The following is a 72,089-nucleotide window of genomic DNA, read 5'->3' as shown; positions in this document are numbered from 1 at the left end:
AAATTTTTCCATATTTGCCTCTAAATGATGTAGGATGCTATTTTTGATTTTTCTAGAACTACAAGCCATTTATGTGATTGTAGGTATGCTATATGCGATCGCATGTTTTGGGTTTTTCTTCAGATGATTTATTTTGACCTTAGGAAACTTCTTGGCAAAAATGTGCTCTTAGAAAAAACATGTGATCACTTATGCAATCACATTTTTGGCCTATGTGATCACATTTTTGTCCTTTTCCACAAACATGAAAGTTGTCCAAAATTTTGTCTAGTTTTCAAAACATTTTGAATCTCATAATTCGGAGTTACGGTTCATGAGATATGGTCAAATTACTGACAAGGGATCAAAGCGGCCAACAACATCCTTTAGCTTCAGATTGTAGCAATCTATCTTCATATGATCAATTCGATCGAATGCTTATTGACCAAAACATATGCCAAGCATTCATCAATATCCTCCTTCAGTTCCAACTCCATTTAGGCTCCAAATATGCATCCAACTGCTCCCAAAGTACTGCTCCACTCGAACTTTCTGAAATTGACACAAAAAATGCTAGTGGTACGAGAATTCTTATAAAATACATGAGTTGAACATTATTTAAACAAATGACATGCAAATGTACAAAATATGATGCTAAATGATAATAAGAACTACCCTATAAGATGCATAAAATGGCATCTATCATATCTCTCCAAGCTTGAACCTTACTTGTCTTTAAGTAAAAAAAAGATAAAACATTATAAACAGGTGGAAAGCTGTAGATGACCTAAAAAGAATTTAGAAATAAAATAAAGGAAATTAAAATACTTCACTCTTTTTTCTTCACATGATCAGATTTCACAACGAAGAACTTCCAATGAAATCACTACCTAGACAGCAATCTCAATACTTTTATTGCAGATTCATAATTCATATTTAATTAGTCAAACCAAGCTTAAGTCAATAATTTTTATGCTGAATTAAATCTGTGAAAACAGTGTATTTTTAAAAATAATTTCACAAAAATTCATTTATAAAAACATAGCTTGATCAACCCCTTATTTTCTTTCCGAACTCGTCCAGTAAACGCGGTAAGCTCGACTATGGATAGAAAATCCAAGCTTACCCCTATGATTCCACTATCAAGGGATCTATCTCATTATACCATACATCTTATTTGTCTTGATGAACTCTTCAGATTTAACTTGCTTGGTTCATTATTTCGATTTGAACTTAACTTGAATTTGACTTTGAATTGCAGATTTTTTCAAGTTGGTTGATTTACCATTTCTAACATATATATTGACTGGGCGCGAATTTTACTTTGAGGACAATCATATCTTTAATACTTCAAAAATGATAATAAATAGTAGGTATAACAAGAGTTCCCTCCCAACCTCAAAAGATACAGAAGGTATACGGTTCAGTACTTCAAGGAATGATAAGAGTTATCCAATCTAGGTTCTTTTTAAAGCATTTAAGGAAATTATTTCTAAAACAATGTTCGTTTTTCCATCTCACACTTCCATTGTAAAAATTATCCGACTCATATGGTGATTCATATTTTGAAAACATTTAAAGCACTTGAAAAGATAATTTTTAAAATTGATTGTAATGAGACGGTTATTTTCGGTAACTATCACAGTTCAGCTTAACAGAGCTCTCGAATGTAAATAATATCTTCATCTCAAGTAAAAAAATTTCAACTTTTTCATTTTTTTTATAAGAAAATAAAAATTACAAATAACTAGAAATAAAAAAGTTTTTTGGTTTTTTTAATTCGGAAAAAAAAATAAAAAGGAAAATAGAAAATACTTTTGGATTTTTTCAAAAAAAAAATTCTATACAAATGCATTTCAAAAAATAAAATGCAAAAAGGAAAATAAAATTTGAAAAAATTAGCGTAAAAAAAACTAAAAATTTAAAAATTTTAACAAAAAAATGCCACTTTTACACTAACCCCCTTCCCAAGCTTAAAATGATGCATTGTACTCAATGCTCAGAGAGGAAGCCTAGGAGTCGATCTCAAGCCTTCTTGGTTCATTTGGTGCAAGTTGTGAAGAAATCAAGTGGTTCAAGGAATACTTACTTCCTCCCCTGTTGTTGAATTCGAGTTTCATCTATGGATTGGGAGATATGTATGATTTTTATCTCATTTTAGGATTAGGGTTCGATTTTCTAACCTCCCTTGATTTGTTTTGATGACCACAATTTCAATCCAATCATCCTATTGATGGATTTGAATACTTTGGTGAAAACCCTCATGAACCCTAGAAATCTAAATTGGGGATTTCTAGTTTATATGTTAGATTGGAATGGCTTCTATGACCTAGATGATATTTGGTAGCAAAAAATCCAATTAGAATGCTCACAATCATCAATGGTGATAGAACCATGTTTATGCTAGAATTAGAATGGAATTAAGTGAAATGTGATGAAAACAAGGGAATCCTTTGTTTATGAGCATTTGATGAGTATATGATACTCATGAATATGAGTTGATAATAATAAAATGATTTAAATGCAAAAACATGAAGACTTGAATGATATCTTTTTGAATTTATGGAGCACTCGGCCATAAGGGCATTTTACGGAATCTAAGGATAACTTCATGTTGATTGACATCTAAGAGATGAATGGAATTCATGGATATGAATTGACACTTTAGAGATGGGATTGGAACATAAACATGAAGGATATCTTGATCTATAAGTGGTTCTAGTGATTGTTTTGGCCTAAAGGGCATTTTGAGGAACATGGAATGGAATTGAGGATTCCATGGTTAGTTTATGTACTTACAATTAGATTAATGAGGGTTTTATGTAGTTGACCACATTAATTTGAGTGTTCAATAAGTTGGGAACAATCTTTGTAAGTTTTAGAATGCCCAATTGATCAATGGACAAGTTCACCCTTATATGTAAAAACTTGAAGATCATCATGTTCTTATGATTTCAATAAGCACTTAAAGGATTAAGTGGAGTGTTTTACAATGATAAAATACCTCCTAATCTTGTGTGAGAACCTAAACAAATGGTAGAAAGTAAATGGGAAAAGGGTATTCAAGAACTATGCAAAGTAGGGTGCTATATTGAGAAAATTCAATATTTTTGTTTGCGCAGACCTCATTCCACGACCGTGGAATGACAAGGCTAATCATTCTACAGGCGTGGAATGCCCTGAGCAATGCCATGTAATTTTTGCGTAACTTTTGCATACGGACTCGGATTTACGCGCGATTTTCGCCTACATTCATATTTTTACATAAGGAATGAGATGAAACAATTAAATTTAGTAATGAAGTATATGAGTGGTATTTTGGTCATTTTAATGACTTATGTCAATGTTATATAGGTGTTGTTTGAGAGTGATACTCTAAGGAAAGGAGCTAGAAGAAGGCTATCAGCATCACTTCGGTTCAGCATTATGGTTCTTCAGCAACGGGTTTATCATATATATATATATATATATATATATATATATATATATATATATATATATATATATATATATATATATATATATATTTATAGTGTTTGTTCAGTTCGACAATACATCACCAAGTCTAACCTTAAGAAGAAAAAATAATATCCTTGTTTTTACAGGTAGATGCTCACATTAGGGGGAGCGTGCGGTGCTCCATCATATCCGACATATTATGTTGCCTGGTTTCATGATTATTTTTTATCTTTATTGCATGGTCGATCAGAAATAGGGGGAGAATCATGAGAATACATTTTGATTTTATTATTGGAGTTTTGACATTACAGACATTTGAAGATGGAGATCGATTTAGTAATGTGATGTGGCACTGATTTTTGATCTTTACCGATCGAATTTTTTGGCATTAATAGATGTTCTTCAGATCACGATTATTTATCTTCAGACTCTACCTTTTGGGATGTCTCATTTATGTTAACATCCAAAGAGTATTTTATGATTTCTCGAGTTTGGATTTGCGATACTTTGAAGACAAAGATTAATTTGGCAATGCGGTGTGACACTTATTTTTGATCTTCCAATCAAAGTTTTGGCATTGCTAGAACATGTCATTATTTTTCATTCGAATTTACTTTTGGATGCTTCATATTTTTAGCAGGTTATTCTTTAGAGATTATTTGGTGCATTATCACTCGAGTTCTGAATATTGAAGACATTGTGTAATTGGACATTGTGCTCTTCGGTTCAACAGTTGAGGGGGTGACTATGAACATGGTTGGTTGTTGCGGACTGATCACATTCGAAGATTGGGATTTCACATTTTTATTCAGATATTGGGATCCTCTATATGTTCTTTGATGCTATATATTCCATTTCTATATTCCAAAATCACAACAACTTCAACTTTTCTGAGACACTTCAACACCAAAGTCTGCTTGTTGGATGTTCTGCCTTTTATCACAGCTTTACTCTCACCATTTTCGAGTATTTAGGGGGAAATTATTGGATCATGAAAATGATCTACAATGATGAGTGATTTATTAGGTTAGAATATTCCCATGTATGAGAGTATATTCCATCCGCTAGTATATGAAGTGGAGGTGAGTGGTCATTTGTTAATGAGCACACCATGTAGACTTTAGAGAGAGAAAGAGTGTGTGTGTGTGTGTATGTGTGTATGTGTGTGTGTGTTTGGCTAGGGATTCTCCCTATCCATGAGATTTGTTCTTGTAACATGTTTATTCTCTCTATCTATCCATCGTAGTTTACTCACACGTTTTTGTTCGTCATTCTTCATACAATTATCTTCTTGATATTATCTTTTCGCACCAATCCAATCGAGAAAATAGGAACCTACAAAACACTTGAACTGGAATCCTTCCAAAGACTCAACTTTTTGGTCTATCTCTAGGAGAGGGTAATGAAATTTTGGTTAGGCTTTGTTTAGGTTAGAGTAATCAATACACAACCGCCGCGACCCATCTAGTTTTTTCACCATCACTGGATTTGCTATCCAGGTAGAGAAAATTGCCTCTTGGAGAATGCATGTTTCTACCAGCTTCGCCATTTATGCATTTATTTCCTTGTTTCTATCACCTACTTGCCCCTCTTTTTTTGTTTGATGGGGACGCTTCCCAGGATAACATTCAATTTATGCTCGATGACCTCGCGGTCGAACCCTGTCATGTCAGTAGATTGCCAGACAAAGACCTTAGAGTACTGTTTCAAGAGCGCGACTAACCTTGCTTTGGTTTCTTCGATAGGTTGGCGCCTATTCATACTGTTTTCTGTGGATAATCCTGGTGAATGATGTGTTTTTCTGAGTGGCAACCTTCCTTCGATTTTTTCAAGGCTCGCACCAGTTCTGGTGCGGCAATGATTTGATGGTAGTGGTGTATGCGTGGGTTAGTGGAAACGATTGTGTCTGACCTTATGTGTGTGATGAACTTGACAATACCATGGATTGTTAACAATATGCCCTGTAGTTGATAAATCATTGGCCGTTTGAGCAAGATATTGTGTTCTTTTAAAAAACGTACCATTGAGAATCCAATCGTTTGTGTGATCTTGTCTTTCCCATCGTGACTGACTAATGTGAGTAGGAGATATATAGTGCCCAATGCTCATAGACTATGCCCAATGAAACCTACGACCAAACCGCCTATCAGAGGATTTAGACCCTCCTTCCAGGAGGTAGGCATCTTCCTGAAGCAATGTTCGTAGAGTACATTGGTGTTGCTACCATTGTCTATGTATACACGATGAACTTTCGTTTTGTGTATGTAGACAGTGACCAGGAGTGGATCTCTGGGGTCCCAATTAGGTGGCCAAGTTCTCTTGCGTGGCTTGGTGATAGTGAAGATGTCTCCCTTTTTGTCTTGGCGCTTGCCAACTTCTTTTTTGAGCGCATACATTCTTCTGGTCGACATCGAACTTGGATCTCAATTCATATGCAATATCAGATAGCCTTCCCATTAGTTTCTTTTCTTCAATCTCTTTCTTCAACATCGTGCATTTGGCAGTGTCGTGAGAGTGCCAAGCACCAGAGTCCTACCACGAGGGCTCGGGTATGACACTAAGTTAGTAAGTGACCGTTAGCTAGGTCATCCTAAAGATAGCAGTTCTATTATCTTTAATGTATTCCTAGAGGGATACGTTAACAAGTACCACTAAGGAGATATGGGGAGCCATCAAAATTCACCACCTTGGAGAATACAGGGTAGGGAAAGCTCATTTACAAACCCTAATAAACGAGTTTGATAACTTGAAGATGAAGGAATCAAGTACGATTGACAAGTTTGCAAGTCAGTTTTCGGGAATCTCATCAAAATCTACTTCTCTTTGCGAAACAATAAATGTTAGTAAACTTGTTAAGAAATTTATTACAAGTTTACCAAGAAGATTCATCCACATCATTGCTTCCATTGAACAATTTCTAGACCTAAAAACGATAGGATTCAACGACGTGGTCAGACATTTAAAAGCTTACGAAGAACACATCCAAGAAAGTGAACCAACAACAAACGTATCAAACTTTTGTTCAACAAAACCAACTCTTCTTCTCGATTTGGAGAATCAAGTCATGGTGGTCGAGGAGCTCGTGGTGGGGGATGTGGAGGACGTGGAGGTCGTCATAAAAATTCCTATCAACAAAATCGAACACAACATCAAATAATGGAAAGTCTGAAAAAACAAAAAGGAAGAACAAAGATCATTCCAAAGTACAATGTTATAGGTGTGACAAGTTTGGTCACTTTGTATCACAATGTCTGGAACAAAAAGCCAAGCAAGAAGAAGTGTATGTATCTGAAGTTGAAGATCATAACCCACAACTTTTTATGGCTCAAACCTTCTACGAGATAGTTTTCTTGAATGAAGAAGGTGTTATACCAAGAAAATTCGAGAATCAAGAAAACAACAATAATACTTGGAACTTGGACAACGATGCGAGTAATCATATTGCAAGTAATCTATCTTTATTTACTAAACTTAATGGAAAATTAAAGGTAGAGTAAAATTTGGTGATGAATCTTTTGTCGAGATACATGGCAAAGGGTCTATTTTGTTCGATTGTGAAGGGGGAAGCCAGAAGTTATTAACTGATATATATATATATATATATATATATATATATATATATATATATATATATATATATTGCATTCCAATACTTAGAACTAATATTATCAACCATTCTAAGACTTTGAACTAATATTATCAATTTAGGACAAGAAACCAAAATTAGGTGTGATGTGTCAATGAAAGGTGGTTATCTACACCTTTATAATAGCCGAAATATTCTTCTATTTAACTTAAAATGTTCTCGGATCGTCTCTACAAAACGAAAATCAAAGTAGGAAAGCCAATTTTCTTACACACATGTCTTAGTAAGCAATCGTGGCTATGTAATGCTAGACTAGGGCATACCAACTTTAATAATATTTCAGCAATGTCGAAAAAAGAACTTGTCAAAGGGCTACCCACCATCACCGAATTAAATCAACTTTGTGATTCATGCTTAGTTGGAAAACAACACGAAGCAATTATTCAAAAAAGACTTTGTATCAAGCTGAAAAAGTCTTATCACTCGTGCATGGAGATATCTATTGGCCAATATCACCATCAACAATTGCCAAAAACAAGTATATCTTCATTCTTATCGACGATTACTCTTGGTTCATGTGGAGCTATCTTTTGAAAGAAAAAAAAACATGACCATAATCTGTTTCAAGAAATTCAAGGAATTATTTGAAAAAGAATGCGAAAATAGTATAAAGATTTTTCGCATAGACATAGAAGGATAATTTACTTCACAAGAATTCAACAAGCTTTGTGAAGACGATGGTATGATACGACACCTCAAGGATCCTTACACACCATAACAAAATAGGGTGGTAGAGAGAAGAAATTGCATGCTCCTCCAGATGACACGAAGCATGTTAAAAGCCAAAAATGTTCCAAACTTTCTTTGTGGAGAAGCAATTTGACATGCAACCTATATTATAAATAGGTTACCAAAAAAAGCTTTAAAGAATTCAACTCCATATGAGAAATTCAATCATTGCAAGCCTAACATCGAATACTTACGAATTTCTGGGTCACTAGCTTATGTAAAAAATCACAACACCTCACCAAAATAAGCTAGATGATCAGTTCAAAAAGACGGTGTATTTTGGGTCCAAACCCAGCTCCAAAGCTTATTGTTTATACGATCCAATGCTGGGAAAAATCACGATGTCATGGGATGTTATTTTCGATGAAAACACAAGTTGGAGTTGGGAAAAGGAAGTCGAGCAAACACTCGAACTTGGGATGTTTTCGGTTCATTGGTCGACGATGATTGACACCGGAAGTGGAACAACAATGAGTGGTACACACGAAGTCACAAATGAACCCAAACACGGTGAAGAAAATGAGTCTTTATCGCATGATCCAAACTTACAACCGATACCACTTCAAAAAAAAATACATAAACGGAGGTCCAAGATGAAGTTCCACAATTACGAAGTTCGAATCGCAACACGCAATTTCCTAAAAGATATGATGATTTCAAAGTTGAATTTTACATCGAGAATCATGAGTTACTTTTAGCCCTTAATGAAGATGAATCGATGAATTATCATGAAGTAAAGAAGAACCCCTTATGGGTAAAATCAATGGAAAGATATATCGACTCTATTGAAAAAATGGAACTTGGAGATTTGAAAAAGACCGTGCAACACAACCATTATTGGTCTAAAATGGGTTTACAAAGTAAAAAGAGATGCAAATGGCTCAATTGGCAAGTATAAGGCTAGAATTGTAGCAAAAGGGTATCTACAACGGTATCGATTTTGATGAAGTGTTTGCACCAGTAGCACGAATTGAAACTATCAGAATTTTGATAACACTAGTGTGACAACCCGATATTCCAAGTCAATGTAATGTTCAAAAGGTCAAATATTATAATCCATTTTGGAAAATAACATCAAAAATGTAATGTTTAAAAGTCTCAATTGGGATACATAAAATGTTAGATATCGCGTCAAGGTTTTCAGAAATATAAAGAACACTCAAATCTGAGTTATAACGAAGTAGTTATGATCGATCAAAGATTTACGACTAAACTGGTAAAACACAGTTGAGCGTAAAAAGTGAAATTTAAATAAAAGACTTTTTAGCCTTAAGTATCTAAATAAAAGTCATAGATAATAACAAACCGTGAGCATACATAAAAAGAACATCCAAATATGACTTCGTATGAGGAAGTTATGATTCTTATAAGTTTCAGAATAGTAGTAGACAACTAAAAACTCGAAATAAAGATCGAACGATTTTTAGCCGACGCAACCTAAACGAGAATTGAAGATCTCGACAATAGTAGTACAACAGTGAAAAGATAGACGAAAACGGACATCGGATGAAGAAGTTATGAATTTTTAACGGATTTATCATGTCCCGGCCTGTTAAAAATATATACTTAAAATTAATATCAAAATTAGCCAACGGAGTCTAAACGGAAGTTATAGAGTATATTCTCACCTATGCGTGCATATAAAGAACGTCAAAAAAGGAGCTTGTATGCGAAAGTTACGGATTTTACAATTTCGCGGTGCTCAAACCGAGACGATTTACGCCAAGCGTACCCTCGTACGCCCAACGTACTCGGGTGCTAGGCCTTGGATCGTCCATGTCACCCCTTTATGCCTCTATGCCCCTGTCCAATCCGAAGAACGGTGACCAAGGATGCGGTCACGCATGACTTCCGGTATGCGCCGCGTAACTCCGCTGGTACGCCCCGCGTACGCGAGGGTTCCAGCCCCTATAAAAGGGATGCAAGAGTTTCGGGTTCCATTGCTCATTTTCTCTCCTTCTTTCGCGTTTTTACCTCGTTTTGCATGCAAGTAATATCCCGAAGTCCCGGTTTCATATCCAAGCCCTGACGAAGGTCCGAATCCCCGAGATTCCCGAAAAACTCACCACTTTCCGGTCGAAGTGATGCCCGAGGAAAAATCATGTTTCCGTCAAATCACTACACTTTCCAGGTGAGTTCATACCCCTACATTTTTCTTGCTTTCTTTAGTTTTCAGGGGGGAATACAAGTTAAAACACCAAAATACATTTGAAACTTAACTGGACAGCGTACAACAGTAAAGTTGTGCCCTATTTATAGGCTGTTTTACCTAACCTAAACTTGACATTTTTACCAAACTGTCGAGTGCATGTTTAAGAGTTATCCACACCTTGTAACATGCTGAGCAAATATCATTTTATGGAAATACAATGATTTGCATAACAAGGTTTCATTCAAACACACACAACACTTTTGATAAACTATAATAGGTATAGTTTGAACACTTCGTTTGACAAAGAAATAGTAACTTAATCGACTTACAATACAAATATATCATTGCACACTATGTGAACTTGTTAATGAGTAAACTTGCGACACATTCTCCTTCAGGGTACTCCTAAGTACCACAGAAATGTCCTGTAGTTATAATCAGAATCTCCTGGAGGGAGAACGTGATAGTTGTGTATAGATCTATACTGGGTATGACAAACCCGCACCTAAGCTGCTTGCAACAGCTAGACTGGCAGGTCTGGGGTGACAAGTGTCATAACATTTCGATGCCTGAAGAACGTCGCATACGGGGTCTTCTAGTCTTTAGTATGGTTATAACATCTCACATGGGATATTAACAAAACATAAAGTTCACGTAAATTCTAAGATTTTGAACAAAAGAGTTTTATTTAAATATAAAACCACACATAAGTATGACGATTTACTTACATATACTAAGTCTCGGTTAAGTTGAGACTACAACAAACCTTTTTGAAAATATTGGATTTTCTGGTAACAAACTTGTAACAAACTTAAAGGAACTGCATTCATTCTTCACTCATAAATTGCTTATGAACTCACCAGCTTTATGCTGATACTCTCTTTTCAAAACAACTTGTATTCTCAGGTAATCAGTAATTCAGGTAAACACAAGATTTCAGAAGTTAAGATGCTAAGGCGTAGATTCTTTTGCTATATTTTGAACATCATATGTAATTTATTCGGAAACATGTATTTTGGAAATAATGTAACCTTTTAAATTATATTTATGATGGTTGTGTTTGCTTTCTTCACTATGGTTATGATACTGAGCATGACGTCCTCCGCCCCCGAACGTTTCCGTCGTTCAGGTTTGGGGGTGTCATAACTAGCTACTTCAAAAGGTTGGGAGTTACATCACCTCGATGTAAAATCTGCATTTCTACATGGAGAACTACAAGAGGAAGTGCATGTGTAACGACCCGTATCCGGTATGATGATTCCATGGTATTTATTTTGAAGTTTGAAAGAGGGACTCGGCGAGTTCATAGCCTGACTCGCCGAGTAGGGACGGGACTTCGAGCACGTGTTAGTCGGCGACTCGGCGAGTGCATATTCGGGACTCGGCGAGTCTGCCTGTCTGGAAGAAACCCTAAATCCCCGGGTTGCTCACTATTTAAGCCACCTTATAGCCTCCATTCTTGCCTCCTTCACCCTCAGAGAGCTGTGAGAAAACCCTAATTCGTTCTTGAGTGATTTAAGTGATCTTGTGTGCATTTGTGAAGGCTTGAAGAGGGAGAAGAAGAAAGGAGCAAGGAGAAGAGTTGTAGAGCAAAGATTCAAGGGAAAACCAGAGTTCTTTGAGGTATTCTTCGGATTTCCTTCCCTTTTATGCTTTAAAACCCCTCTAGATCTAGTTGATGCTTTTCTCAAGCCTTATGTTGATATGGAAGCCCTATTATGTCGAGATATCCTTAGATCTGTTCATTTAGGAGTTGTAGAGCCCAAATCTATTGCCTTTATGGAGCTATTTTGCATCATAACCCTAGATCTACCCTTTTAAGTGCCTTTTTAGCCTTTATCCCCTTTTTCATGTGTTGGTACACGTAAAGTTGGAAACTTTACGTGGTAAATCAGCTTATTGGACTCAGATCTATCATTTGTATGTAATGGATTCAAGCAGAATCGAGTGTAGAATAGTTGCATGGTTGTGACTCGGCGAGTCGGAAGAACGACTCGGCGAGTCGAGTCGCGAGTCCCCGATTTCTTCCTTTTGAGCGGTGTCGAGTGGGACCAGTGAGTAGTGGAGTGGACTCAGCGAGTTTGAGGGTAGACTCAGTAATGGAAGGACTCGGCGAGTTGTTCATATAACTCGGCGAGTCCAAGGCAATCTTCTTAAGCTCAAGAACAACTCGTCGAGTTGTTCATATGACTCGGCGAGTCGGATGAAGATTGTCTGAGTTCTTGGATCGAGAGGGTACTCGTCGAGTCGATGTCATACTCGACGAGTAGCCACGAGTAGGGTTGAGAAGTGAGATTAGAGACTCGGCGAGTTGGCGGCCCAACTCGGCGAGTCAGGTCAACTGTGGGTTGACTTTGACCGAGAGTTGACTTTGACCAACGGTAAAAGAGTCATTTTACCCAGTGTAGTGTTTAGTATTTGATTGAGTGTGTTTATGGACTTGTAGCCAGGGAGATACCGGAGCAGCAGCAGTTAGCCCTCAGAGCCATTCACTTAGCAGCCAGTTCACGAGGTGAGTTTCCCTTCAGTAGGAACGGGTCTACGGCCACAATGCCGGCCCGTTTAATTATCAGTAGTCCCGGACTTTGGTCTGATGTAGTAGTTAGAGTGCTTGATGTCTTTGTGATTCAAGCATGTTTGTGTTATGTGTTCCGGACTCTGTTCCGATGCAGTATGCAGCATATGTGATTATAATAGTTGTTATTTTTTATGCTATGCCATGATCAGCCAGTTCCGGACTTCGGTCCGATGCAGTCAGTTCCGGACTTCGGTCCGATGCAGTTAGTTCCGGACATCGGTCCGATGCAGTCAGTTCCGGACTTCGGTCCGATGCAGTTAGTTCCGGACTCTGGTCCGATGCAGGGGACAAGGTCCCAGTCAGTTCCGGACTTCGGTCCGATGCAGCTAGTTCCAGACTTCGGTCTGATGCAGTGGGCAAGGCCCAGTATGTGCTTTATATATGTATTGTATGGTATGTGGTAGTTTGGGGGAGCTCACTAAGCTTCGTGCTTACAGTTTCAGTTTTGGTTTCAGGTACTTCCGCAAGCAAAGGGAAGAGCTCGGGATGATGGCATTGCACACACCACAACTTCAGTTTTATCCTGGGAGTTGACTCAGTTTTCTTAGATATGTTTTGATACAGTTGTGACACAGTTTTCTTGTTACAGTATTTCAGTGTGGTTTTTGAGAAATGCAACGCATGGTTTTATTATGATATACTCAATTTTATGACTTTTGGTTATATCAAAAATAAAATTTTCGGGTCGTATTTATGGGTTGTTTCAAGTTGGTATCAGAGCCTTGGTTTGAGGGATTTGGATACGCTTCCGGGTGTATCTGAACTCAAACTAAGGGGAAGATAGAAAGATTTTTTTTAAAAAGGAAAATGTTTTCTAAAGAGTTTTGAAAGCACTTAGAAAGAAAGAAATTTTTAAACGAGATAAGGGTGTGGTGCATGCGATCAACCGAGCTCAAGTAAGTACTCCCAAATTACCCATACAAGTTATTTGTTCAGTTTCAGTTTCAGTAGAACAACATGCTAGTATAGGACTAAGGATCTAGGAGGATGCCTTATGTGCCTGCCTTATGTGTCTCAGCTTTATGAGTCTTGCATGCTAGTATTGAGTAGACAGCAGTAGGATAGCCTGTTTAGGTTATGCCTGATAGTATGAGCTTAGCATTGCATGCTAGTGCAGTTTCCCCGTTATGAGGATAGGATTGCTTGAGTGGTTCTTGTGTTCGAATGTTGCTTGCTTCGTGCTTTGTGGGATTCTGAGTGATGGGAGTTAGCCATTAGGTGAACACGTCACACCACATGTGATCAGGGTTGAATAATCCCAGAGTGCTAGAATTGGCCCTATTACGCAGCTCTTGTTTGAGTCCAACCGTTATAGGGATGAGTCTTTTACTTGAAGGATTATCTGAGCCTCGTCACATGTGATGGTGTTGAGGTGGTGGCTAATTAGCATTATAAGGAGACCTTCAGCAGCTAAGGACTAGTTGAGTTGAGTCTAAGGTTTCCCTAGGGCAAGCCTAGGATGAGAGTAGCAGAGATCAGTAGTAGTAGAAGTGACTTGGTGGAGTCAAGGCAGTTCTTGAAGAAAGTACGGATAGATGTGGAAGGTAGTATGGGCCCGTACTACTGAAAGCAGAGGATCCGTACTCGAATCAAGAAGGGCTAAGACAAGATCAGGAAGCTAGTTGTAGTATCAATGATCCCTTGAGATATTTCAGTTTTCTGATGTAGTTGTGATGTGTTTCAGAATGGTGGTTTTGCGTTCGAGACCAGCAGCCGGCAGTGGAGGTGCCGGGGAGGGATCAGGTTCAGGCTCGGGGGATGAGCGCATGGATGAGCAGACCCGAGAGTTTCTTTCTTTGGAGATTACGCGCATCATTATAGAGCAGACTCCTGTGATCTTCGGTTCGATCAAGGAGGGAATTCTAGAGCTGATCGATGAGAGATTGGGCACCTTCCGTGCCGAGGTGGCGGCCATGATAGGGTCGCGCACCCTTACATTCAGGGAGTTCAGGGCATGTGGAGCTCCGGACTATCATGGGGCGCGGGACCCCATAGCGAGTACTAGATGGTTGGCGGATGTGGCCAATGCTTTCCGCCCTAGCAGGTGTCCCGAGGGGGACAAGGTCAGATTGGCGTCCTGTCTTCTGAAGGACAGGGCACGGGATTGGTGGGAGGAGGTCGGACATGCCATTGGAGATGACGCAGCATTGGACGCCATGACCTGGGCTGATTTCTCTACCAGGTTCAGGGCGGAGTTTGCACCGGTTATTGAGGTGCAGCAGTTAGTTAGGGAGTTCCAGGACCTCACCCAGACTACAGAGACAGTGGCGGAGATCACCGCCAAGTTCAGGGAGAGGGCTCTTCTCGTTCCTCAGTACGTAGCCGACGAGGAGATGAAGAAGGCCCGTTATCATGAGATGTTGCGGAGCGATATCCGCCAGTTTGTGAGCCGGTCCAGCTGTAAAACGCTGGATGACATGATTGCTAGGGCTCGGGAGAGGGAGATTGATCTCGAGATGGAGAAGAAGAGGAAACCGGAGGCGGTTTCGGGTACAGGTAGTTCGGGCAAAAAGCCCAAGGTTTCAGACCACATATCTAGGAGTCAGCAGAGCCACGGTCGATGTGGCAAGTGTGGGAGATTGCACGAGGGGGCGTGAAAGGCAGGGAGTTCCGGCTGCTACAAGTGCGGTCGGATTGGGCATTTGAGCAGGGATTGTACGGCCCCTGCTACTGCCGTTGCAGCATCAGATCTGATTTGCTTTCAGTGCAATCAGGGGGGACATAAAAAGTCCCAGTGTCCGAGTTTAGCTGCAGCAGGGAAGGTGGTTGCACCTGCCCCTGCTACCTTGAGGATTACAGATGGCCGGCAGGGCCGAGCTGATGCGCCAGTGGCGAAGAGTAGGGCGTTTCAGATGACAGCAGAGGAGGCGCGAGCGACTCCTGATGTGGTGACGGGTATGTATCTTCCCTTCATCTCTTTATTATTATTATTGATTGAATATTTTTTATGATTGTATGTTTTATTTAGGGTCGTTCTCTGTGAACGGCATTTCTGCTATGGTATTATTCGATTCGGGGGCTACCCGATCATTCGTATCGCTTGCGCTTAGCAAGAGATTTAGTAGAGCTCCAGGGGAGCTGGATTGTCCATTAGAGGTGGAGATAGCAGATGATAGGACCGTGAGGGTCGGCAGAGTGCATAGAGGGTGTTCTCTTCAGTTATTTGATGAGCAGTTTTCAGTGGACCTGGTACCTATTCCCCTGCGAGGGAATAAGGTTATTGTGGGCATGGATTGGCTAAGCCCCAATGGGGCGGTGATTGATTGTGAGCTTCAGCTGGTGAGGGTTCGCACTCCCAGTGGGGGAGAGTTAGTGATTCAGGGCGAGAGGCCACAACGTGGACCGACCTTTTGTTCCGCCGCAAGGGCGAGACGCTATGTTCAGCAGGGTTGCGCCGGTTTTGTAGCTTACGTCTTGGATGCCCGGGAGAAGGGCAAGACGACAGTTGATGATGTTCCTATAGTGCGAGACTACCCGGATGTGTTTCCCGAGGATTTTCCGGGGATACCTCCTGAGAGGCAGGTTGAGTTCAGGATCGACCTAATTCCTGGTGCGGCTCCGATAGCCAAGGCACCGTATCGACTAGCTCCCCCTGAGATGCAGGAGTTGTCTACGCAGCTGCAGGAGCTGTTAGACAAGGGTTTCATTCGGCCGAGCAGTTCGCCTTGGGGAGCGCCGATCCTGTTTGTGAGGAAGAAGGATGGGTCGCATCGTATGTGTATAGATTATCGGGAGTTGAATAAGGTAACGGTGAAGAACCGTTACCCACTTCCGAGGATAGATGATTTCTTTGATCAGCTTCAGGGAGCGTCTTGGTTCTCCAAGATCGTTCTACGCTTCGGTTATCATCAGATGCGGGTTAGAGATGAGGATGTACAGAAGACTGCTTTCAGGACTAGGTATGGTCATTATGAGTTTGTGGTGATGCCATTTGGGCTCACCAATGCTCCAGCCGCGTTCATGGATCTCATGAATCGCGTGTGCAGGCCGATGCTGGATCGGTCAGTGATAGTATTCATAGATGATATCTTGGTGTATTCCAAGACGCAGGAGCAGCATGAGGAGCACCTGCGAGAGGTGCTGGAGGTTTTGAGGAGGGAGAGACTTTTCGCAAAGTTCTCCAAATGCGAGTTCTGGTTGCGCGAGGTGCAATTCCTTGGCCACCTCGTCAACCAGAAGGGTATTTTGGTAGATCCGGCCAAGATAGAGGCCGTGATGCAGTGGGAGGTTCCGAAGTCTCCATCTGAGATTTAGAGCTTCCTAGGGTTGGCAGGGTATTATCGGAGATTTATTCAGGATTTCTCCAAGATAGCAGTGCCGCTCACCCGACTGACCAAGAAGTCGGTGGTATTTCGTTGGGGGCCTAAGCAGCAGGCAGCGTTCGAGACCCTCAGACAGAGATTGTGCGAGGCTCCGATCCTTACCTTGCCAGAGGGAGTAGAGGACTTCGTGGTCTACTGTGATGCCTCGATCACAGGTATGGGAGCAGTATTGATGCAGCGAGGCCATGTGATAGCTTACGCCTCGAGATAGTTGAAGCCTCACGAGGCTAATTATCCTACCCATGATTTAGAGCTGGGGGCGGTTGTATTTGCCCTCAAGATTTGGAGGCATTATCTTTATGGGGTCCGTTGTACTATCTACACGGATCACAAGAGTTTGAGGTACCTTATGGATCAGCCGAGTCTGAACATGAGGCAAAGGAGATGGTTGGATGTGCTAAAGGATTATGATTGTGAGATCCTTTACCATCCAGGGAAGGCCAACGTGGTGGCCGACGCCCTAAGCCGCAAAGTGTCGGCGGCCCCTATCAGAGATCTGTGTTTGAGGATGACAGTGATCACTCCGTTGTTGGAGCGGATCAAGGAGGCTCAGGTGGAGGGCCTCAAGGAGGAGAGGCAGAAGTGTGAGAGGATAGTGGGCCGAGTAGCCTCGTTTGATTATGACAGTCGGGGATTGTTGACGCTTCACGGGAGGGTGTGGGTACCGTACTGGGGTGTAGTACGGCAAGTGTTGATGGACGAGGCTCATAAGTCTCGATTTTCTATCCACCCAGGGGCGACGAAGATGTATCGAGATCTTCGACCTGATTATTGGTGGCCCTGTATGAAGCGGGATGTCGCCTGGTATGTTGAGAGATGCCTGACCTGCCGGAAGGTCAAGGCGGAGCACCAGAGACCTCACGGCAAGATGCAGCCGTTAGACATTCCCGTGTGGAAATGGGAGGACATCACCATGGATTTTGTCACCAAGCTCCCCAGGACCGCACAAGGAGTGGATTCGATATGGGTAGTAGTGGATCGGCTGACGAAGAGTGCCCATTTTATCCCGATCCAGGAGAGTATATCGACAGAGAAGTTAGCCGATATCTATGTGCGAGAGATTGTGGCACGTCATGGAGTGCCGGTATCGGTAGTGTCAGACCGAGATGTCCGTTTTACATCCAGATTCTGGAAGCGGTTTCACGATGAGATGGGTACTCGTCTTCATTTCAGCACCGCTTTCCACCCTCAGACGGACGGGCAGAGTGAGAGGACGATTCAGACTCTTGAGGACATGCTCAGGGCATGTGTTCTAGACTTTGGTGGCAGTTGGGATACATACCTTCCGTTAGCGGAATTTTCGTATAACAACAGTTATCATGCGAGCATTGATCGACCTCCCTTTGAGATGCTTTATGGGAGGAAGTGTAGGACCCCGATTTGTTGGGGCGAGGTTGGTCAGCGAGTCATCGGGAGCACAGAAGTGGTGCTCAAGACGACCGAGTTGATCCAGCAGGTCCGTAGTAGACTACAGAGTCGGCAGAAGAGCTACGCCGACATGAGGCGTTCGGACTTGGAGTTCCAGGTGGGAGATATGGTCCTTCTGAAGGTCTCACCTTGGAAAGGTGTCATCATATTCCGGAAGAGGGGCAAGTTGGGCCCCAGATTTATTGGTCCTTTCAGGGTTTTGGCCCGGGTGGGTCGGGTTGCTTATCGGTTAGATCTTCCTGAGGAGCTTAGTCAGATCCACAACACTTTCCATGTGTCTCAGTTGAGGAAGTGTTTGGTGGATGAGTCAGTAGTCGTTCCCTTAGAGGATATTCAGGTTGATAGCAGCCTGAATTATATTGAGAGGCCGGTCGCGATTCTGGACCGGAAGACCAAGACCTTGAGGAATAAGGAAATTCAGTTAGTGAAGGTACAGTGGCAGCACCGGAAGGGGTTTGAGTGGACGTGGGAGGCTGAGGAGGAGATGAGAGAGCACTACCCAGAGATATTTGCAGATTCAGCCGTAGCAGACTTCGAGGACGAAGTCTGAGATAAGTGGGGGAGAATTGTAACGACCCGTCTCCGGTATGATGATTCCATGGTATTTATTTTGAAGTTTGAAAGAGGGACTCGGCGAGTTCATAGCCTGACTCGCCGAGTAGGGACGGGACTTCGAGCACGTGTTACTCGGTGAGTCCATATTCGGGACTCGTCGAGTCTGCCTATCTGGAAGAAACCCTAAATCCCTGGGTTGCTCAATATTTAAGCCACCTTATAGCCTCCATTCTCGCCTCCTTCACCCTCAGAGAGCTGTGAGAAAACCCTAATTCGTTCTTGAGTGATTTAAGTGATCTTGTGTGCATTTGTGAAGGCTTGAAGAAGGAGAAGAAGAAAGGAGCAAGGAGAAGAGTTGTAGAGCAAAGATTCAAGGGAAAACCAGAGTTCTTTGAGGTATTCTTCGGATTTCCTTCCCTTTTATGCTTTAAAACCCCTCTAGATCTAGTTGATGCTTTTCTCAAGCCTTATGTTGATATGGAAGCCCTATTATGTCGAGATATCCTTAGATTTGTTCATTTAGGAGTTGTAGAGCCCAGATCTATTGCCTTTATGGAGCTATTTTGCATCATAACCCTAGATCTACCCTTTTAAGTGCCTTTTTAGCCTTTATCCCCTTTTTCATGTGTTGGTACACGTAAAGTTGGAAACTTTACGTGGTAAATCAGCTTATTGGACTCAGATCTATCATTTGTATGTAATGGATTCAAGCAGAATCGAGTGTAGAATAGTTGCATGGTTGTGACTCGGCGAGTCGAATCGCGAGTCCCCGATTTCTTCCTTTTGAGCGGTGTCGAGTGGGACCAGTGAGTAGTGGAGTGGACTCAGCGAGTTTGAGGGTAGACTCAGTAATGGAAGGACTCGGCGAGTTGTTCATATAACTCGGCGAGTCCAAGGCAATCTTCTTAAGCTCAAGAACAACTCGTCGAGTTGTTCATATGACTCGGCGAGTCGGATGAAGATTGTCTGAGTTCTTGGATCGAGAGGGTACTCGTCGAGTCGATGTCATACTCGACGAGTAGCCACGAGTAGGGTTGAGAAGTGAGATTAGAGACTCGGCGAGTTGGCGGCCCAACTCGGCGAGTCAGGTCAACTGTGGGTTGACTTTGACCGAGAGTTGACTTTGACCAAGGGTAAAAGAGTCTTTTTACCCAGTGCAGTGTTTAGTATTTGATTGAGTGTGTTTATGGACTTGTAGCCGGGGAGATACCGGAGCAGCAACAGTTAGCCCTCAGAGCCATTCACTCAGCAGCCAGTTCACGAGGTGAGTTTCCCTTCAGTAGGAACGGGTCTACGGCCACAATGTCGGCCCGTTTAATTATCAGTAGTCCCGGACTTTGGTCTGATGTAGTAGTTAGAGTGCTTGATGTCTTTGTGATTCAAGCATGTTTGTGTTATGTGTTCCGGACTCTGTTCCGATGCAGTATGCAACATATGTGATTATAATAGTTGTTATTTTTTATGCTATGCCATGATCAGCCAGTTCCGGACTTCGGTCCGATGCAGTTAGTTCCGGACATCGGTCCGATGCAGTCAGTTCCGGAATTCGGTCCGATGCAGTTAGTTCCGGACTCTGGTCCGATGCAGGGGACAAGGTCCCAGTCAGTTCCGGACTTCAGTCCGATGCAGCTAGTTCCAGACTTCGGTCTGATGCAGTGGGCAAGGCCCAATATGTGCTTTATATATGTATTGTATGGTATGTGGTAGTTTGGGGGAGCTCACTAAGCTTCGTGCTTACAGTTTCAGTTTTGGTTTCAGGTACTTCCGCAAGCAAAGGGAAGAGCTCGGGATGATGGCATTGCACACACCACAGCCTCAGTTTTATCCTGGGAGTTGACTCAGTTTTCTTAGATATGTTTTGATACAGTTGTGACACAGTTTTCTTGTTACAGTATTTCAGTGTGGTTTTTGAGAAATGCAACGCATGGTTTTATTATGATATACTCAGTTTTATGACTTTTGGTTATATTAAAAATAAAATTTTCGGGTCGTATTTTTGGGTTGTTTCAGCATGTAGAACAACCCAAAGGTTTCAACATGGAAAAGATAAAAAGAGTTTTGTATTCAAGTGAATAAAAGCATTATATGGTCTATGTCAAGCCCCTCGAACATGGAACATGAATATGGACGAGATTCTTAAAAATATGAAGTTCCAAAGGTGTATACAAGAACAAGCAGTATACCGAAGGTAAATAAATTCTGATATGATCCTAGTTGGAGTGTACGTTGATGACTTGGTCGTTACGGGAACGAATGTCTCAATCATAAACAAGTTCAACCAAGGAATGGAAACGAACTTTCATATGAGTGATCTTGGAATATTACGATATTACCTAGAAATAAAGGTGTATCAAAAGAAGGATAACATACTAATCACACAAGAAGGGTATGCAAAAAAGTTGCTCAAGGACGCGGGGATGTATGACTGCAATCCTACTCTAGTTCCAATATATCCAAATGCAAAATTCTCGAAATGAAAAGGGGGGGAAGTCACGGATGCAATGGGCAATCGAAGCCTATATGGAATATTGAAATATTGCTTTAAACAAGGGTTGAATTAGCTTATTGTTAGAAATTGGGTAGGGTGTATGGTGGAGATTTGGATACCCCTCGTATCATGTAAACACTTTCTGAACTGAGATTTCTACCATATGCCCGGGTTACAAGAAATTCAGCCTAGGATAATCCTAAGGGGACACTTACGAATCTAGGAACAGAAAAAAGCAAGCCAAATTGCTAGAGAATTTTGAGTTCGTATGAAGAAAAACGAGAGCTAACAGGTGCTAATTCTCCTCAGAAGGAGAGCCGTTTTTATATAGAAAACGATATGTAGGGTTTCGTTTTAGGGTTGGTCGTCACAGGTTCCTTTAGAAACAAGTTAAGGGAATCCATAAATAATGAGGAAATCAATGGTTTCTAAAATTGACGATCTTAATCAGTTTTACCAAACAAGGGATCTGCCCCTTGAACCCCGCTAGGGGTGCTGCTCCTAGACCCCACCAAAGGGGAAACGCCCCTTTAGAAACCCCGAACCCGAGGGTGCTGCCCACAGACCCTCAACATGTCGTCGAACCGGCTTCTAGTTCAATCTTATACATGTGTGCACTCCACACATACCTAAACATATATCAGAGTACAAATTACAAAGCCCCTTTATCTCACATATATGTTCTAATTACACAAAGTGTCCCGATGGCACTGAAATCACCAACACTTACTCAGTTGGCATTAGAAATCGTTATATGCAAGCTACAAAGAAATCACCAACACTTACTATAGGCTATGGGATTTGTTATAGTAGCAATAATCTAGTAAGTTTGGTTAGATATTGTGATAGCAATGACAACAATGATCAAGATGATGGAAGAAGTACCACCGATCATGTATTTTACTTTGGTGAATCACCAATCTCATGGTGCTCTCAAAAGCAAGAAACAATGGTGTTATAATCTTGTTAAGCTGAGTATATGGCTGCTTCTGCAACAAGTTGTCAAGAAGCTCGGTTACGAGATCTTTTGGGAGAAATAACATGTTCTGAAATACAGAAAGTAGTAATTAAAATTAACAGCACATCAAAAATTGCATTATTAATCAAAAGCCCAACTTTTCATGACCGGAGCAAGCACATCAAATCTCGTTTCCACTACATATTAGAACAAGTTGAAGTCAAGGAGTTCATAGTTGAGCATGTTAATGAAAAGGAACAACGAGCTAACATTCTGACAAAGGTGTTAGCTAAGATAAAGTTTTTTGAAATGCGCAAGCTGCTAGGAGTTGAAGACCTCTCAATTTCCATTCTGATATTAGGGGGTTACTATAAGCTAATTTTCGATAATACCCTTCTATACACAATGAGGTGTAGGAAGGACATTCCCTGGGTAACAAGAAGTCTTAAGAAGTCATTTAGGACTCAATTAAATCTAGTTATATGGCAAGTTGTATGCTAGTTAGATACAAATTAGGAAGTCATTATCAACTATATATAGACATTCGAAACATGTAGGTTTCAATGATTAGAGAGAGCACTTGAGAAGAGAGACTGTAAATAGTTTTGAGTTATTTTCTTATTTACAATAATAACTTATACCTTTCAATCATCTGTTCTTATTTTTCTGCATATCAATATTCTTTGAAACATGACACATACTAGATGTCAATAGTTTTTGAAAAATGACACATACTAGATGTCAATGTATTTGTAAACACTAAATGAAATTAATGAAAAAATGTATCATATGCCTTTATTTATCTTTATCTCTTTTGATTATCCCAAGAGGTGTTGCTTTTACTTTCCGTGAAACACTGAGCAAGCCCTAGTTTCTTCCTAGTAATAACGATACATTCTATGTATAAGAGCACGTGTGTAGAGTCTTAGTCCTAGTCACACTCTCATACTGGGTCTTATGCTTGTATTTAGGAATAAGTTGTATTTCTTTGTATTTATACCAACTCATGTAAATGTTATTATCATTCTCATTCAATACAAGAACTCTCAGTGTCCAACACTTACATGGTATCCAAAACCTTGTAATTTTTTTCCATCGTCTTCTTCCTACCCATGGCTAATAATCAGCTCATTCTTAGTCTTGCTACAAATTCCACCTTCCAAAGACCGACCATTAACATCAAATTAGCCACACAAAACTAATGCTTATTGCGTACAAAAATTGTGTCTAACCTAGAAACTTTCGACCTCGAATCCTTCATCTTAGCCCTAAATCCCCCTGCTGAAACTCGTCCTGTTGCTCCTGCCACCGACCCTCCCACCTTCGAACCTAACCCAAACATTCTATTATGGAGAAAAGAGACCAATTTGTTCTATTGTTGCTGAAATATACCTTATCTGAACGATCATTAGCCATTGTTTCCAGAGCTACCACCTCGTATTCTGCTTGGTCCGCTATTAAGCGGACATTTCAGTCCCAGATGAAGGCCCGCCGTATGTCTCTGAAGCTTAAGCTACAAAAACTCTCTAAAGGGGCCATGACCATGCTCAAATATCTTGAACAAAAAAGGGCTATCGCCGACTCTCTAGAGGAAAATCTTTCCCCAATCTCAAACGAAGACTTGATTGGGCACATCCTCAGTGGCATTGATTCATCTTACGACCCATTCACAACAACTTATATGTTCAAGGATGACGACTAGAATGTTGATAAACTACTTGGGCTTCTTTTCCAAGAGGAAGCACGAGTGGAACAACAACACAGTCGACAACTTGCTATTCCTCTTCCGGCTCCCAATGCTTCAGTTCCACTTGCTCTACAAGTCAAGCGTGCTCCGACATGACCCAGCTCCTCCACTAGTTCTGGTTCTTGATTCAACTCTTCATCTGGCTCTCATTCTTCTGATTCCCGATGACACCGACCACATTGCCAATTGTGCAACAAGCCGTGGACTACTGACATTGATTTAACTTGGTGGACTATCCTCTTGCAAGCCCAATCCCCGTGATTCTCAGATTCATCAAGTCCACGTTGCTCAGCACTCCGGTTCCTCTAAAGCAATTGATCCAAATTGGTATTTTGATACCGGTGCCACCGATCACATCACATTGGATCTTCAGAACCTGACAGTCGCTGATGAATATCATGGCCCTGATAAACTTTAAGTGGGCAACAATAATCAACTTTTTGTTTCACATACTGGTTCACCTACTCTGCATCATCTTAAATTTCCTACTGTTCTGGTTGTTCCTAAAATAACCAAACGCTTGCTCAGTGTCTCTAAATTAGGTCGAGAAAATGATGTCTATTTACAATTTTGGCATAATCATTGCTCTGTCAAGTCATTGCAGGGACACACTCTTCTAACAGGGGACGTTAAGGATGGTCACTATCGTTTCCAGCCTCCCCTAACACACTGTCTGTAACATCGTGAATTTTCAAAAAAAAAATCATTTTCAAAACCACATAATTCTCAATATCACATTTCCAAAACCACAATTGTCAAATTGTCAAAAACACAAATTCATAAATTGTTTAATAAAATCCAGGATCCTCAAAAACATAAACTCCATCTCGTGTGTACAATCAAGTCGGCGCCTTCCCGTGATCCTGAGAAGTACCTAAAACACATAACACATAACACGGTAAGCATAAAGCTTAGTGAGTTCCCCAAAATACCACAAACATCTCATTAGCCTCTCATGGCTATATCACGATAAGACCCTTCGGTCAATGTGTCTCAGTGGAGACCCTCTGGTCCCACAGCTCGAGTTGTACCCTCTGGTCCTAACTCAACAAAACTCGGGATACTCCACAACATAATTCACGAAGACATAATGCATGATATCACAATTCTCAATATAAGCACACAAGACCATTCAGTCACACAATGTCACCACTAATGGTAAGTATAGAGAGACGACTCACCTCGTAAGCAAGCAAGTAAACCTCGTACCCCTTGAACGGTCTAATCCCCGCCTACATGTCATAATCATCTCCAATTAACACTTATAACCACAACTCTAAATAAATTCAGTCAACCTCTCCCTCTAACTCTTGGAATGGGTAAAAGACCATTTTACCAATCCATGGTGTCCATAATTCAAGTCTTGACCAAACCCTAAAAGTCAACAGAAGTCAACACTCGAGTAAACAGTCCCTGTTGACCGATGTGACATCCCCAAAATCACGGCCAGAAAAGACCGTTTTAATTTATGCTTTTAAAATAATTTCAGAGTAAATCTATTGATTTAAAAGATTTGAGGAATTTGTTCCCAAAAACAAAATATGATAAAATAATATTCACCAAAGCATTTCATAAAGGAATGCATTTTCATTAGATATCAAAACTTAGGATGTCATGTTCCGATACAGACCAAAAAGCATAAACGACAAATTACAAGCCATACAACAGTTATATACAACTACAGGCTTATAAACAAAATAACTTGATGATTCATCCATCTTATGCCCTCGCGCCATTTCCTGTAATACAAATAAACTGAGTGGGTCAGGCTTGGGAGCCTGGTGAGCATATAGGGTTTTCAACCCACAATAAATAATTATATTTAATTTCACCAACCAAAAATACCCTGATTACTCATTCTCGTTATCCTTGCTTTACGTCCCTAAAACAACATCTATCTCAAGGGACCTAATCTAGGATTTTTCATCGGGACGGACATTACTGCAAGGAGTTTCCTCAACAATAGATGTCCTAAAGGCAACCATGAGGGGGATAGAGTACACCGGTGAACATCAAGCCCACAACACCTATAGGTTATGAACCTGCCAGAGTTCCATAGGACAGTCTAGAAAGAGTCTGTGGTCGTCATCCATACTCCGCTAGATAACAAGATTAACAACATCAACATCGAGGCCTCTCATCATTTTATTTCATCACACATCTACTATCTACCCATGTTCTACCCAACATCTTTGTAGATATATATATATATATATATATATATATATATATATATATATATATATATATATACAACATAAAACATTTATAAAACATCCAATCAATACTCATTTCAAATAACACATAACATATATACACATAGCACGTATTGTATAGAGAATACTTCGTATTTATGTGTTAGAAGAAATTAACTACACACTCACTTGATCAGAAGATGATCGGACAACACTACGACTCTAAGAGTAGCATATCTTCGGTGAAACCGGGTGATCTTCACAAAAACCGGCTTCTCGCGGGCAGAGTTTCGGCTCGGAAACTTTACTTCTCGGGATCTTCGGGGTTTCGGGACTCGCTTCGGGTCTCGGGATGATACCAAGGCTTCAGGGGTATAATTTGCACGTAGATCGATGAAATAAGGGTGAGAGAGAAGAGATTTGGCAACCACAAATGGCTGCCCTTTGTGATCTATTTATAGGGTCAAGTTTGCCGCGAACGCAGGGCCTTCCCTTCGAACCCGGTGCGTAGGAGCGGGGTTCCGATCCTATCCCTTATCCGTTGAGTCATTATCGACGTGGCCACTTCGGAGCGAATTATTGAACGGGGTGCGTTCCCCAATTGAACGCGGGGCGTTCCCTCCTCGTTATGCATACCTCGAACTTCAGAAATTCATAATTTTCGCATACGATCTCCATTTTCAACGTTCTTTATATCCACGCGTAGGTGAGATTATGCTCTACAACTTTCGTTCAGACTCCGTCGGCTAATTTTGACCTTTATTTTTTTATATTATTTTTAGTAGGCCGGGACAGGAAAACTCCGTTAGAAATTCATAACTTCTTCATCCGACGTCCGTTTTCGTCTGTCTTTTCACCGTTAGACTACTATCGACAAGATCTTCGATTCTCATTTAGTTTGTTTCGGCTAAAAATCACTCGATCTCATATTCGAGTTTCGGGCTGCATACTGCTAAGTCGAAACTTCGAAAAATCATAACTTCCTCATACGAAGTCGATTTAGATGTTCTTCTTACGCATGCTCTCCGTTTAATGTATTTTACGAGTTCTGTTTAGATCACTAAGGCTAAATATCGCTCTATCGTAAATTCACTATTTACGTCACGTAGTGTCGCACCGGTTTTGTCGCGAAACTTTGACAGATCATAACTTCTTCGTTATTACTCGGATTTCGGCATTCTTTATATATTTGGAAACCTTGCCACAACCACTACCGCATCCTTCATAGATATCAGGCTTATCTAATATTTTATTTTATCTCTTATTTTTATTCTTAATTCAATTTAGCAACACAATTAAGCATAAAACACATAATACTCAGATAATACATTCTTATTATTTCAAAATTAGTTACAAAGGCTAACCTAGACTATTACATCATAATTAATGCCTAGCCGAGAAACACGGGTGTTACAATTATCTCCACCTTAGGATGATTCTGTCCTTGGAATCACACATCAACAAACAAATGCAGATAGTGACTCATCATGTCACTCTCCGTCTCCCAGGTGAGATTCGGCCCATTCGTATGTTTCCATCGGACAAGCCCTAATTCGACCATCTTACGCCGCAACTTCTTAGTCTTTCAGTCAACGATTGCCACTGGTTCTTCAATTAACCTCTTGTTCTCATCAATTCTCAACTCCGAAAGTGGAATCATGTTGGGAACTTCTCCCGTGAACTTCCTCAAATAACACACATGGAAAGTGTTATGAATTCCATTCAGTTCTTCTGATAGTTTGAGCTTGTAAGCTTGGTTCCCAATCCTTTGAAGAACTTTAAACGGTCTAATAAACATTGGACTCAACTTTCCCCCTTTACCAAATCGTATAAGTCCTTTCCACGGTGGGACTTTAAGTAAAACCGAATCTCCAACTTCAAAAGTCATCGGTCTTTGCTTGTTGTCAGCATAGCTCTTTTGACGATCCTGAGCTGCTAACATTCACTCCCTAATTATTTTCAACTTTTCAGCAATTTGATGGACTATCTCCGGTCCCATAAACTGCTTTTCCCCAGCCTCAAGCCAACAAGACGACGTACGACATTTTTGTCCGCACAAAGCTTCATAAGGTGCCATCTTTATGCTCGAGTGGAAACTATTATTGTAGGAAAATTCTACCAAAGGTAAATGTTCATCCCAGTTACCTTGGAATTCCATGGTACGTGCTCTCAGCATATCTTCAAGAGTTTGTATCGTTCGTTCGCTCTGACCATCAGTCTGTGGATGGTAAGTTGTACTCAAACATAAATTGGTACCCAATTCCTCTTGTAGACTTTTCCAAAATCACGAGGTGAAACGGCTGTCACGATCTGACACAATCGTTAACGGAACACCGTGAAGCCTCACAATTTCCTTCATGTAAGAATTCTCCAGCTTATCCATAGACCATTTCTCATTGGCTGCTATGAAATGCGCACTCTTATGAAGCGATCAACGACCACCCAAATCATGTCGTGACCGTTCTTTGTACTGGGCAGTTTAATGACAAAATACATAGCAATGTCTTCCCATTTACCCATAGGCACAGGTAAAGGTTCTAAACTCCCGTATGGTTTCTGATGTTGTGCCTTCACCCGTGCACATGTTACACACTCCGCCACATACTTTGCAATATCAAGCTTCATCGTCGGCCACCAGTAATAGGGTTTTAGGTCCCTATACATTTTAGTGCTACCGGGGTGAATCGAGTACATGGTTTTGTGAGCTTCTTCCATCAGAAGATCACCTATACCTCCTGACTTAGGCACCCAAATTCGATCTTGGAATACCTTCAGTCCGTGACTATTTGTACCAAACACCAACGTTTTGCCCAAACGTTCCTCCTTTCGGTCATTCTTCTCAGAGGCTTCTTCTTGAGCTTTCTTTATACTCTCCACAATTGTCGAGACAACTTCTATTCTCAACGCTCTTGGCCTTTTTCTCTCAAGATTGACTTTCCTAATGAGAGCATCAGGGACAACATTTGCTTTACCGGGGTGGTGAAGTATCTCACAGTCGTAGTCCTTAAGTAACTCTAGCCAGCGTCGTTGCCTCATATTCAATTCTTTCTGATTAAATAGATATTTGAGACTCTTATGATCAGTGAAAAGTTTGCACTTCGAGCCATAGAGGTAATGCCTCCATATTTTCAGAGCGAAAACTACCGCTGCCAGCTCCAAATCATGAGTGGGGTAGTTCTTTTCATGCTCCTTCAGCTGTCGAGACGCATATGCTATCACCTTTTCTCTTTGGGTCAAAACACAACCGAACCCAACACCAGACACATCGCTATAGACAGCGAAGTCTTCGATTCCATCGGGTAGAGAAAGAATCGGTGCCTCACATAACTTCTTCTTTAGCAACTCGAATGCTTCTCTATGCTTATCACTACAAGCGTAAGCAGCTCCTTTATGGGTCATAGCTGCTAATGGACTATCGATCGAAGAAAAGCCTTGGATAAACCTTCGGTAATATCCGGCTAATCCTAAAAAGCTTCGGATTTCCGTGGGACTCTTCGGTTGTTCCCACTTCATCACAACTCCAATCTTCGTTGGATCAACCATTATCCCTTCTTGGTTGACCACGTGACCCAAGAATTGGACTTCTCGAATCCAAAAATCACATTTGGAGAACTTAGCATACAACTTCTCCTTCTTCAAGACTTCCAACACTTCTCGCAAGTGTCTACCGTGCTCCTCTTGGCTTTTTGAGTAAATCAGCATGTCATCTATGAACACTATCACATATTTATAAAGGAACGGATTACAAAATCTGTTCATTAAATCCATGAATGTTGTTGGAGTATTGGTTAGAAGAAAGTAACTACACACTCACTTGATCAGAAGATGATCGAACATCACTACAGCTCTAAGAGTAGCATATCTTCGGTGAAACCGGGAGATCTTCACAAAAAACGGGCTTCTCGCGGGCAGAGTTTCGGCTCGGAAACTTTACTTCTCGGGATCTTCGGGGCTTCGAGACTCGCTTCGGGTCTCGGGATGATACCGGGGCTTCGAGGGTATAATTTGCACGTAGATCAATGAAATAAGGGTGAGAGAGAAGAGATTTGGAAACCACAAACGGCCGCCCTTTGTGATCTATTTATAGGGGGAAGTCTGCCGTGAACGTAGGGCGTTCCCTTCGAACCCGGTGCGTAGGAGCGGGGTTCCGATCCTATACCTTATCCGTTGAGTCAGCATCGACGTGGCCACTCCGGAGCCAAGTATTGAACGCGGTGCGTTCCCCAATTGAACGCGGGGCGTTCCCTCCTCGTTATGCGTGCCTCGAACTTCAAAATTCAAAACTTTCGCATACGATCTCCGTTTTTGACGTTCTTTATATCCACGTGTAGGTGAGATTATGCTCTACGACTTTCGTTTAGACTCCGCCGCTTAATTTTGACTTTTATTTTTATTATATTATTTTTAGTATCCCGAGACAGGAAAACTCCGATAGAAATTCATAACTTCTTCATCCGACGTCTGTTTTCGTCCGTCTTTTCACCGTTGGACTACTATCGACGAGATCTTCGATTCTCGTTTAGATTGTTTCGGCTAAAAATCACTCGATCTCATATTTGAATCGCAGGTTGCATATTGCTAAGTCGAAACTTCAAAAAATCATAACTTCCCCATACGAAGTCAAATTTGATGTTCTTCTTACGTATGCTCTCGGTTTAACGTATTCTACGACTTCCGTTTAGATCACTAAGGCTAAATATCGCTCTATCGTAAATTCACTATTTACGTAACGCAGTGTCGCACCGTTTTTGTCACGAAACTTTGACAGGTCATAACTTCTTCGTTATAACTCGAATTTTGGCATTCTTTATATATTCAGAAACCTTTCCACGACCACTACCGCATCCTTTATAGATATCGGGCTTATCTAATATTTTATTTTATCGCTTATTTTTATTCTTAATTCAATTTAGCAACACAATTAAGCATAAAACACATAATACTCAAATAATAAGTTCTTATTATTTCAAAATGAGTTACAAAGGCTAACCTTGACTATTACATTGTCATTAATGCCTAGCCCAGAAACACGGGTGTTACAACCGAACTCGTCGAGTGCATCTATGTGACTCGTCGAATTCCCTTGTTTCCTCAAAAATTTCGTAAAAATCCAAGTTAACTTGTCGAGTTGCCTCATCAACTCGCCGAGTTACATATGTCCAGAATCGTCGAGGAAAACCCTAACCGACTCGTCGAGTCAGCTCACCGGCTTGTCGAGTCACTTCATACCATTTCCTCATTTAAACATTTTTAGATAGACGTGATGTCGCATACTCTGGATCTAGCCTTTTAAGGCTCACTTATCATGTAAAGCTTCAAGCTTTATGTTCATGCATGGCATCTGGGGGTCAAAATACCAAAACAAGCTCCATGAAGGGTTTCATGCATGGATACTTGACCAAATCTTGATAAAGCTTGCATCTTTGGGCTCATGGGGCCTCCTTTTGTCTAGATCTGGAGTCTCAACTCCATGACAAGCTCCAGCAACCCATGAACCACAATTGTCAATTTATCAAAAGCACAAATTCATAAATTGTTTGATAAAATCCAGGATCCTCAAAAACATAAACTCCATCTCGTGTGTACAATCAAGTCGGCGCCTTCCCGTGATCTTGAGAAGTACCTGAAACACATAACACATAACACGGTAAGCACAAAGCTTAGTGAGTTCCATAAAATACCACACACATCTCATGGCTATATCTCGATATGACCCTTCGGTCAATGTGGCTCAGTGGAGACCCTCCGGTCCCACAGCTCGGGTTGGACCCTCCGGTCCCAACTCAATAAAACTCAGGATAATACACATCATAAATCACGAAGACATAATGCATGACATTACAATTCTCAATATAAGCACACAAGACCATTTGGTCACACAATGTCACCACTCATGTTAAGTATAGTGAGAAGACTCACCTCATAAGCAAGCAAGTAAACGTCGTACCCCTCGAACGGTCTAATCCCCGCCTACATGTCATAATCATCTCTAATTAACACTTATAACCACAACTCTAAATAAATTCAGTCAACCTCGCTCTCTAACTCTTGGAATGGGTAAAAGACCATTTTACCCCTCCATGGTCTCCATAATCCAAGTCTTAACCAAACCCTAAAAGTCAACACTCGAGTCAACAGTCCCTGTTGACCCAACTCGTCGAGTGCATCTATGTGATTCGTCAAGTTCCCTCGTGTCCTCAGAAATGTCATGAAAATCCAACTTAAATCGTCGAGTTGCCTCGTCAACTCACCGAGTCACACATGTCCAGACTCGTCAAGGAAAACCCTAACCGACTCATCGAGTCAGCTCACCGACTCGTCGAGTCCCTTCAGACCATTTCCTCATTCAAATGTTTTTAGATAGAATTGATGTTGAATACTCTGGATCTAGCCTTCTAAGGCTCACTTATCACGTAAAGTTGCAAGCTTTATGTTCATGTGTGACATCTAGGGCTCAAAATGCCAAAACAAGCTCCATGAAGGGTTTCATGCATGGGTACTTGCCCAAAGCTTGATAAAGCTTGGATCTTTGGGCTCATGGGACCTCCTTTTGTCCAAATCTGGTGTCTCAACTCCATGACAAGCTCCAGCAGCCTAGGAACCACAAGATAAGGGGAAAAACCCCTAAAACTCTCTAGAAAGAGATTTGTCGAAAGAAATGATCAAGGTGGTAGCTTTTTACCTCCAAACTGAAGCTAGAACAGAGAAACACTTGATCCACAAGCCTCTTCTCGTTCCAAGGCTTGATGCTCTTCACTATTCTTCCAAATGCGCACTAAAACACCCAAAGTTATCTCCTCTCTCTTTCACAAATGGATACACACGATTAGGGTTTCTTACAGAGGGTTAGGATGACAAGGGATAAGCCTAGCAATCCTGTCGTGTTCGGGTTGGCGTGTCGCGGGTTGGCAGGTCCAAATATGCCAACCCAAACACGACCCATTTAAGTATACATGTCACGGGTTGGCGGGTTTGGAACATAAACCCATATATGACCCACCAACCCATTTATTTATACGGGTTCACAAGTTGGTGGGTTCGTGGGTCAGATTTAGGTTTGTGGGTCTGAATTTTAGAATATTTAAGTCTTAAACATCAAAATGAAAATTAAAAACATTCATAGAAACATTTTACAAACTTAGCCTTATAGATTACGACTTATGATCTTAGACCATCCGCCACGAGTCATAATGCCAAAACAGTCAAATGGTCTATGAGTAAATGGTATATATTATATAATACTTATTAAATATTAATACTTGATACATAAATACATTTAAAAATAAAATAATTTTTTTATTAAGAATATAAACGTGTTGGCGGGTCAACCCGTTTATTTTTTGAGAAACCCATATATGACCCGTTTAATAAACGGGTTGGCGGGTTAGCGGGTTGGCGGGTTGAAAAACTCAACCCAAACCCATTTATTTTGTGTCGTGCCGCGGGTCATGTCGCGTGTCGTGTCGAGAATTGGCAGCCCTAACAAGGGAGGCAGAAATGAGGGCTTAAGGTCCTTTAAATAGGACACAAACCCGAAAAATTAGGGTTTTTCTCACCCAGCTCCTACTCGTCGAATCGGGGTCCTCCAACTCGTCAAGTAGACTCCAAAATCCCGCGACCATTACACTCTCTACTCGGCGAGTTAGTGCTCCTAACTCGTCGAGTTTACCTGCCAAAATGAAAGAAATTGATTAAGTAATATGCTTAGGACTTGGGATGTTACACTGTCAAACAATTCAACTCCTATCATAGCACTCACTAGAGTTCACACTTCTCTTCACGGCTGGCACAAGAGACTTGCCCATCCCTATGCACCTATTCTCAAGTGCCTTTTGTCTTCATTCAAGCTTCCAACTTCATCAAATGCCTTCCCTACTGTCTGCGATTCCTATCAGCTTGGAAAGAGCCACCGATTTCCACTCACTAGTTCTCATGTTGCATCTTTAAAACCTTTTGATTTAGTTTATTCTAATGTATGGGGTCCATCCCCACTTTTTTCAATAAATGGAAAGCGCTATTTCATTTTGTTTATTGATGATTGCACAAAATATGTGTGTATTTATTTCTTATCTTAAAAATATCAAGTTCTCTCCATTTTTATCCAATTTCATCAAATGATCCAAACTAAATTCAAGACTACCATCAAAAGTCTCTAATCAGATTGGGAGGGAAATATTGTAGTGTTTCTACCTACCTGTCGACACACGGTATTGACCATCGCATTTATTGTCTTTGTACACAGGAACAAAATGGGACAGTCGAGAGGCGCAATCGGGTCATTATGGAGAAAGGTCTTAGTGTCCTTGCTCATTCCTCCCTTCCTCATACCTTCTGGGAACATGCGTTTTAAAACAACAACTTACCTTCACAATCGCACCATAACTCCTGTTCTCCATTATCACTCACCCTACCAGAAGTTATACTCTAAAGTTCTCGATAATTCGTTTCTAAAAACTTTTGGATTCCTCTGCTACCCGTTTCTCAAACCTTATAATCATCATAAAATTGATTTTAGATCTTTACCATGTGTATTTATTGGGTACAGTGCCTCTCACAAGGGATATTTGTGTTACCATCAACCCTCTTCCCGAATCTACATTGCCAGACACGTCGTTTTCAACGAGGATGTTTTCCCGTTTTCAACCACTCTGCCTCCCACTCCTCCTATACAATCTTTACTTTTGCCCCAATCTACTACTGATCCTGCAATTCTCCAATTATCCACTTCTTTGTCCCCTACCCTTCTGCCTTCACCACCTCACACTCCCATCTATCCCAGCCCAAGTGTTATTGTCCCCTCGAACAACACATCCCCCCTTCTCCTAATACTTCCACTTATCAAAACTCTACAGTAAGCTCTCATGCAAAATAGACATGTCCTTCCATCTCTCACTATCGCCCTTCAAATACCACCACACATTCCATGATTACTCGAGCACGAACCAATTCACTCAAACCCAAAGCTAATTCTGCATCCACCGATTCTATCCCTACTGTTGAACCCTCCACATTTAAACAGGCAATTAAGTACAAATGTTGGCAAGATGCAATGTAAAATGAGTATGATGCCCTTATGCGAAATAAAACTTGGTCACTTGTTTCCTGTCCCACTAGCATTAATCTTGTAGGCTTCAAGTGGATTTACATGGTTAAAAGAAAGTCTGATGGCACAATTGAACAACACAAAGCCCGTCTCATTGATCAAGGCTACATTCAAGAGGAGGGTGTTGACTACTTTGAAACTTTTAGTCCCGTCATCAAGCCTACCACAATCCGTTTAGTTCTATCTCTGGCTATTTCAAATGGATGGTGCATACGTCAACTTGACATCAACAATGCATTTCTAAATGGTTATTTGCAAGAAGCAGTCTACATGAAGCAACCACGAGGATTTGAAGATTCCACAAAACGAAATCATGTTTTTCGCTTGCATAAGGGACTCTATGGCCTTAAGCAAGCTCCCCGATCTTGGTTCACTAAACTAAAGACATATATGATCACTCAAGGAATTCGTTCTTGTCACTCGGACACCTCTCTATTTGTTCATCATTTATCTTTTGTCACCATCTATGTCTTGGTTTATGTTGACGATTTGATTATCACAGGGACAAGTGCAACTCTTTTTAACCGCTTAATTTCACAAGTCAATGGTGCCTTTGCTCTCAAAGACTTGGGTTCCTTACATTGTTTCCTTGGCATCAACATCACAACCACTAAGACTGGTCCCACAATGAGTCAAGTTGGGTACATACATGATATACTCATACAAACACACATAGATGAAGCAACCCCAGTCCCAACACCTGCTCATAGTCAGTCTCGTTTAACAATGCATGGCGATCCATTTCCTGATCCAACTCTATACCGACAAGTCGTTGGGTCCTTACAATACGCCACCATCACCCGCCCAGACATAGCTTTTGCTGTAAATAAAGTTTGTCAATATATGCACTCGCCCACTATTATACATTGGCAGGCGGTTAAACGAATTCTCAGGTACCTAAAAGGCACTCTAAACCAATGCTTGCACTTCAAACCCACAACCACTGCCTCTCTGCTAGCATACTCGGATGCTGGATGGATTTCAGATCAAGACGATAGCAGGTCACAGTAAGGCTTTGCCATTTTTCATGGTTGTAATCTCATTAGCTGGACCTCGCGAAAACAACGAGTGGTTGCTCGGTCCAGAAGCGGAATACCGTTCACTTGCCTACACAATTGCAGAATTGATATGGATTAAACAAATGATGTCTAAGTTGCACTCTCCTCTACTAAGCTCTCGTTTATTATTGTGTGATAACATCGGTGCCATTTTTATGACAAAGAATCCAGTTATTCGTACAAGATCCAAGCACATTGCTTTGGATTTTCACATCATCAAAGAACAAGTGGAAGCCAAGGAACTCCAGATCAGTCCCGTCTTCTCAGTTGATAAGGTAGTGGACATCTTCACGAAACCTTTACACAAAGATCGTTTAACGACCTTAAGACACAAGCTTCAAATTCGACCCGACTTTGAGCTTGTAGGGGGTAATAAGGGTACTTTCTATGTATAAGAGCACATGTGTATAGTCTTAGTCCTACTCACACTCTAATACCGGGTCTTATGCTTGTATTTAGGAATCAACTGTATTTCTATGTATTTGTACCAACTCATGTAAATGTTACTATCATTATCATTCAATACAAGAACTCTCAGTGTTCATCACTTACACCCAACAATAAGGTAAAAAGTTATTTCGTCATGATCATTCATTATATTCTCGAGCACTAGAGAACAAAAAAGAATAACTCAAGCTTGAAAGAGTACATTGATGTTTTCAGCAAGTGAAAAAAAGACTTCTCAACAAATCATAACTTTATTAAAAACAATATTTAAAAATAAAAATGGTTTAATATACAGACAACAAAACACAATCCTTAACAAATTTCATCCATTAAGTTATTGATGTATCTAATAACATTTAATTTGGAACACCAGCAGCAAGCATTGCTCTCAAGTCTTTACGAAGAATTTTCCCTGATGGCGATTTAGGAATCGCTTCGATAAAAAACACACGGTTTATTCTTTTATAGAATACTACCTGTAAATTATATATATATAAAAAAAAGACTACCATTAATAAATACACATTCAAGTAAATACATAGTTTTATGGATGATTATATATAAAGATAATTAATTACCTGTTTGTGTATAAATTTCTTAATATCGTCCTCTGTTATGCTTGAGTCAGCCGATTTCACCACAAAAGCAACCGGAACCTCTCCTGCTGCTTCATCTTTCATTCTGAGATAAACACATCACAAAATATTATGTCAAAATCAAATCGATGCAATTTATAAAAAGTAAAAAACCTAATTAAAATGAAACTAGCTAATTGACACACGACAACCTACTTATAAGGAGTCAAAGTGTCAATTTTCGTGGTGGATGGGCACTCCTTGTTTAGTCAGAATAGTTGGTGGGAGGTAAGTGCATATTTAGATATTTTAATATTTTATAATTATAAAATACTCCGTATAATTCTATTTAATGCTAGAGCCAACTAGCAATGACAACACATGTGCCAACCCGATTTTGGTGCCAGATCCAGTCATGCTATTCTCGCTATTTTCATTTTTAACCCCCAAGGACAATTTAGGTATTTGTATAGTTCGATACTCACATTAATCATCTTTTTAAGATTTATTCCTTTATTATGTGTAACAAAAAGTTCATCGTACTTCACTAGCGGCCAAAAAATAGAAAAGGTAAATCACAATCTTGACATAGTACGAATATCAGAACATCTTTTAATTAATTTTTATATCCTGACCACTTACGTGAGTACTATTAAATTTTTAGTCATGGTCTTTTGCTAACAATTAATTCAGTTGTTGTGATGAGAAAGTGCAAACTTACGGGACAACTGCAGCATCAGAAATGTCGGGATGAGTAAGCAACAAGGCTTCCAGCTCAGCGGGTGCTACTTGAAATCCTTTGTATTTAATCAACTCCTTAAGCCGATCAACAATGGTAAGCTCATCATCATCATCAATGTACCCAATATCACCCGTATGTAACCAACCCTCTGAGTCTATTGTACTCTTAGTCGCCTCAGGGTCATTCAAATAACCTATAGATAATTCAATCCACATTAAAAAAAAAACATATTTGGTTGAATAGTAGATGACAATCAAATTGTGACATATATTGATGTTGACACATAGTGTACAAAGATAAGGATTAGAAAAATAGGTACAATACCTTTCATGATTTGGTCACCACGAATACAAATCTCGCCTCGTTGGTTTTTAGGAAGTGAGGCACCGGTTTCGGGATCGATGATTTTCATCTCGGCATTACGGACCACGGTGCCACATGCACCGGACTTTATGTCGAATGGCTCTTTAGCGAAGGCTAAGCACATGGCTAACACTGGTCCTGCCTCTGTCATACCGTAACCCTGTCATTATTCAACCATCCGTTATCAACTATCAACTACCTGGTGAACAGCTAATTTTGTCAAACATGCACTCGACGTAAAGATCTAGTAAATAGTTTTCTTATATCTTTTTTCTAATGCAATTTTTATTTTACATATTTAAATTATTATTGGGAACTTAAATTTGTTATAACTAAACAAGTATAATGCATATTTTATTTATGTATAAATATTTGGTATGTAGCGGTAAGCTTTTAAAATTTGTAAATTTACATAAAATATATATAAGTTAACAGGCTAAAAGCTAACTTAATGTGTAATTACATAAAATATATACGAGTAACCAATTTTCGTATCCTAACAAAAAAATATGTTTATTATCCTTTTATCATGTGTCACCCTATTTGGTTTCCTAGTTAATATCATGTCACTTGTCAACATATTTATTTTTCATTTTAAATTTTAAATTTTATATTTTACACTCTAAACACATTAAATTAATAACATTAGAATAAGAATTAAAATAAAGTTGATAGTAATATAATTTCACATATATATATATATATATATATATATATATATATATATATATATATATATATATAAATCAATATATATAATTTTATATAACAAAAAAAAATCTCTTAATTAATGCAATTTATTTAAAATAATTGATTAATAATTTTGAATTTTTAATATGAAAATTTAATTAATTTTATAATTGTGGTTCCACGGGTTATAAACTAGTTACAAAACAACTAGTTACTACAATTATATAGAATTTCATGTTAGGTATTTCTATAATTGGTAATAATGATGTATGGAGTATTTTACCAACCAATTATGTCGATGGGGTAACAAATATTTATGGACTCCTTGTAACCCAAGTTGTATAAAAATGAATAAATTGGTCTTATTATGTTTATAAGGACCTAACAAATTAAATCTCATCTGTTAAATGAAGCAATGGATTCGGTTTTCATTTAATTCAGTGGGTCTAAAAAAAATTAAATATTTTTGGCTCTTTCCATTTAATATAAAACCATCAATCAAACTACATTTCCAGACATTTATCTTACCTGTTTCGCAAAAGGACAATACTGGTTTGTTCAGTTCATATAACGAGAGTATTGAAAATGATGTTAATTTTAGATAATCATAAGAAATACGTGTAGACAGATGCATCAACTGTGTGTTCAAGTGTGTGAGAGAGAGAATGTTGTGGAAGGAACGCCATACCTGTCCAAGCTTCGCATTCGGGAACTTCATCCTAACAGTATCTTCAAGCTCTTTTCCCAACGGCGCCGCGCCGGACATTACCGTTCTTATCGATGACAAATCGTACTTATCCACCAATTCCTCGTTGTTCGCGATCGTCAACACGATCGGCGGCACGAATGGTCCGATCGTCACTTTGTACTTCTCGATCAGTTGCAGAAACGGAACTATGTCGAATTTCTGCATGATAAGGATGGCTGCACCTGCGCGTAATCCACACAACAAGATCGAATTCAACGAGTAGATGTGGAACAACGGCAACACGCAAATCAACACATCCTCTTTGTGGATCCATAAATTAGGATTCTCTCCATCGACTTGTTGTGCGACGCTCGTCACAAGCCCCTTGTGAGTCAACATCACTCCTTTTGGTAGACCAGTGGTCCCGGAGGAGTACGGTAGAGCCACCACGTCGTCAGACGAGATCTCAACCTCCGGCAATTTACTCTCGTCGCCGGAAATCAGCTCCGAGTAGTGCAAACATCCTTCCAGAGCCGAATCGATGCACACAATCTTAACTGAATTATCCGATGCGAAGTCTCTGACCTTCGGTACGTGTGCGGATTGCGTGATGATGATCTTAGCGCTGGAGGCTTTTGCCTGCTTGATGATCTCAGCAGCGGTGAAGAACGGGTTGGCCATGGTGGAGATGGCGCCTAGGTAAGATGCACCGAAGAAAGAGTAAACGAATTCAGCCGAGTTTGGAAGCAAGATCATGATTACGTCGCCCTTGTTGATGCCGTGTTGGTGAAGAGCGGAAGCAACTTTTCGTGACGTGAGCTCGACTTCGGCGTAGGTGTGGACTTCACCGGTTGCGCCATCAATGAGACAAGGGCGTTCACTGAAGTCTGAAATGTTTTCAAAACAATACGAGTGTAAAGGTAGATGTTTGGGTATGTAGATATCCGGGAGTTTTGATCGGAAAATTATCTCCTTCTCCGGCTCCATCGGAAAATATTTCTAGAGAGAGAAATAGGCGTCTGGATTGGGAATTAAAAGGTTGCAAAAAGGCAAAATACTTTATACGCCTGTGGTGGCCGGAGGGTAGTTTGGGATTATGGGTTGGTTTGAAGGGTAATAATGGAAATTTGATCAAGTGGTCGGAGGGCATAATGGGCAATTGGGCATTGGTGTGGTTGGTGAGGTTGGAGTTGTTTTTTTGTTATACCACTTTTATGCTGACTTTGTAGCCACATGTCTTTGAATAAAATAAATTATGAAAAAGATTATACTAAGTCGACAATAACGTGGAGTCATATGAAACGGAAAGTCATGTTTATGTTTGTTTATTAAGTTAAGAAGGTTTTGGTATTGAGGGGTAGGTCAACTTTTGGGTGGTGATTCTTTAAAGTTTGATATCACAAAGTTAAGACGTCTTGTCTACCTACCACACTTACTCGCTGGAGGACATGTGGTCTATTGCCGTCGGCGATAATTCCGGTGAATCACCGATGATTTACTATTACAACGTGCATTTGAAAAGTATACACGTTTAAAATTAACTTTTAGACATCTAGCGATTCATTTAATTCTAAAAAATGTAATGTATTTTTTTAATAAAAAAAAAATTATAACTTTCCTAATGATTTTATAGTTGATTCATTTAATTCTAAAAAATGTAATGTATTTTTTTAATAAAAAAAAATTATAACTTTCCTAATGATTTTATAGTTGACGAGACTATAAAAATAATGTATATCTTGTTGTCATTTTTTGTGGTTTTATTCAATAAAATTTTGGATTTGTACCTGTATAAATTTAAATTTTTTTGTCTTTTGTTATCTTACACTTTTTTTCCTTCAAATTCTATATTTCTTTTCATATATAAAATATTTAGAAAATAAAATGGAGTCCATCCCACCCCACAATATCCTTTTTCTTTCAAATACGTTCAAGAAATTATATTCATATTCTTTTTCAAAAAAATCTCATATTGCGGTCATGATTAGTATGCCCCGACGACATTGTTTCTCTGCAATGACGTCCATAATCATCATTGAAGCCTCTGTTGTGGTTATCGAAACCCAAGTCGTCGTCTACCTTCATCTTCTTTCTTCGATAAACCACAATATTAACAAATAAGAAAAAACTAGTCTCTGACATCAATATTAACATCAACAAACCGTTGATTTCACTTTTTGCCTTGCAATTTTTGGGTCTACAAGATGTTGAAAAACTTACATTTTTTACTCCTAACGACTAAAAGTCGGTATGAATCTTCTTTCAATTTTGTTTCTGAGATCATTATGAATCTTTAAGCTATTAAAGCCCAAATTTAACTTTTCGTAATCAAGTAATTATACATCATTTTGAAAATTTTCTAAGAATTATTTATTTGTGACAAAAAAATGATAATTTAATTTGGGAATATCAATAATTTGATCAATGTATTCATATAATGTAACACCTATTTTCAAGGTTGTCAAATTGTCAATTTGAGGATTTCAAGATTTTGGTGTTTAAGGGAAAAACTTGTAGTCACGATGTAAGTATAGAGGTATAGCGATGCGAGCCACGTCGCAAGTTGTAACACCTCAATCTTAAAGTAATTTCAAATTCATCCCTTGGGTTGTAATTATGGCATTTTTAGTCCTTAGATTAGAAATGAGTGGTCATGGGAAGCCCTAGTGGCAAAATGGTAACTCTGGAGCAAAAGTAGTACGTTGGGCGTACATATGAGTATGTTAAGCGTATTAGGGTGTGCCCTAGTACGCTGGGCGTACACATATGTACGCTAGACGTACTAGTGTCTGGGTGAAACCCTAACTTTTAGGGTTTGTGGAGTATTTAAGCATCATTATGGCCCTTTTTCCCCCTATCTTTTCAGCCTCTAAGTTCTGGGATCGTTTTTGGCAAACCCTAACTCCTCTAGTGTGTGTATGTGAGTTATGAGTGTATTTCTTGTATGGTTGAAGGAGAAGTTAGTGCATCAAAGGAGTCAAGGAAGGAAGGGAGCTTGTAGATATGGGATTATTATCTTCTTTGGGAGCTTTAGGAGGTCTAAAGTTTTTACCTTTATGCTTGGATTGTTTAGATCTTGTTTTGGTAGCTTTTTGGTGTTCTTCTTGTCCCAAAAGTCCCATTGTTATGCATGATTTGTTTTGGATGTTTTGAGTTGTCCTTTCAGACCCTAGGAAGGGTTCTAAGTTATAAACATGAGGTCCCTTTGGCTGGTTTGGCTTCATGTTGCTAATAGGAGGTCTTAATGGATCAAGACCATGTATTAAGCCCTTTTTGGACGTCTAAAGTATTAAAGTTTGAGACTTTATGATTTAGGAGTACTTTTGAGTCATGGATCTGAAGTTTGAGCTTAAGTGCTTAATCCATTAAGCACTTATAAGGATTTTAAGGCATGCGAGGGTACGCCCCACATAAGTCGATGTACGCCCTGCGTACTGAGTCAACCACCCCAATGGTGGTCAATGCATGGCAAGTTACGCCCAACGTACCGAAGGGGTACGCCCAGCGCACGCCTCTGTTTGCGTTTTGGACTTTGGGCTTCGGGTTTGGGTCATCTGTTTGGGCTTTGATTCTTGGGCCCTAATGGACTATCCGAATAGTGTGTTCTGGACTAAATGGAGGATTGGACCTTAGGATAAGACCCAATAAGGAGTTGGGCCCAATTTAGAAAATTGGGCCAAGTGTGGGACTTGAAGTAATTTGAGCCTTTTTGGATCAAGATTTAGGTTGGTTTTGCATTGGGTTGCATTGGGCCGTTTGGGATTTTATGGTATATACTTTTGGCTTACTGGATCTTCTTGAGTGAAGGCCATGAAGGAATTAGGCCAAATTTAGGAAATTGGGCCATAATTGGACTTAAGGAATTTATTTTGATATTGGACCTTTTCTCATCTAGTTTGGGCCTTAGCTTTAGGCCAATTTTGAGGACGGGTAAAAAGGTCTTTTACCCTGAATTAGACTCGTAGTATGAGTCAGTAACTAGATGTTGATGGACTGTCATTTTGGTATTTGTTAGCGTGTGGGTGATAGCGGATTTACAGCTAGAGGTTATTCATGGAATCAACTATTGATGGGGTGTCGTCTTGATGTGGCGGTTCAGGATCTGGCAGCCAGCACCAAGGGAACGTTTGTGTGATCAGCAGTGTGAGGTGAGTCTTCCTTACTATACTTTTGGTTCGAAGGCACCAAGGTCGGCCCAATGGTTTGATAACCTGATATTGCCGATATGTTGAGTATGATATAATTATGCATGATAGTCTTGTTAAGCTAGTCTGGTAGATCTGTTGGACTACCTAAGAATTGCATGTTTATATGTTTATGCTATTATTTGTTATATCTAGACATATTGTGTGGATGGGTTGAGGTAGTACTGCTTCGTGCTATAGCCAACAAACCCTGGAGCATTCCAGATATGAACTGAGGGCCAGGTAGGGCATGCCAGACTCATACTGAGGGCTCAACAACATTCCAAATACGAGCTAAGGACCCGGTTGGTATGCCAGACTCGTACTGAGGGCTTGAGGAAATTGGAGCGATCCAGATATGAGCTGAGGGCCAGGAAGGACATGTCAGACTCATACTGAGGGCTCATGGGCATTCCATATATTAGCTGAGGATCGGGTAGGACATGCGAGACTCATACTGACAGTCAGGGAGCAAGCCAGACATAATTTGTGGCTTAGGAGGCAAGCCATACTTATGTTGTGGGCTCAGGGGTAATCCAGTATGTTAGTTGTGGACCCGTTGCATGTTGTTATTTTGTATATTAGCTATTGTTTGTGTAGGTATTTTGGGGGAACTCACTAATCTTCGTGCTTACAATTTTGGTTTATGGTTTCAGGTACTTCAGTGGATTGTGGCAAGGTGAAGGCATGACCGTACACATCCTCGTGTTTTTGGAACTTATCGTTTCTAGGATACTCTGATAACGTTATTGTTTAAAAACTATGTGTAAATAATTTTGGTTTTAAATAAAGGTTTTGGAAACAACGGTTTTGTAACACCTCTTTAATAAATGGATTGTTTTGAAAAGTTTAAATTTTATTGAAATTTTATGGATGTTACAAGTTGGTATCAGAGCCTTAACTTGAGTGAATTGGAGGAACACTCGTGTGAATCCAAACTCAAACTAAGGAAAAAGATTTTCAAATGGTTTTCAAAATACATAACGAGGACGTGATGTATACGATCAGCCGGAGCCAGTAAGTAGATCCCAAAATACCATACTATTATTTAATATTATGAGACCTTAGAACAGCATGCTAGTGATAGGCTAGGGATCTCCAGGAATTGCATGATAGAATTTCCTGATTATATGATGCCTAATAGCCTAGGGTTCTTTAGTATATGAAATTGACATCATTACTGTAGTTGCTTAGTGTATGCATCATAGTTGTACATAACTAAGATTTTATAGCCTGAGAATATTTGGTTTGGCTTTATTTCTTATTCCTCGTCTGGTTTTGGGCTTAGAGTAGGACTAAGTATTCTATTGTCTATAGGATTTAGTGTTATGTATGGCTAGCATATGCGAGTGTTGCAGGGTTGGTGGAAGTTTCATGAGTAGGTGCAATGGTTAGCCGACTAGTCGTGTTACCGCGACTGGATGAGGTAACTTCCCTGGTCTGGGCACGGTTTATAGCGAGTCGACGCGAAGAATGATTAGCCACTCGATGAGAGCAAGAGTAGGGTGAAGGTGTATCCGTGGTGTTCGGAGTTTGAGATCGAGGATTCCATAGGAGAATCTGTCAGATTTTACTGCATTTAATGGCAGTCGGCTCCTCTGCACGAATGTTGCTTGCTTTGGGCTTTGTGGATCTCATGAGTGGTGTGAGTTAGCCATTAAGTGAATATGTCAAGTCACATGTGGAAAAGGTTGGATAATCTCATAGTGAAGAATCTGATGTTGCTGCACAACTCTCGTCTGAGTCCAACCGTTATAGGGATGAGTCTGTTACTCGGAGGATTATCTGAACTTTGTTGCATGTGATTGTATTCATGGAATGTCTAATTGACATTGTGTGGAGCTCTTCAGCAGTTGATGGCAGAGAAGTGTGGAACCCTAGGATAGCCTAGGGAGTATTTTTTTTTGTGCAAATGTTCGTTGTTGAGCAAATTTCAGGAGTATTTTATGAATAGGTTTTAGAGGACCTGAGATGATTCTTGAGGAAAGTATGGATAGGTGTGGAAGGTAGTATTGGGCCTATACTACTTAAAGCACATGATACATACTCAATTCAAGCAGGATTTCGGGGATTCTAAGGACTGGTCAGGGAAGATAGCATGGTTGGATACAATGGTTCGAGACAGTGGTTTCGTATCTGTTGATCTTTTGGCTTGGGGTTGCTCAGGCGAGGATGGGTTGTGTGTTTGTTTAGGCCCATGTGGCGATATTGATGTGGATTGAGTGGTTCAGACCCATGTGAGTATGTTGGTTGGAAGTCTCGAGGGTTTTGTTAGAGGTCAGCCCTCGGGCCTTAAGACATAGGGAGGAAGTGGTTGATATGATCGGCTTGGAAATCGCATTTGGGATGTAAGTGATGGGTTGTGGGATTAGATTGTTGTTATCTGTGGCAAGGATCTTACCCTTCGGTTTTTTCTGAGTTAGAAGGAGTGGGTAGGCATGTGACCTCTCGAGTTAGGTTGGATTCTCAGCTGGGGGTATGTTGGTTGTAGTGGTTGGGGACAGTATATCAGCGCCGGTGTGCGCAAGTGGATTGATGTGGCATGAGTACCTTAGCGATGCGAGCAAGGGCCCATATCCTTAGGAGATGGGAAGGCCAGTTGTCGGATCGTCATTAGGATTGCAAGTGAGGAAGGTATGTTTGGGTCGTAGATTGGTAGCTGTCTATGCTTGTAAGTGGTTATAAGTGGGAAATTTAGGGGTCTATAGCTGAAATTCATGTTTCTCTTGGGTCTCGATTGATCCGTATAAAGAGGATCATTCTGCGTATGTTATTCATTCCATGGTCAGAAATGGTTGTATCTGGTTGGGTCAGTTAAGTTATGTTTTGGTTTCACCACAAGTGGGTGGTGGTTAGTTTTCTAAGTGGGGGAGAATTGGGAATTCTTAGGTTGAGCGTCAGTCATTGAAGGTTTTGTCAGTTTTTTATTTGGATTGTTGCTTTCAGATTTGTTGGGCAGATGTTGATTGGTGAACCTTTCCAGAAGTGGGTATGTTTAGCTCCGGGTGGGTTTGTTTGTGGTTCTCTGGTTTAGGTTTCAAGGTGTCATATGTCTTTGGTCATTGAGTTCGTCTTTCAGCGAGAATTCTCCGAAGGATTCAGAGGTGACAGTTAAGAGAAAGGAATGCGTCATTGATGTGCACAAAAGTACCCATTAATTTTAATATTTATAACCTAACAAACTTAGACTATCTATGCACTTATAGGCAGTGTACCTAGTCAGATTACAGTATAGCTTAGGTAAGTCGGGTGTCGATCACAGGGAACGGTTGATTAATTTAATATATTTAATTATAGGTTATAGGTCACACGAAAAGAATAAAGAAATAAATTTCAAACTAACAATTAATTAACTACTCTCGATAAACTAACAGGAAAACAAATCTCTTCAGGTACTTTGGTTTAGACAAATTACACCTTGAAAACATAGACAATTGCATATATAAATTCATTTATTCATGTTCATCGATTCCTAAAATGATTAGATTCGTGTTCACTATAACTAATCCTTTAGAAAACAAGTCAATTCAAACAGTGATCAGTTGGTTAAACTAACATGCTTCCTAGTGTTCAGTTCGTATCAAGCAAGACTTGTAAATATAGTTAATCGAATTATTAATTCAATTTAACCTCTTGTTGATGGTCATCCAACAAGGCTCACACATTAACTTACTTATTCTCAAGTTAATCCTAGTTTCACATTCGTTATTTCTAGACTTATAATCTCGATGGTCATCAAAAATCATAAGAGACAAGCAAATCAAGCAGATGTTCATGCAACTCAATTCACTTAACAATTAACAGAAAATAATCATCATTAACACATAAGGATCTTTTAACAAGCTTGGCAAGATAAATTAAACATAAATAAACAATTCAATATAGCAATTAGTCTAATAATCAAAGCTTCATTCAATCATAAACACAAAGTAAAAGGTTTTTACACCCAAATCAGAAACTAAATACAGAAAAGTACCACAATGGAATGCTAAACATGGTCACGTTAACAATCCATATGATTACCGACATGTATCCGCTCTCCAACCCTTCCGATCTCCGCTCCCGTTAGCTTAACGGCCTTCCGACCGCCTTCTAAACCCTCAAAACGGCTTAACAGAAGTTTAATATCGACTAAACTAAGTTGTAAGTCGAATTCCCCCCTCCTGGTTAGCTGAAAATCGACTTTTATAACCTTTGTAGCCGACTTACGTACGCTGGGCATAAGTCGGATTACGTTGGGCGTACTAAGGATCACTACGCGATTGAACATATCCGAGGCCAACCAGTACGCGGCGCGTACCCTTAAGTTACGCGGGGCATATGTCACTTAGGTAGTTACGCGGGGCGTAATCGCTATGGACGCGGGGCATAATCACTCCTTCAGCATTTTTAATTTCTTTTAGCTTCTAAGTCCGGTTTCCTCTTCAGTCTTTTCTTTTGTGCTTTATCGCCAATGAATAGCTGCAAAACATAATTCAAAGCATTATGAGTACTTTTTAGTTCTAAAAGAGAATAAATAAGGCCAAAATATTAAGATAAAGTGCATAAAAATATATATAGAAATACACATATCAGTCATCCACCCTCCTATACAATGTGTTTATCTTCCCTTAGTCTTTGGGTATGTTTACCCTTAATGGTGCAGTGGAATTCTGGTTCGTAGCAGACTCAGGTTTGGCAACCTTTGAGATCGCCTTGGAAGTCTTCTCGAGCTAGTTTCGTGTTGGTATGATCCATTTAGTCTAGATCAAGTATAGGATCTTGTTTCGACCGGTGATGAGGATGTCTTATGTTATTGATGGAGGTGGTGTGTTGATTTTCATCGGGAAATTCTTCCCTTTTGGATGAGGTTTGGGTTTCCTAATAATGTGCATTGTTCTTTTGGGTTTTAGCCTTCGAATTGGGTCAAGAGTTTGACCATTATCCTATTCTCGGGTCATGTGCGACCATGGTTTTGTAAGATTTTGCTTGGGTAGCAACTTGCTCTGTGACGAGAATCAGGTGTGGTAGGATTGCAACATTGTTGTACTCAATTGGTGATTGTGAGAGATGTTGTTTAGGTCCCTTCAAGGCAATGGAATGAGGTGGGTATCTTTCGGCCCAGAGTGTTGGGCGTATGATGTAATGCCAACAAGGTCGGTGTGAGATCGGGAGAATTCCAGACATGGGCTAAGGGTCGGGGAGGGCATTCTAGACTTGTGTTGTGGGCTCAGTGGCCATCCAGACCCGTGTTGAGGACCTGGTGGGGGTATTCAAGTCATGGTCTATGGGCCTAATGGTCATGATCATTCATTTCATCTATTTGTGATACTTTCAGTGGTGATGCGTTGATGGAGATCGGAAGACCCATGAATTAGTTGGTTTGGATAAGGAGCGATCAAGGGTTACTGGGAGTACCATTCAGGTATCATAATGAATCTATGGAATTTCTACTCTGTATTTATATTTGTTCGCAAGTTGTTGTTAGGGATTGGATGAAATGCGGATATTCTTGGTTTGATCATCTTCTCCCGTCGGTTCAGAGGTTGGTAATGGCATGGCAGAGAGTCAAAGGTTATTCTAAGGTTTTGGTGCATCATATGGATTCGGATTGGGAAAGGTTCACTATCTACCAATAATAGTTATTGGCTTAGACATCTAATCCAACAACTTCGATGACAGATACGCAGCCCTTGCGGAGACGGTTGCCGCTGCAGCGGCATCAGCTGCATCGGCGGCAGGGGGAGGAGTAGGAGCCACTCGGGGATTCCAATACAGGGACTTCGATAACACGAAGCCCCCTACTTTTGATGGGACTCAAGACCCCATCAAGTCTATGAGGTGGGTTTCTGATGTTGAGGTGAGTTTGTTTACTTGCTCGTGTCCTACTGACCATAAGGTCAGGTGTGCTCTGAACCTGCTAAGGTCCGGGGCCAAGGACTGGTGGCGGTTGACGATAGGGTCGTACACCAATGATCAAAGAGTTGTTGTTACTTAGGAGCAGTTCAGGGGTATGTTCAGCGCCCGATACATTCCACAGGTTGAGCGGGAATGATTGGCTCATAAGTTTTTGAGTTTGACATAGGATGGGGAGTTGGTGACGGAGATCACCCGTATGTTCATAGAGAGGGCGATTTTCTTCCCAGAGTTTGCTTCTGAGCAGGCTCAGATGACGCATTATATGAGCATGCTCAAGACGGACATCCGTTAGTTTGTTACCAAACAACGATGTGATACTCTACTGGATCTACAGGAGGCTGCTAGGTGGCGTGAGTGGAGATCGAGCTGCAGTTGAGGGAGCAGCGACAGGCCCTGACATAGTCTTAGCTGGCGCAGAAGTGGTCTAAGACCACTGATTCTAGGACCGGGGGTCAACAGAGCTGCACTTGTGGAAAGTGCGGCAATGGTCATTCTGGAGTTTGTCGAGTGGGTAGTGGTTGTCATAAGTGTGGCAAGGAGGGGAAATATGCTAGGGACTGTCGCCATTCCACCCCTACATCGTATATGAGGATATGTTATCACTGTCATTAGGTTTGTCACGTGAAGACCAACTGTCCACAGCTCGCAACCAGGCCAATGCAGGCTCCAGCGCCGGCTACATTGAGGATTGCAGATGAGACACCAGTTAAGGCAGAGCCTCCAAAGGCTCGGGGGTGTGCCTTCCAGTTTACAGCCGAGGAGGCCAGGGCAGCACCAGATGTGGTTGCTGGTATGTTTCTATCCTTTTATCTCATTTATTATATATGTTTTATGCTTATCTGTTATACCTATGATTAGGTACGTTTTTAGTGATCTCCTTGCCTGCATTGATTTTATTTGACTCGGGAGCGAGTCGGTATTTCATATCTCAAACATTTAGTAGGGATTTCAGTGTGCTAGTAGGTGGGCTAGAGTGCCCGTTGTGAGTCTCTATCGCCAACGAACACGTAGTTTCTGCTTCTTCGGTCTACCGAGGATGCGAGTTGGAGATCTTCGGAGTGTCCTTTCCGATAGATTTAATTCTGATTCCCATGGGGGAGGTGTGCATGATTTTGAGGATGGATTGGCTTAGTTGATTTGGTGCCATGATAGTTTGCGAGGGCCAGCAGGTGGTAGTTCGAACCCCAAGTAGGGGAGAATTGGTTGTATATGGCGAGAGCACCAGAGTGGGATCAGGGTTTTGTTCAGCTGCCAGGGCTCGGTAGTATATTCAGCACGGGTGTGTAGATTATCTAATGTATGTGGTGGATACGTCAGTCAAAGATCAGATTCCAGTTTCAGAGGTTCCAGTGTTTAGAGAGTTTGCTGACGTGTTCCCGGAGGAGTTACTAGGGGTACCTCCGGAGAGGCAGGTCGAGTTCCAGATCGACCTGGTGCCGGGTGCGGCTCCTATCGCCAAGGCGCCATACCGGTTGGCACCACCCGAGATGCAGGAGTTGTCATCACAGTTGCAGGAACTGTTGGGCAAGCAATTCATTCTACCTTGCAGTTCTCCATGGGGAACACAGATCCTCGTCGTCAGGAAGAAGGATGGTTCGCACCAGATGTGCATTGATTATAGGGAGTTGAACAAGTTTACGGTGAAGAACCGTTATCCACTCCTGTGGATAAATGATATCTTTGATCAGTTACAGGGTGCATCTTGGTTCTCCAAGATTGATTTGAGTTCGGGGTATCTTTAGGTCCGGTTCAGAGAGGAAGACGTGGAGAAGACCGCGTTTCGGACTTGTTATGGTCATTACAAGTTCGTGGTGAACTGGTGATGCCGTTTGGTCTCACCAACGTGCCAGCAGTATTCATGGACCTGATGAATCGGGTCTGCAGACCGATGCTTGATCGCTTAGTCATAGTGTTTAATTATGATATCTTGGTGTATTCCAATACCCGAGAACAACACGAAGAGCAACTAAGGGAGTTATTGGGAGTTCTAAGACGAGAACGGTTGTATGCTAAGTTCTCGAAGTGTGAGTTTTGGTTACGAGAGGTCCAGTTCCTCGGACATCTCGTTAACCAGGAGGGGATTCTGCTCGATCCGTCCAAAATCGAGGTAATCATGCAGTGGGAGGTGTCGAGATCTCCTTCAGGCATCAGGAGTTTCATGGGATTAGTAGGGTACTACCGGAGATTTATACGGGATTTCTCCAAGATTGCAGTACCCTCACTCGTCTGACAAGGAAGGGGGTAGATTTTTGGTGGGGACCTAAGCAGCAGAGAGTGTTTGAGACCCTCCGTCAGCGGTTGTGCAAGGCACCAGTCTTGACACTCTCGGAGGGAGTGGAGGATTTTGTGGTATTCTGTGATGCATCCATCATAGGTTTAGGGGTAGTCCTCATGGAGAGAGAACGGGTGATAGCTTACGCATCGTGGCAGCTGAAGCCGCATGAGACGAGATATCCTACACATGATCTAGAGCTGGGAGCGGTGGTGTTCGCTCTCAAGATATGGAAACATTACCTATATGGGGTCCGTTGTACCATATACACGGATCACAAGAGCTTAAGACACATCATGGATCAGCCAAACCTGAACATGAGGTAGCACAGGTGGCTGGATGTAGTCAAGGACTACGATTGCGAGATCCTTTACCACCCCGGTAAAGCGAATGTGGTGGCAGATGCTTTGAGCCGCAAGTCAGCTGGGTCTTCCACCCCATCTCTATGTATGAGGATAGCGGTGGATTCTCCGCTTGTGAGCTTGATCATGGATGCTCGGGTTGAGGGCATGCGACTGGAGAACTGGAAGTGGGATAGGATCAAGGGCAAGAACGCTCGGTTTGTGCAGGATAGCGGGGGATTATTTACCCGATGCGGTCGGGTATGGGTTCCAATGTCTGGTAGGGTGAGACAGAAAGTCATGGAGGAGGCTCATAACACTCACTTCTCTATCCACCCAGGAACCACCAAGATATACCGAAACCTGAGTTTGAGTTACTGGTGGCCATGTATGAAGCGAGAAATCGCTTGGTATGTCTGTTGGATTAATGTCTAAGTCCATAACTATATTTGGTATGTACTTGACCCGACCCGGCATGGTCCATTTGGGTTGCACTTCACCGACACAATTTATATGGATAATCTTTTGAGAATAGTATGTTTATGATTAATATTAATATATTATAAGTTCTAATATATTAATATGGAATCATATTATTTAATTAGTATTGATCAAGAATTAATTTATAATTAATTAAGTGATCAAAAGGAACTAATTAAATATGGACTCTTATATATATGGAATGGGCCAAGTTCATTTAGGTTGGGCTAAGCTTTCATGGATAGTCCATGGAGTGTTTAACCCATGGATCCTAGGAAATGAAAGGTCATGGGTATTAGGGTTTAACCCTAATCCTCCATACTATATAAAGATGTCTTTGGTTGGTGAAATAGGTACTAGTGTGGATACACTAAAGAAGGGCTAGCCAATTTCACTAGAGAGAACCAAGTAATCATATTCTCTAAAGTATTCCAAGGTGTCTTGGTGATTTGTGATTCCACTTGAGGCTTCCACACTATTGGGGCTAAGCTCTTAAAGCTTGAAGACATCAAGCTACATCAAGAGGTATGTATTCTATCTTGTTACATTCATAGTTTTTGTATGCTAGATTAGGATAATACCTTGGATGTTCTTATTTGCATGTATAATAGAGAAAACATAGATCCAAGGTATTTAGGGTTGCATGTACACTTAGGAAGTGTTAGAATGCCCAAAACCCAACAGTGGTATCTGAGCCACGGGTTGTTTTCTGTTATATTGAAGCAAATATTTTATTTTCAAAGTTGAAAAAAAAAAGGAAAAAAAAACATGAAGTTTGTCAAATTTTAAGATAATTACTTGTTCTTGTGAAAAACTAATTATTTGTAAAATTTGAATAATTTGCTTTATGAGTTGAATTAGGTCAAATTTAATAAAAGATAAAATAATATGATTATTTTATTAGTTTTAAAAGTTTGATCTAAAGAGTTTTATTTTTTGAAACCTCCATAAGTTATGGATATGAAAAGGTTTTAAAAAAAAATTGATTCAAAGTTTTTATGGAGTTACAAAAGTTGGTTTTAATCCAAATTAATCTAAGAATTGATTCTAAAATGTGTTTTTGTAACTTGTCCTCAAGTTATATGAAAAGTCACATTTAAGAATCATAAAACTCATAAAAATTGGCAAAGGTTACAAAAATGAAGAGTCTAGTTCTAATTAAATGGTTTTATGACTCCATAACTTGTCCTCAAGTTATGGAGGACCAAGAGTCTCTTCATTTAATAAAATAAAATAAAATAAAAAAGGTGTAACCTTAATTAATTCCATAAGTTATAAAATAAAGAAAAGTTAATTCTTTTATTAGTTTAAAGTCTTCCATAACTTGTCCTCAAGTTATGGAACTTGAAGAGTTTTTGGATTAAAACTACTTTAAACACATAAGTTATGGAATTAATTAGTTTTGAATAGTTTCAAAAACTTGCCCTCAAGTTTTGGAATTTGTAAAGTTTTCTCTTATGAATACTTTAATTCCAAGTTAGCCCTTAGAATTTTAAAAGTTAAAATTCAACCCTTATACTTTATAATATTATAAGTTAATAATATATATATATATATATATATATATATATATATATATATATATATATATATATATGTATAAGAGTAAAGTCAGTCTTACCGCTAGTACGCCTCATTCACGAAGCCGGTCTATAAGGTGGGTATAAGGTTGTTGCCTATAAAATGGCAACTTAATGGGTGTCCACTCTCACCCACCGCTTGCTTGACTGGTGGAGGGTCGTTAGCCGAACGGGTTTGACAGGACTAGAATTCTCCCTTCATTAAAAGTATTAATGATAATACTAAGTAACTAAACTCTTAATAATACCCAATCTTAGTTACTTAGGAAAAATGTGAATAAGGTGCTAACCCATGAAATTACACTTTACACTTTGTCTAAGTCGTTAGTGGAGCGTGTGTGGTTAACCGACACACTAACTTGGACATAACAAGGTAGGTAAAGGGTGACTTAATATTTATCATAGTATCGATGGAGCGTGTGTGGTTAACCGGCACATCGATTGAGGGGTAATTTATTAAGGGTACCAAGTGATTTGCATGGTTACTTCACACCTTGTTTTGTGATCCTCGGCATCCCAGTCACAAAACCTGAAGGGCACACTCGAGATTGAAACATGCCATTGAACAGTTCAATGAATCTCAAAGATCTAGGAGTTTCAAAACCAATTAAAACCTAATAATACATTTCGTTTATCTTGGTGGAAATTGGTGAATCGTCATTCACCTACCTTCAAATATTTTATAGCTTGGATTACGGCATCCCTCTTCTAAGTTATAAAATAGTTTGTTGGGTCCTAGCCTTAATATTTCATATTGGGTGTTATATTAAGGACTTAAGATCAACTATCTTGAATATCTCCCAAAAGATGTCTGGTTTAAACATTTATGATCTTCCTAAATCTCTTGAAACAAGCTTTCCTAAATGAAGATGATGTCCCATGGAAATCATACTTCTTTCACCTCCTCCAATTATTCTCCCTAACCCACAAGTTTAAGGTCACTCAAGTCCTATTGGCAAGGCAAGGTCTAGGTGTGATCACATTTTGGAGATGTAGTCACATATTGACAAGCCGGGAGAGTTGGGTGTCAAAGTCCTAAGAAAGTTGGTGGTTCAATCACTTTCTAAGTCACATAGTGAGTTCCTTTGGGAAACCTATGAAACAGACTATGACAAGACCCTTAATGATCTTATCTATTTGTTAAGATCAACTTCCTTAAAACTTGATGGACATTGACAATAGTGACACAGGAAATCCAGGAAAGCATTCTCTTCCCAATGGTAAAGGGATCGGCCATAGTCAACTTGGTTGACCAAATGGTAAAGAGAAAAGCTAAGTCTGTGATAGTCCCTTGTACCATTATCAAAAGGTCCATATGTTTATATTGCCAAGGGAAGGGGCATTGGTTGCGAAGCTGCCAAATTTACCTAAGGATGTTAAAGTCAATAAGTTTGACTCTACTTCAGGTAAAGACCACTATCTAACTCTGTTAAGTTTCTATTCTGAGATTCCTGATACATGATGTGACTGGGTCACATGGTGATGTTTTAAGAATCAAAGAAAAGTGAAGAAACTTAAAGAAAGAATATGTTGAATCTGATGGCTTAGATGGATTTCTATCGCATAATTTGAAGATCGGATTCTTGAGCAACTTCTTAGGAGTTATGAGATATTGCTTAGGAATAGATAACAACAAGTTTTCATATGGATTGTAAGGATAAGTTTTTCCGCAAAGTTTTAAAATAAAAGAAAAAATTTTTGATTTTATTTATTTTAAAATATCCTTACAATGGCTTTTGAGGAAAAATTGTTGCTTATATGATTCCATTAAAAGCAAGAGTGGAAATATGAAATTGATTCTTTCATTTGTGGTAATGTCTAGATTTACCAAATAAGGAAAGATTCTCATCACCCAAGTTTCAATTGGACCGGAACTTGGAATCATGCAAGTTGTATAGCATGATGAATGAGAACTTTCAAGTTTTGGAAAATTAAGACTAATTACTCGGCCACATGGATGTGTGAGTCAAGTAAAAGACTAAGGGATCGAGTACACATTCTTGTGCACGGATTAAGTCCACCACAAAAGATTGATAAGACTATTCGTCATAGTTTACTAAAGCTCAGTAAATATGATTATACTTACAAGCTTAAGTGTAACTCTGAGACATTGGAAAAGGTTCCAATGTATGGCAGGGCGAATAAGAAGAATCAAATTAGGCAGAAGGATAAAAGTTTCTCATATCTGAAAAGATGGGAGAGTACTTTAGTATCAGTTTTGTGATCATCTTAATGATTAAGAAACCATATCAAAATTAGTTCTCTAAGGAAATCTTAGTGCATTCTTATGACTAAGAAGAGGAACTTGAATTGTTGAAATGGTTAAATCAAGAAGATGAGTCATACTTCGTTCCAATACAAGTCTTAGAGTCATACTCCAAGATTGTCATTTGAGTGACATGTCTTAAAGAAGGTTTAAAACACTTGTCAAATGTAAGAGTAAAAGTTTTCTACTCTTGTACATTTGAAATTGGCAAGTTGTGATGTTTTGGATAAAACAAAGACCAACTTAGGCCAATTGGGTAAAGTGTTTTTCTTGATTAGAATCCGCACTATCTCTTGGATGTTTGACAAGGGAGTCTTATATGTCAAGAGGACAGTGGGAGTCTTAAAGGTCTTGAAAGTCTCAAGAAATAATCAAGAATAAAACCTGAAGTTCTTCACTAGCACACGACTTGAGGTTTATAACCTATCGTGTTGACATATCTGTGCCCATTCCAGTTAAAGTTGGCTTTGCATATGAGTTCTTAGAGTTCTCAGTTTGTTGCATAACAACTTGGAAGCAATGGCAGGCCCTTGAGCTGCCAGGTGGCAAGAAGTTAAGATTGAGTTCAATCCATATGGTTTTGGATTTTTCATTATCTTTGTCTTGTGATTATGGTTTGACAAATTCATATGGGTAGGAACTCATACACCATATAAATCTAAGTGTCATAAGGTTTCTCTCCGATTCATGAAAATGATGGTGAGGAAACGCTTTCACTAAGTAGATTTTACGAAGATATCAATTGTGTTATTTGCATTTTCAAAAGTCGTTAGTGGAGCGCGTGTGGTTAACCGGCACACTAACATGGACTTGTGAGAAATGGCAAATGCCTAAGCAATTGAGACCATGATTACGGTATCCCTTTTCATGGTTCTTGAAATTGCTTAGACACACAGGTGAGCTATCTACGGAAAGGGTGTATGAATCTAAATTTCAGACTGTCCAGCTGATTTCTGAGTACATGTCAAAGCTAGTGGGAGCATAAGTGTTATGCTAATAATCATCATGTTAGTGGGAGCATGATAATTATGATAAGTATTGCAAGTCAGCAATGTTAATTATAGAAAACAAAAGTTTCAATTGGGAAAAAGTTGTTTTGCTATAATTAAGGGAGAGGAAATTATGCTTCATCTCAAATCTATAAGCTTAGATCGTGAGGTTTTAATCATTTAGTCAAGGATATATATGAATTTCATGTTGGAATGGCTCAACATAAGGAAATTCTGTATATGGGTCCATTATTTGCGTTCTAAAATTCGATTATGATTACGACATCCCTTTTCATAATCTGAATTATGAGAACTTGGCAAATTGAAATGGAAATATTATAGCAAAAGACTGGTTTAGTCTTTATGTAAGACATCATGAATCGTGTCCCATATGCTTCGGATATAGGATCGATTACATGTGCTATATTCATCCGTTCTAAAATTTTCCAAATGCCTGGGGCATTAAGAAGGGAAAAGGTTTAGAACTGGATATGACTAAAAGGATTAAACAATTGTCGAGGACAATCTAAGGTTTACCAAAGATTGGTTACTCAAGGACAATTGGAAGTATAGTGATAATTCTGGAAGGACCATATTGACATAATCTGTAAGGAGGCAACTCTTGTTCAGAAGTGATAGTCAAAATGGAATCTGGAAATGTTTCAAAGTTAGAATTTTCAATCTGTGTAAGATTAAGGAAACTTAATGCAAGAAGGATATTTCCAAGGAGTTGATCTCCTTTGGAATACTCTGTAATGATTGTTGCCAAGTCTTTATGACTTTGTGCATAATCATTACGAGAGGATCAATGCATATAAGTTTAGAATCTAACAGATTTCAGTAAATGGCATGAATTTGGAATTCTTGCATTTGCGGTAAGGATTTGGGAGTGTGAAAAGAGAATCATTGAAGTTATGTTCAATTGATCTAGTTCACAAAGTAAGGATCATAGACAAACATAGTATGCATACTTGGTGTGTGGCATGACTAGTGTTTAAGAAAACATAGTGTACATGCTTAGAGCATGGGACAACTATTGTTTTAAATTCAAGAATAAAGTTGATAGCTGAAACAGTATACAATGAATAATGTGTAATCATATGGTGATAAATAAAAGGTGTTTTATTTATGTTCAAAGATTTGATACCATATTGGATTCAATTATTATTGTGTTTCACTTTGCATGTTTTGACTTCCCGAATAAACTAGGTTATTCTTCCGGAATGACTAAGTTATTCAAACCATCCACAGTCGGTCATATGTTGGAAGTAGATATGAATTAAGACTGTCATGGGTTGGCTTGTAGAGGTCTAAGGTGTTGGACAAAGGGCTACAACACTCATGAGTGCTCATAAGTTCTGAGTATTGGATTCAACCCGCGCTCATTGGAATCACTTCATGGATTTTATCACGAGTGATCATGAGACGATAATATCTTATATTCTTCAAACCTAGAGATATGAGTTGTTACTATGAGTTGGTTGTACATTGATTGCACGAAAACGCATTTGGTAACTCGGTGCTATAAAACGTGCCTTTGTGTATGATTCAACAAGTAGTAGAACAAGCCATATGAGTCGAAGTTTATCCATTCCTTTTACCTTCGGGATAAAAGCGATATCTGTGGGCCCCTCGATGATTTGATGATGACAAATGGAAGTGCTCGGCCGGGCCAGGACTGATTTGATTTGTTCAATTAGTCAGTCGTCATAAATCGGAAATCGGGAAACAACAAATGGACAGAGAGAATGATTATAATCCATGTCTCAGTCCATATGATATCTAGAATGGAGGAATATATGATCCCTTATCTAATGGACAAGTTCGTTGACAAGATCAGAGTTCGACAGCAGCTTTAAGAGCTACGATTGCCAGTTAGGTTTGAAGTCATACGCAATAATAGTTTTAGACTTATCCAAGTGGGAGACTGTTGGATTAATGTCTAAGTCCATAACTATATTTGGTATGTACTTGACCCGACCCGGCATGGTCCATTTGGGTTGCACTTCACCGACTCAATTTATATGGATAATCTTTTGAGAATAGTATGTTTATGATTAATATTAATATATTATAAGTTCTAATATATTAATATGGAATCATATTATTTAATTAGTATTGATCAAGAATTAATTTATAATTAATTAAGTGATCAAAAGGAACTAATTAAATATGGACTCTTATATATATGGAATGGGCCAAGTTCATTTAGGTTGGGCTAAGCTTTCATGGATAGTCCATGGAGTGTTTAACCCATGGATCCTAGGAAATGAAAGGTCATGGGTATTAGGGTTTAACCCTAATCCTCCATACTATATAAAGATGTCTTTGGTTGGTGAAATAGGTACTAGTGTGGATACACTAAAGAAGGGCTAGCCAATTTCACTAGAGAGAACCAAGTAATCATATTCTCTAAAGTATTCCAAGGTGTCTTGGTGATTTGTGATTCCACTTGAGGCTTCCACACTATTGGGGCTAAGCTCTTAAAGCTTGAAGACATCAAGCTACATCAAGAGGTATGTATTCTATCTTGTTACATTCATAGTTTTTGTATGCTAGATTAGGATAATACCTTGGATGTTCTTATTTGCATGTATAATAGAGAAAACATAGATCCAAGGTATTTAGGGTTGCATGTACACTTAGGAAGTGTTAGAATTCCCAAAACCCAACAATGTCAAGAGGTGCTTGACCTGTAGGATGGTCAAGGTTGAGCATCAGAGGCCGCATGGTATGTTGCATCCTCTATAGATTCCCATGTGGAAATGGGAATAGATCACGATGGAATTTATTACCAAGCTGTCGAGGACGACGAAGGGATTTGATGTTATATGGGTCATCATAGATCGATTGACCAAGAGTGCCCATTTCTTTGGCTATACAGGAGAGTTCGTCGGTCGAGAAGTTGGCCGACATGTACGTCCGCGAGATCGTTGCTCGCCATGGGGTTCTGGTCTCCATTGTTTCTGACCGGGATGTTAGATTTACCTCCCGTTTCTGGCAGAAGTTCCACGAGGAACTGGGCACGCGGTTGCACTTTAGCATAGCATTTCATCCGCAGACCGACGATCAGAGTGAGCGGACCATTCATACCCTCAAGGATATGTTAAGGGTGTGCATCATTGACTTCGGTGGGAACTGGGTTTACCACCTACCCCTTGCAGAGTTCGCCTACAACAATAGCTATCATTCCAACATTGGTGCCCCGTATTTCGAGCTATTGTATGGGCGGATATGTCGCACCCCGGTTTTTTGGGGTGAGGTCGGACACCGGGTGATGGGACGGATGGAGGTATTCTTGCAGACTACCAAGAAGATTTGGCAGATTAGGCAGGGACTGTACACCCCTCTGAGTCGACAGAAGAGTTACACCGACAGACGCTGATTTGAGTTAGAGTTCCAAGTGGGTGACATGGTACTCCTGAAGGTTTCGCCCTGGAAGGGTGTGATCCGCTTCAGGAAGAGGGGGAAATTAGGTCCCCGATACATTGGGCCGTTCAGGATCGTTGCCAGGGTTGGCAAGGTGGCATACATGTTAAAGCTACCAGATGAGCTCAGTCGGATCCACATCACCTTTCACATTTTGCAATTGCAGAAGTGTATTCTGGATGAGGAGGTGGTAGTATCATTGGATGACAGTCAGGTCGATGAGCGTCTGAATTATGTTGAGAGGCCCGTGGCCATTCTGGAGAGGAAGGTGACAGTTCTGCAGAACAAAGAGATACCTTTGGTAAAGGTACAATGGGAGCACCAAAGGGGGTCCGAGTGGACGTGGGAGCCAGAGGCGGCAATGCGTGAGCACTATCCAGGGTTGTTCACCGCAGCAGACTTCGAGGGCGAAGTCTAGTTCAAGTGGGGGAGAATTGTAACGCCCCGACTCTCAGGTGATAATTTTATAAGCTGTAATTTTCATAAATTGCAAGGTCTACTCGATGATTTAGATGCCCTGACTCGTCGAGTATAAGTGGTTTAGGCCACATGTTTAAGTGACCTACTCATCGAGTCCAAGATAAGACTCGACGAGTAGGAGCTGGAGGATGAAACCCTAATTTTTGGGTTTTTGCACCCTATTTAAAGGATCATAAGCCTCCTTTAGCCCCCTTAAAGCCTCTTGAGAGTCCAGCAAACCCTAATCCGTGTGTGTGCTTCATTCTTGTGTGTTTTAAGCTTTGGAAGGTGGATCTTTGTAAGAAGAGCTTGGAGAGCAAGTGGCTCGAAGCAAGGAACGTGTGGGATTTTATATCTATGTTAGTTGGCATCTTTTGGAAGGTATCAAGTCGTTACCTTAACCTCATTTCATTCTAGATCTCATTTGGTTAAAGATTAGGGCTTTTCTAGCATAATAAGAAGCTATTCTTGGGTATGAGCTAAGATCTGAAGTTGTAACTTCAGATCTGAACTCTCTTTGGTCTCTAAACCCATAAAGCTCTCAACTTTAGCAAGTATGAACCCTTCCTTAAGTGTAAAACTCCATTGCAAGCTTGGTTTTAACATTATGAGCTTTGCATACACGTAAAGTTTGCAACTTTATGTGATAAACATGCCTTGAGAAGCTGGATTTGCAATATGGGACCTTAAAATGGCTTAAAAAGCATCTAAATGGATAACGGTCTGAATGGACTCGGCGAGTTGCATGGTCAACTCGGTGAGTCCGATGAAGATTGACGTGCAAGGACTTCTACATGGACTCGGCGAGTCAGAGGGGTGACTCGGCGAGTCAACTTGGGTTTTCCCGACATTTGGACACGCTTGAACTCAGCGAGTTGCAGGGAAACTCGATGAGTCAGTGGGGGTTTTCACGACTACTCAAGTTCTAGAAGGGCTCGACGAGTCAGCGACTGCACTCGACAAGTCGGGTCAACATGGACTGTTGACCTTGATCGTTGACTTCGACTTTAACCAAGGGTTGACTATTTGACTTCTGGGGAATTTTGGGAAATTGAAAATTTATAAGTATGGTCCTATGGTGAATATAGGTGGTGGAGTTTGTGACGGTGATCCGAGAGTTTGAGCTTATCTTTCGAGTCGACAGTTGCGAGGTGAGTTATCCTCACTATATTAACTAGGGTTTTTAAATCTATTTCAAAAATTAAAAACAATTTAATTTAAAATTTAAAAACTAAAAACTTTGAATTAATTATTTTAAATTCCAAAATTAAAAAAATTTAATTTAATTTAAAAATTAATCCAAATAAATATTTCACAATAATTATCAAGTATAATTAATATTCAAATTAATTATTTTGAGACATAAAAAAATTAATTATATTAATCACAAGGTAATTATTTTAGTCAAATATTTATCTACTAATTTTGAGGTATTCAATTTATCACCAAATATTATCAAAATCAAATTTGGAAGATAAACATAACAAGTAATTATCTCTATTAACAAAATTAAGCAGATTTTATACATATTTTCGGATCTGTACTGAGCTCACATCGTGAGCCATATTGCTCACATCGTGTGGAGTAATTTAGAAAAAAAAAACTATTTTGTGCTTGTTCAAAATACCAATTAACAATCAATTCAACCAAAAAAGAAAAACTTAGGATCTATACCACTGATGGGTTTTGAGCAATACATATAAATCCTATGTGTGCATGTAACCCTATTGTTCTCGATCTATGTTTGTCTATTTGAACATGCAATCCTTTGATCAACTTTTGGGAAACCCTAGAAGCATCTAGCAATTTTCTAAATTAACAACAAACTAGGGTTTCGATACATTCCTTGAACGTTATATTGTAATAACAATGAAATCCTTGAAGATCTTGACTTGAGAGCAAGTGTCACAAGTGTAATACCTCTAATGGCTCACAAACACACTATACAAGAGGACGAGAGGAGAAAGGAGGAGGAAGCTCTAGAAATCGACTCTGCTTAGGGTTTGGAATCATTAGCTGAAATCAATAGTTAGAGGCTCTTTAAATAGTTGTTGGTTGCTTAGAGCCAAAGCTAGGGTTTGCTGGAGGAAAACCTAATTTCCGGCTTAAGGCATAAGTAGCCCATGGACTCCCCATCGCTTAGGCCATGGAAGAAAATTCTAGGGCCTCCCTAGAAGTTTTCGTCCATCCCTTCTAGTATTCCAAGAGCCCAAAACCATAACTATTAAATAATTGTTAAATAACCCCTGTACTTTTAATTAATTCCTTTAAGCCTAAAATTAATTCCAAATTAATTTATGATTAAATATTAATTAAATAACATGATTTCTAATTAATATATTATTTCCATAATAAATTAATAAATCATTTCTCTATATTAATTTATTATTCCAAATAATAAATTCTTCCTCTTTCTCAATTGGTCATCCTGTCTAGTTGTTTGTATGAAGACAACCCAAAAGGACTGTGCTACTATCAATTCAAGTACATACCAATTATAGTTATGGGCTTTGACACCTAATCCAACAGTCGTGAGATCATTCTGAATCCAAAAGTCCAACTTTTAAGTCCTTAATCCATTAAACCTTGAACTCTAACTTTCCAGAAGGTTTTATAACTCCATAATACACTAGAAAGTCGATGCTTTTAAGACATATGTCCAATACTTGTCTAGATCTCATTTGGGTCAAAAGTTGAAGAAAAGAAATCCAACTTTCATGAAAGGTTCCAAAACTCAACCATTCCCTATATCTGAACTCCATATTACTCTTAAGATCCTAATAACACATAAAGTTGCCAACTTTATGGTTTCCGTTCATCAAACTTGCACAATCAAGAGGAAAAGTGGGACAAAATCTAGATCTAGTCTCATAGAACAATAAAGGAGGAATCTTTGATACTTACAATGATCCAGAAACAATGTAAGATGATGATGGTGAAGATTCCATGCAAGCCTCAACTCAAGATCACCTTCTTCTTCTTTTTTTCTCCTTCTTCTAAACCAAGAAAAGCTCCAAAATGACCCAAGATCAAGCAATGATGAAGACTAGGGTTTTTATGAAGTGAAAGATGGTTTGGGGTTGATAAGAAATCCTAAAATGAGTTTAGAGATGTTTAAATACGAAGTAAACCCTAAAATGATCATGGGCTTGGGTTGCATCAGCTCTCACGTCGTGAGACCAGTCCCGCATGACAATTCTTCTTAACCTACCTTACGTTGTGAGCCTCTCATGTCTCACGTTGTGAGGCTCCTTTTTCTACAAAATCCAACCTTTTGACTCCTTGAAACCTTAAATTGATTCATCCAGAAAAAACGGGAGTTACATGAGATGATGCACTAAGACCTCTTCTCTTCTTTTTCTTGGCTAGAAATCACCCCAAAACTCAAAGATTTCAAAAATGGAGCTAGGGTTTCAGTGAGGGAGGAAGGGAGGTGATGGAGGTTGAGGGTGTGCAAACCCTAGCCATCACATCCCTTAAATAAGGACACAAACCCCGTAATTAAGGTTATCATTAAACAGCTGGCACGTCGTGGCCATGATGCTACCACACCGTAGCACCCATTAAAGATGTGTGCATCCTCAAAGTATGGTCACGCCGTGGGAACTCATTCCCCACAGTGTGTCTATCAAAAGTTCCAAACTTTAAACATTAATTTATTAAATGAACATACCAAAAACGTGGCGTTACATTGTCAGTTCAAAAAGAATAGACTGAAAACACAAAAAATAGCAACTATGTGGAACATTTTTACATCTTTTTCTTTATAGTTCACTGATTTCTTTTGGAACGACATGCATATATTAAAAGCACACTAGCAAGAAGCTAGAGATAATTACACATAAGTAAATTCCATTTTGAGGAAAGACAACCAACAATCTGGAGAAATTCTATATTTCCTACGTCTATTGCTAATCCATAAAAAAGGGAAAAAAATGGAAGATCATCAAAATTTTCATCTTCTGTAGGCTTTACCGTTCCAAAGACAAGGTTATTGCGAACACGCCAAATAATCCAAAAAGCAACCCTTATAACCGCATCAAAATTCTTCTTAGCCTCCATGTCAGAAACCATAGAATCAACCCAATCTAATAAAAAAATGTGTAACATCCATAAAATTCATAAAAATTTAAAACTTTTTCAAGCATTCAAAAACCATTATTTATTACAATTTTTTTTCAAAATAGCTTCATATCAGAGTATCCCAGAAATCATATCATAAAATGCGAGGAGGTGCATGATCACGCCTTCGTCTTCCCGTGATCATCCGAAGTACCTGAAACGAAATCCAAAATTGTAAGCCCGAAACTTAGTGAGTTCCCCCAAAATACCAACGTCATACAAACCTTAACCATATCATAACAAACAGCATGCATTAGCCCTGTTGAAAATACCCGTTACCCGAATTACCCGTCCGATTTTTTCGGGTATCGGGTAAATCGGGTCGGGGTAAATCGGTATCGGGTAAAATGTTTCGGGTATTTGGGTAACCCGATTTTTTTTCAAGTCGGGTAAAGGGTAAGTGTTTTGGGTTTCGGGTATACCCGATTACCCGAAAATTTATTAAATAAATAATGATGGCCCAATATATTTTATTCCTTCATGAGGTTAATTATTCGTGTTCGTCCAAAACTCCAAATCCCAACTACTTCGTTCTATTCTCTCGTCAAAAAACCCCCGTCTCTTCGTTCATCACCGATCGAGATCAACTCCAGCCGGTTGTCCCCGCCTCCTTGCCGGTCAGCTGGTCGTCAGCTTGTCGCCGCCTCGCTGGTTGTCCCCGCCTTGCGATCTAAAATATGTTAAATATATAAAATTGTAAGTTTTTAAATAGTTTTTAAACATTATTTACAAAAATGTAACATAACTCATCTCACCAGTGAGTTTCTTCCAAATCCAAGTTTTCTCTCGATGTCATCCATTTCATAACAAACAACATATCCACCTTCTCCAACAATAACATAAACAAATTAGCACTATAGTGAAAAATAAATCGCATATTTATATGATAACTGAAAGAAAGATATGTATTTCAATTTCTAACCAAGACATATATCTCTGTAATCTGTTCTTGCCCCAAAGAGAAAGATATCAGAGTCTAAAGAGAAACATCCATCCTGAAAAATCATAAAAAAAATATACATTTTTTATGAAAAAATGGTGGTTTTTTATGAGTTTTTAAGATGATAATAGATAAATTTTGCTTACACATAATGACTCTGAGTCTAAAGAGAAACATTTGTGTTCCTTTGAAGTGGAATACTTTTGTTTAAATAAGATTCGTCACGACCCTAATTATATAAAAAAAATATAATTAAATTAATAATCCAACATTTAAATCATATAGTATTAATTTATTATAGAGAAAAGAAATTCCCACCTCATTGTCCAAATGTAAACGCCATCTATATGTTTGATCACAACCATTATGACATGCATTTTTGCTAAAAAAAACATATCATTGTGTGCTAAAAACCTCTTGGAGAATATATGAAAGTAGGGTATGGTGGAAATCTGAATTTATTAGGTGCCATTAAAAAGTTTATAAAAAAATTAAAAAAAAAAACAGGTAATACCCGAATTACCCTTACCCGACCCATTACCCGTATTACCCGAATTTAATTTGGGTCGGGTAACGGTCAATTTTTTTAATACGAAAAACCCGAAAATTTTATCCGATCAACACCCCTAGCATGCATATAGAGTTTGCAGTATGACTGGAACGCCCTCACCTTCCTTCAGTCTATATGGCCCACTCTCAGAACCTTCAGCATGTCTGGTCCGCCCTACCGGGCCTTTAGCCTGTCTGGACTGTTCTCCGGGCCTTTGGCCTGATTGATATGCCTTATTGGGCCTACAGCCTATCCGGGCCACCCTGGGTATGTTGGCCTTCAGCACAAAGCAGGTCCGCCTCAACCCAACCCCAAACATGTAATCAATACATACATACATACATACATACATACATACATACATACATACATACATACATACATACATACATACATACATACATACATATATATATATATATATATATATATATATATATATATATATATCAAACGCTAGCTAGCATGTACAAACAGTCAAACCGATCTAACAGATCACTAATCATAGCATCATCCTATATACCCGGATACCGACCTAACATGTCACTAACATAGCATCATCCTATATATCGCTATACCAACCTAACAGGTCACTAAGCATATCATCATGCCATAACCACGATAACAATCCAACAAGGGTCGGCATTGGTGCCTTTAACCCTGTTAGTATAGTGAGGACAACTCACCTCACAATGTCGATCAGAACTGAAGTATCAAACTCCTGAAACACAACTCCAAACACCAACACTGACAACCACCATTGATCCAATTCCATAAATTCCCAAATTACTAAAATACCCTCAGAAGTAACACTTGGTCAACCCTTGGTGAAAGTCAAAGTCAACGGTCAAGGTCAACAGTCCATGTTGACCCAACTCATCAAGTGCAACTTACAAACTCGTCAAGTTCCATAAGAACTCAGGAAGTCGCGAAAACCCCAGTCAAATCTCCAAGTTAGTAGACAACTAGTCGAGTCCATGTAGTATCTAGAATATCGGGAAAACCCTAACTAACTCGCCGAGTCATCTCTCTAACTCGCCGAGTTCATGCAGAATCCAAAAAGCGGGAACCCTCATCGAACTCGTTGAGTTGACTATGCAACTCGTCGAGTTCCTTCAATACTTTTTGATGGGTTTTGGTCCTAAGAACATCCTATGTGCTCATACAAACCCTAATGCTTGGATCTAGGTTTCTCTATTGTACATGCAAGTTATCCAAGACTATAAACCCTAATTCTAGCATTCAAGTAATCATATTAACATGAGAATAGGTTTAAGATGTTACCTTGATTGTTATGTAGCAATAACAATCCCAAATCTCCTTGTATTGACTTTAGAAAGCTTAGAGTCACAATTGTCACTCCTCTAGTGGTTCACAAACACCATAAGCAAGAGGATGAAGAGGAGAGAGGATGGAGGTTGCCCAAAAACGTGTGAAACCCTAGAACAAAGCTTCTACCACGTTTTTGGGTCATAAGGGTCTTATATATAGTTAGGCAATTAGGGTTATCTAACAAGGAAACCCTAATTTAGATGCTTAAGCCCTAAGCAACCCATGGACTCCTTTAATTAGGGCCTTGGACGATTTCCTTATGGGTTTCCCCATAGAATTCGTCCACTCCTTAATTTAAGACAATCCATGGCCCAAATTGCAATTATCTTATAATTACAATTCTAGTCCCTTAAGTTTAATTAATCTCTTTTAGTCACAAAACTAATTACCAATTAATTCTTGACTAATATTAATTAAACATTATGATTTCTCCTTTAATATATTATTCTCATAATATATTAATAAATCATATTTAATCCTTTCTCTCCATAATTCATCCTATCAAGTTGCTTTGGTGAAGGCAACCCAAAAGGACCATGCACCATCGGGTAAAGTACATACCAAAATAGTTATGGACTTAGACACTAATCCAACAGTCTCCCACTTGGATAAGTCTAATAACTATTATGCGTATGACTTTAGATCCTAATCTGCAATCGTAGCTTTCGAAAGCCGCTGTCAACTCTGATCCTATCAGATACGCGTGTCCTTAGATAAGGGATCATATATTCCTCCATTCTAGATATCGTATGAGACATGATTTCAAATCATTCTCTTTGTACTATATCTCGATTCCCGATTTATGACGACTGACTAATTGAACAAATCAAATTAGCCCTAGCCCAACCGAGCATTTACGTTTGTCATCACTAAATCATCGAGGGGCCCAAAGATATCGCTTTTATCCTACTTTGGATAAAAGGAACGGATAAACTTTGATACAATGCTTGCTTGCACTCACTCACCGAATTACACATAACAATATGTTTTATAACACCAAGTTATTAGTGCGTTTACATATTATCAATGTGCAAACGATTTGCAAGATACAACTCACACATCTCGGTTTCAAGAATATAAGATGTTATCGTCTCACCAATCACTCGTGATACAATTCATGGAGTGATCCAAATGAGCGTGGGTTTAATCCAATGCTCAAATCATATTCATAAGCACTCATGAACGTTGCAGCAAACATTTGCTTATGTATAATACTCTTTTAGACAATCCACACACCAATTCACGACAGTCTTCATTCATATCTACTTCCAACATATGAACGACTGTGGCTCGTTCGAATAATTCGATTATTCTTAATAAATTCAATTATTCTGGAAGTCAAAACATGCAAATGTGAAACACAAGAATAATACTAATCCCATATGGCCTCAAACCTTTGAGTATAAATAAAACTCCTTTTATTTATCACCATATCGATTACTCATTATTTGTCGTTTCGGGTAATCAACTTCTTACTTGAATTACTACACTTGTCCCATGCTCTTAGCATGCGCACAATGTTTACCTATGGTTCTTACTTTTGTGAAATAGATCAAATTGAATACATTTCCAATCATTCTCATTTCACAACTCCAAATCCTTTTTCATAAGTGTGAGAATATCAAATTCTTGTTACTTATAAAATATGCTAGATTCTAACATTCTATGCAATGATCCTTTTGTAATGTCACTGCACCAAAGTCACAAAGACTATTGCCAATGATATTACAAAGTTCTCTATTGGAGATTGTTACAAGACAATTCCTTAGATACGATGTCTCTCACTCAAAGTACATTCCTTTGAACATCCTTTGCATAAAAGTTTCTAATCTAGTCATAGATTTTCAATATCCAATTCTCAATATGGACACATTTCCATATTTTCATATGACAACTCATTCTTAATAGAATCTTTTCTATGTCGATATGGTCCATCCAATACCATGCTTCCAACTACTCACAAGCGACCAATCCTCGTCAAACTTTGGATTGTCCTTTGATAGTTGTTTAATTATTTTAGTCAAAACCAATTCTAGTCCCTTTTCCCTCTAAATGCGCTCGACATTTGGAAAATTTTAGAATGGTCAAACATTAAAGCATTTGCAATCGATCATATACCCGAAGCGTATGGGACACGACGCATAATGTTTTATTTGCTATGTTCTCAAAATTCGAATTGTGAAGAGGAATGTCGTAATCATAATCAAAATTTTAAGAACACACTATGTACACTTGACTAAATTTATTAACATTTCTCAACCTAATCCTTTAGATTTGAAATGAAGCATAATATTATCTCCCTTAATTATAGCAAAACAATTTTACAACCCTTACGACTTTGCAAGGTATAACTCTTGTTTTCTATAATTAATATTGTCAACTTGCAATACGTGCCTTAATAATCATACAATCATAACATTTATGCTCCCACTATCATGATGATTATTATAAAACATAACACTTATGCTCCCACTAGCTTCGACATGTATTCATAAACATCTTAACTTCCAGAAAGACAATACCTATTGAATTTCTTAAGTCCATGTTTCTAATACTTAATGCTTTGATAATCTTTTATCAAGGCCTCTTAAACTTATACACCTTTGCCTTAGATAGTTCATATGTGTGTCTAAACAATTAAGACTAATTGCCAAACCTCACAATTCAAATCATGGAAAGGGATACCGTAACCATAATCGAATTCGAGAATGCGATTTTACAATCACTATCTTCTTAAAATCTTTCTTAGTGAAAGCATTTTCTCACAATCATTTTCACGAAGGAGGAAATCTTATGACACTTAGATTTAAATGGTGTATTTGTTCCTATCCATGTGAATTTGTCAAAACCAAAGTTTACGAAAAATTCAAACTCATATGGATCGAACTTTCTTAGTCTCGATTTCTTACCTTATGGTGGCACAACTGCCCACCATGTCTTCCAAGTAGTTAAGCAGCTCACCTTTTCCTATCAATGTACTTTTCATTGATCAAGGTCCTTGCCTTATATGCATTCAAATGAGAACTCATAGGACTCACATGCATAATTAACTCGATTGGATTGGCACAGAAACAAAATAATGTCAACACGATAGGTTGTAAATCTCAACTCGTGTGCTAGTGATTATCGATAAGGTTTATTTGATTTGTTCTTGAAACCTTTCAAGACCATTAAGACTCCCACTGACTCCTTGACATATAAGATTCTCTTGTCAAAACATTTCTTGACAAACAAATATTCAAGAGTTAGTGTAGTTTTTATCAAAACACTTCATAAATTGGTCTTAGTTGGTTTTTGTCTTATCCAAGACATCACAACTTTTCACATTTGATGAATGTTATAAAC

General features: G+C 39.5%; 1 protein-coding gene across 1 annotated transcript; it reads right to left on the bottom strand.

Moving 5' to 3' along the window:
* Positions 1-37,076: 37,076 nt before the first annotated feature.
* Positions 37,077-40,951, bottom strand: LOC145102691 (4-coumarate--CoA ligase 2-like). Its single transcript, XM_079040147.1, has 5 exons — positions 39,903-40,951; positions 38,486-38,684; positions 38,141-38,354; positions 37,423-37,525; positions 37,077-37,320 (listed from the first exon to the last, which is right to left on the bottom strand). The coding sequence occupies exons 1-5, from the start codon at positions 40,887-40,889 to the stop codon at positions 37,201-37,203; spliced, it is 1,623 nt and encodes a 540-aa protein (XP_078896273.1). The 5' UTR covers positions 40,890-40,951; the 3' UTR covers positions 37,077-37,200.
* Positions 40,952-72,089: the final 31,138 nt, after the last annotated feature.

Source organism: Lactuca serriola, chromosome 4, assembly GCF_051521515.1.
Source record: "Lactuca serriola cultivar US96UC23 chromosome 4, Lser_US96UC23_V15, whole genome shotgun sequence".
NCBI lineage: Eukaryota > Viridiplantae > Streptophyta > Magnoliopsida > Asterales > Asteraceae > Lactuca > Lactuca serriola.
This window is presented reverse-complemented; position numbering and strand designations above follow the sequence as displayed.

What these genes read in the sequence shown, in the direction of transcription:
- LOC145102691 (XM_079040147.1), bottom strand. Translation starts at nt 40,889, where the DNA reads ATGGAGCCGGAGAAGGAGATAATTTTCCGATCAAAACTCCCGGATATC. An exon ending in CGAATGCGAAGCTTGGACAG is followed by an intron (nt 38,685 to 39,902) that starts GTATGGCGTTCC and finishes GAATAATGACAG; the next exon opens with GGTTACGGTATGACAGAGGC. An exon ending in TGGTGACCAAATCATGAAAG is followed by an intron (nt 38,355 to 38,485) that starts GTATTGTACCTA and finishes AATTATCTATAG; the next exon opens with GTTATTTGAATGACCCTGAG.